This window comes from Macaca mulatta, chromosome 4, assembly GCF_049350105.2.
Source record: "Macaca mulatta isolate MMU2019108-1 chromosome 4, T2T-MMU8v2.0, whole genome shotgun sequence".
Classification (NCBI taxonomy): domain Eukaryota; kingdom Metazoa; phylum Chordata; class Mammalia; order Primates; family Cercopithecidae; genus Macaca; species Macaca mulatta.
The window spans coordinates 1808719-1879845 of NC_133409.1; the positions used below are offsets into that span (position 1 = coordinate 1808719).

The 71127-nt window shown below is 52.2% G+C and overlaps 1 long non-coding RNA gene across 1 annotated transcript; it reads left to right on the forward strand.

Annotated features, from left to right (window-relative positions):
• Positions 1–43743: 43743 nt before the first annotated feature.
• LOC144340242 (uncharacterized) lies at positions 43744–50500 on the forward strand. Its single transcript, XR_013416131.1, has 2 exons — positions 43744–43874; positions 48961–50500. It is a non-coding gene; the product is annotated as an uncharacterized LOC144340242 (long non-coding RNA).
• Positions 50501–71127: the final 20627 nt, after the last annotated feature.

The window sequence follows — 71127 nt, forward strand, 5'->3', positions numbered from 1 at the left end:
GAGCAGGGATGCTGCTTTTTGAAGAGATGTGTGTCACCCACCCCACTGACACCCGTGTGGGCTCAAGTCTGGGCACTCTTGCCATGGTTTCTGGGACAAGGCTGCAGGCAGTGCATGGCCACTGGAGGTGTGGCCGCTGGAGGCGTGGTCGCTGGGGATGTGGCATTTCCAGTAGGATGTCTCCTTGTGGGCTTTGTGAGACTCTTAAAACTGGGCAAAATGGTGGGTGTTGGTGAATTTTTCTAGGTAGATGGCCAGTTTCTTTCACTGGCTTGTCAGAGGAGTCCATGGCTCTGAGACAGGGACGTCAGAGACATTTGAGATGGAAGCTAGCCAGCAACGAACCTCACTGCAGATGATAGTTTGAAATTTCTTCTACACATAATCGTTAGTGTCTACGGGGTGTTCTGTTGGTACAGATTCTAAGTGTATTTAACCAGCCCCCTTTTGTTGGACATTTATGTTCTAGCTATATTTTGTTATAAATATATATTTTTATGACTGAGTTATTGTTCTGATGCCTAGCGTTTTACAGCCTTGGTTTCTTCTGACGTCTAACAGGAGTCTTTGCAGTTGAGCCCATTTTTTATACTTCCGAGGCCTTGGAGCAGTGGCCGGTGCACGCCCCCAACACTCACTCCTAGTTTAGTTTTCGAGGCCACTCTGGGCATTGAGGCTGATGAAACCACACAGGCATACTCACGGGATCTCTAGAAAACACATTTCAAGCCTCCCAAAGTGTCGATATTTTAGCTTAGAAGAAAGCGATGCTCTGAACTGATCATGCCGTGTTAGTGGCGCTGCACCTGCCTTTCTTCTTCCTGGGGGAGTCTGGCCCCCGACCTCCCTTGGAACGGTGTCCTGCACAGAAGTTGACAAGGAGGTTCTTTCTTCCACAGTGGGCTGGTGCAGACATCACCGTGAAGCAGGGGGAAGACTCACAGGGGGCTCTGCTGGAGACCCCCAGACATCAGGCTTCTCGCTCTGCCGCTGTTCAGGTCCTGTGAGCCAGATGCTGTGTCAGCCCCGGGACCCTGACAGCACGGCCTCACCCCGGGGAGAGGCTGGGGCAGAGACTCACACAATCCCCTCCCCACCAGGATTTGGCTTTTCTGAGTGCCAAGAGGGTCAGGCTCGTGGTCACTAGAAGCTGTACTTGAGCCCTGAACCGAGTCTGAGGACGGCCGAGGCCATAGAATATTTCCCCTGAGAAAGGAGCGTTTGAGCAGACACCTGGAGAAGCCGCAGGGGCTGGCCAGACGGGGCCAAGGAGCAAGACCCTCCTCGGGAGAGGGGTCGATACGTACAGAGACCCCAAGGCACCTGGCAGCCAGGGCCCGGTGTGCTGTCCACGGGTCTCTCCTGTTTGCGATGGCCGGAAAGCCACAGCCCCCCAACCTGCCTCTGGGCAGCATAGTGCTCCCTTGAGGGGGGACCCGGGGCCGACTGCATCTCCACGGAGCACGGCAGTGGCAGTCCCTTTCTGCAGCTGCTCCTGACTGAGGACTTGAGGCCCCGGGATGGGGTGTCAGGACCCGCTGGAGCCTGCGGGCTATTTTGTTTTCAAGAACACACGAGAGTTCCTGACTCCTGCCCTGAGCTCCAGCCCCTTCAGGCTGTGCGAGGCCCCCCACGTGCAGATCGGCCCTGGGGCTCCTTTCCATCCCTCTGCACAGGCCCCTTCTGAGGAAGCCGCGGAGTTGCTGGGCTGCGTTTCTCCCCGGACAGGCTCCGCGGGGAGTTACTCTTTCTGCGAGCCCCACTGGACCAGGTGCTCCTTTGCCCAGCCTGGCACCGGGCTCCTGCGCTTCTGGAAGCCTGGAGGCTGGGAGGACGGCACAGAGCGCGTGTGGGATCCAACGAGACTGTCTTTCGCAGTGAGGGAGACGCAGTCCTTTAAACTGAAACTCCCCCCGGGTTCACCAGGTCTTGCTTCAGCAGTACAGGTTGTGTTGAGGTGGCGTTGACTCTGCGGGGAGGGGTGAGTTTCTAAGGCATACAAGCTAGTTTCAGATGCCGGCCAGCTCTGCTGTTCCTGCTTAGTTGATCTCTGAAAGTCACTCTCCAAATCTTTGTTCCTCTTACTCTTGGATTTGTTTTGTGTTTTCCATGTACTGTGTTGAGTAGATGGGAAGGGAGTGTGTGCGCATATTTGGATCAGCAGCTCTCAGCTGCTCTCTTTCCTGTGGCCTCGAGAGTCCTGGGACCCCGGGGTCTTTGGGGGACCTGGTATTTAAGTGCTGCAGCTTCTTGAGACCTTGCTGGGCCTGCCTGTGTCTCCCCAGCTGTCCTGGTGGCCAGTGCTCACGCCAGGTGCCCTGGCTAGCTGCTCCTACCTCTTCTGTCTTGGTTGATTTTTGGGTGAAGTAAAAAGGAACTGAAGGGTTTTCTTTCCGTTGACTCTGGCTAATGATGCATCACCTGCTCCCTTGGCTGTGGGGGAGCGGTGCAAAGGTGTCAGAGGAGGAAGGGGCCTGGATGCTGGAGGGGGGTGGCAGGAAACAGGGAGGGGGGCAGGTCTCAGAGGGGAATGTGGAACTCAGTTTCTGGAGGAGGAACCCCCCAGCGACCCCTTCCCCGGTTCTCGTTCACAGCCACGGGCCCCCAGCCTTCCTGAGCTGGCTCTGCAGGCCCCAGCTTCCTGGTGCGGCTCTGAGTTCAGTTTATCTGGAAAGTGAGTGGCTGACCTCCGACCTGGGCCTCCATCTGGGGAGCGTGGTCACGTGGAGATGCTCCGGGAGGGGTGGGGGGGAAGAGTCGCTTCCCAGATGTGATTTTAAGGATCATCGTGAGAAACTAACGGTGGCAAAGTGACCACTTTTCTGCAGTTGTAAACTGACAAATGGAAAACAGTCATCCCTTGATTATCTATGTAAATCATCAGGTTTTATTTCTCTGAGTGCAATAGGAAGTTTCTTTGTTTTACTTTTCCCTGTCAAGGAGCCAATTAAATCAGACTTCCCTGTGCAGGCAGGTCCAGCTGTCAGGGACTTGCTCCATCAGCCCCTGTCATCCATGAATGGGAAATTAATCAGCGCTGTTCGGGAGAAAACTCCCACTCAACACCACGGCCTTTCTTTCCTCCCTGATTGTGATTTCATACCTTTTATGTAAAGCAGACTTCAGAGCCTCCACCTATTTAAGGAATTTTTCAATTAACATTTCTTTTCCTCAAGAGAGACCAGAGCCTTTGGTTCTCCACAAAGGCTGGCTTTACTTTTCCTATCACAAATGTGCCCAGGTCAGTCCCCGCAGGCTGAGGGCCTATTATTTGGCATTGATGATTTTGTTTAACGACCCCCCCTCCCCCTAATCAATAGCTGATCAGTGCACAGCAGGGAAGTCTCTGCTTTAAATCCGCTGCTCTTCAGGCTAAAATCGTCTCCTTTGAATAAAAACATGCCTCGGTTGAATGTTAAACCCATCTAATTGGCAGTGTTTTTAAAGAAAGCACAGAAAAGGGATATAAGGAAAACCACCACAACAAAAATCTGTAAAAAGCTTCTTTTACTGTTGGTGGAATCTTGTGTTTATTTCCAAATATACATTTTTTATTGTCACTTTTTTTTGAATGTTTTATTAATTGATCCTTTAATGGAGTCATCATTTACTTCAAATAAAATCCTATTATATTAAATCTTTTATAGATTTCAAAATCTTCTCCCAGAGTCTAATTAAATCTGCTAGCAAAGATTTAATAAGAGCAGTATCCAGTCTGACAAGCAAAATTTAGTGGAGAATTCAACTAATTTTGCTGAAAAACTCATTGCTTTACTTTACGGGAACGTCTAACAATTCCGTTCTGTGCTAAGGGTCTTTGGTCAGTCTTGTATGTTTAAAACCACAGTTAGAACCAGCAGGACAAAGAGCGACTCAACAGGGAGACAGATGATCCTGCCACAAAGCCAGGGAGTTGAGGCAGCGGGCAGGGTGGCCACAGCCTCCCCAGCAGCCCCGTGTGGTCCCGGCGGCCAGAGAAGGCCGACAAGGAGGCTGCTGGCAGTGCACAGACGCTGCTGCCCTGATTTCAGAGACCGAGAGGACGGGAGAAAAGCAGCATCTGATGTTAAAGTGGAGGCATTTCTTGCATCCTTGACTTGGTCAGCTTGATTATGGAAGCCTAACACAGGGTGAGCCTTCTGTCCGGGAAGCTTGGTAAGTCCGAGTGGTTCTTTGATACGTGATTATTCTCCGCACTTGAAATAAGTGTGCTAGACTTTTTTTTTGTTCCCTGAAAGGGGCTTATTTCTGAAGTAATTTTGGAGTCCACTTAATGTGCAGGGTAAACAAATCTGCAATTCTTTCTTACTTCACTTTGTTTCTGTAGTGCATGTTACTGCGATATTTGCTTTCGTAAAGCTGCAATATCAGCATGACACATTAAAAAGGAGGGCAAAGGATGCTCTTTTTGACAAAAGGAAATCCACAGAAAATCAAGAGTTGTTAATAAAATGAAGGCCTTTGTGTCTTCCAGTCACAGGGTCTGCTGTGTGTTCTGTGTGGGGAGGGCTTGGGAGTCCTTCCCTGGTTTGGTGTCAACCACAGGTAACACTGGCGCCTTGTGTTTGCCAGGGAGTGCACTGAACACCTGTGAGCTGAATCTTCGCATCAGCCTGTGAGACAGGTCCTGCTGCAGAGGAACTCAGGCTTAGAGAGAGAACATGCGAGGCTGAGTCCACAGCGGCACTTGGCAGGGTTTGGGCTCAAGTCCAGACTGTTTCTCTCTGGCCTGGGCTTGTGACCAGCACTGTCTTCTCTCCAGACTGAGCCTCACTCTGTGGACACCGCAGACAGCTGCTGACCCTTTCGATTGTCCTCCTGTGGACATTGTAGATACCTGCCCATCCTTCCTATTGTCCTTCTGTGGATACTGTGGACACCTGCCCACCCTTTCAATTGTCCTTCTGTGGACACTGTAGATACCTACCCGTCCTTCCAACTGTCCTGTGGATACTGTGCATACCTGCTCACCCTTCTGATTGTCCTTCTGTGGAAACCACGAACACCTGCCCACCCTTCTAATTGCCCTTCTGTGGACACTGCAGATACCTGCTCACCCTTCTGATTGGCTCTCTGTGGACACTGTAGATACCTGCCCATCCTTCTGATTGGTCTTCTGTAGATGTTGTGGACATCTGCTCACCCTTCAGACTGGCTCTCTGTGGACTTTGCGAGCACCTGCTCACCTGTCGGATTGGCCTTCTATGGATGTCGTGGACACCTGCCCACCCTTCCAATTGTCCTTCTGTGGACACTGTGGACACCCACTCACTCTTTCAGTTGGCTCTCTGTGGAGATTGCAGACACCTGCCCACTCTTCTGATTGGCTCTCTGAAACTCTGACTATTCCCTCACATGAAATGATGTCATCATGGATTGGAAAATAGCACTGAACCCACAGATGGTGTTTTGGAAGAAGCCAGGGATTGATTTTTGTGCTGTATCTAAAATGCAGGCCTGGTGCAGTGGCTCATGCCTGAAATCTCAGCACTTTGGGAGGCTGAGGCGGGTGGATCACTTGAGATCAGAAGATTGAGATCATCCTGGCCAACATGGTGAAACCCTGTCTCTACTAAAAATACAAAAAATTAGCCGGGCCTGGTGGCATGCACCTGTAATCCCAGCTACTCAGGAGGCCGAGGCAGGAGAATCGCATGAGCCTGGGAGGCAGAGGTTACACTACACCCTGGGCGACAGAGTGAGACTCTGTCTCAAAAAAATAAAAATAAGATAAAAATAAACGCAAGCCTCTCCTGGCTGATGTGCAGCTGCAGAAGCTGCGTGGCTGCTCCTGGTCGAGGTGCCCCCCAGGTGAGAAGAGCCTTCCCCGCACAGGAAGCAGAGAGGAGAAGGCTCAGACCCCAGGATGGAAAGGGCCAGAGGTGACTCTAAGTCCTTGTATTTCCATTGAAGAAATTCCAAACGGTGACCGGATGCAAGAGCTGACTCACAGATTTGAAATGTCAGATGTCTAAGCTCGGGTCAAAACTCTGAAGATGTGAGTGAGTCAGCAGTTTGAATGATAACACGATTATTTTATAGGACAGACATTATGCCTAAACACTAGTGAAAACAGCATGGCCTACACGGGGCCTTTGAGCGTGGGGAGCCGCTAGTCCCGCTAGCCCCTGCCCTCATCCCCCTCACCCAGGGTGGGGGCCTCTCGGGACACTATGGGAGCTGAGACCTTGTGCTCGGGCCCTCGGGCCACAGTGCAGCTCTCTGGGTGGAGGAGGCGGCAACTGACCAGTCCTTCCTTTCTCAGATTTTTTTCTGTGACAAGAACTTAATAACACCTCTCAGCGTGGCTTTCACATAAGGATCATAGAACTCTCCTGTTAATTAATTAGCTCGTTACCCGCTCTGAATTATTCCTGGTAGCACACGGCCCTCACCTGCCCTGACACTGACCTCAGACTTGCTCCGGCCACTGTGCTGTCAGTGGTGCAGGCTCTCCCTGGGCTCGTCTCACCCTTCTGTTCAGGTGAGACAACAGGCAGTCCTCCATGGGCTGCTGTGGACTTGGCTGAGGGGAAGGGAGTTTCAGCATGAGAAACAGCCTAGAAAGTGACCAGGTCCAACTCCCTAAGTCCGTAGACAAGGATGCTGTTTTCCGGGATAGTTCAGCAAATTGCTAAGCTTGTCTGGCCATCCGGTCAGGGCTGAGCCTAATGCCAGTGGTGTCAGCAGCCTTTCCTGGGCCGAATCTCTGTGCTCCCGACCCCATGGCATGCACAGCGCTTGGAGCTTAAGAGCCAGAGGGGTGTGATTCAAAGGAGAGAGAAATCACCGGTAAGTGAGTCTTGCTGTCGCCGTTCAGGAGCAAACCCTTTCTTCAGAGGCACAGAAAGAACTGCATCTCACACAGTCAACTCCCGCAAGCTACAGAGCTGGCCTGGGAGGCCGCACGAGGGAGGAACAGCTGTGGCTCTTCTGTTCCATCACCCTCACCTGGAAAGGCAGCCTGGGGACCCACACTATCTGGGGTGGGGAGGAAAAAGGGGCACAAGGAGAGAGGAGTGATGGCAAAGCCCGGCCTCAAGTGGGGCTCTGGGAGCCCTGGCTTTGCAGGGCTCACACATCATACCTAGGAGGAGAGAAGCCCAAGGAGAAGCAGCCGCCACAGGGTAGTGAGCGGTGCTGATTGTTGTTATTTTTTAATTCCCAAGGGCCTGTTACTCACCAGAGGTGCCAACCAGCAGCCTGTTGGCTGAGGGAGTGGACTTCTGTGCTTGTGTCCTGAACACAGTGTAGGATACACAGAACAGCAGTTTACCAGCAGTACGTTTGGCCTCAATAACAGAGGAGAGAACTAAGATGCAATGAATGAAGATGAGCAGTGAGAGGCCCCGCGCAGCCCAGCCTCCCATCACCTGTGTCCTCTGTATCGAGCCGTGGGAGCAACTTGGCAGCAGCATTCGCATCCTTCTGCTGTCTCTGTGGCTTCCCCTTAGGAGCAAGCTCTGTCTCCAAACACCCAGGGGGCATTTCACGTTGGATCCTGGGAGCCGCGGCCAGACCAGGCCTCCCCAGTGCCTGCTTCTGTGGGTGGTGTCTCTGGATGAGTGAGTGGGATGGAAGTCTGCAGGCCCACTCTGGGTTCCAACGGGACTAAATGATCCCAGGGAAACAGAACCTGGAGTGGCTGGAGGAACTGCAACTTTGCTAAAGAAGAGACACGTCTATAATCTCATGGGACCCACATGCAACACCTGCTGCTCCCCCAAAGTCCAGCAGATGCCCACGTATTCCAGACTCCACCCTCCTTCCCTAGCTGGGCAGTCCAGAGTCCAGCAGATGCCCCCGTTATTCCAGACTCCACCCTCCTTCCCTAGCCGGGCAGTCCAGAGTCCTGCAAACGCTCCAGTATTCCAGACCCCACCCTCCTTCCCTAGCTGGGCAGTGCACTTGGACAGCCAGTATTTATCTCCCTCTAAATTCTTATTATGTAACTCAGAGCTCATGGCCTTCATCACAAAAATGCAATGCACTTCACTCCAACCTGAATACAATTTATTCTAGACACACAAAAGTCATGATTTCTCAGCCAGATTTGCAGGCTGACAGGGCTGCAAGGCCCCCGCACAGGTCCTGGGCTCCTCATAGGCTGGCACACACTCTCACTGAGGATGCCAAGTGTGCCAACTACAAATAGCTCCAAAGAAGCTGGGATTTAGTCAGTTGCCATTTTACCTGTGTGTTTCTTCAGGATGCAAAGTCATCTGCCTGCGTCTCTCCAGCCCCTTGAGGCCCACTCAGCCACTTGGCTGGTGTAGGGCCCTGTCTGGCACCAAGATACGAATCTCGGCATCAGAGCTACCTCACTTTCCAGGATCAGACCAAAGCACATTCGGCACCCGCATTCGCACGCTGCCTGGCACAAAGCTGGGGGGGCGCAGCAGAGCCTCGAGGTGTTGTTCTTGCAGCCATCGGGGACCACCAGCTGCAGAGCTCAAGTGACCACCTCCAGTGCCCTGGAATGGTGGCTTCCCATGAGATTTCACTTGCCCTGCTGCCATGTGACTCCCTGCGGCAGCGTGACTGGTGTGACTGACTTTCCACAGCCGTCTGACTGAGGCCCACGGCCGGGTGCCTGACTCTCTATGGATGTGTGACTGACTCTCCACGGCCATGTGACTCTCCGTGGCTGTGTGACTCTCCCCCACATGTAACTCTCTCCCCGTGGCATTGTGAGTGGCTGTGGCTCCTGTTGCTCCTGGGTCTCCCTGAGTCCCTGGGCTGATGGGGCAAAGCTGCCCTGCCAGGCGGGACACTTCCCTTTCTACTGTGTGTCCCCAGTGGTCACACATCCTCCTCCTTGCTGGAGTGACCCACACCAGGGCAGGCTGAGCACAGCCAGGTTCCTGAGACCAGAGCTGCCAGCCCTCAGGGTCTGGAAGCTTCCAGAACAAACAGCAGCAGCAACTAGGCCCATATTTTTAAGGTCTGTGTCCTATCAGGGCATTTGGCTCCCGAACAGAATTTTCTGGGAAGTGAGTAAGAGAAACAGAACCCTCTTCCATGTCCCTAAGGAAAACTTCACTTTCTCTTAGAATGTTTATTTCTCTGAAGTGGACGACCCATGTGACATTTCAATTCAGGCTGAGAAGCATCAAGTGCAGTGAGTGTGGGAGGTGAGAATATGGGGTGGAGGTGAGAACATAGGGTGGCGGTAAGAATACGAGGTGACAGAATACGGGGTGGAGGTGAGAATACGAGGTAGAGGTGAGAATATGGGGTGACAGTGAGAATACGGGGTGAGAATACAGGGTAATGGTGAGAATGCGGGGTGGCTTTGAGAATGCAGGGTGGAGGTGAGAATACGGGGTGATGGTGAGAATACGGGGTGGAGGTGAGAATACGGGGTGGCAGTGAGAACGGGGGTGGAGGTGATAATGAGGGGTGGCGGTGAGAATACGTGGTGGTGGTGAGACTGCGGGGTGGAGGTGAGAATGCGGGGTGGCGGTGAGAATGCGGGGTGGAGGTGAGAATGCGGGGTGGCAGTTAGACTGCAGGGTGGAGGTGAGAATGCGTGGTGGCGGTGAGAATGTGTGGTGGCGGTAAGAATGCAGGGTGGCGGTGAGAATGCGGGGTGGCGGTGAGAATGCAGGGTGGCGGTGAGAATGCGGGGTGGCAGTTAGACTGCAGGGTGGAGGTGAGAATGCGTGGTGGCAGTGAGAATGCATGGTGGCGGTGAGAATACGGGGTGGCGGTGAGAATACGGGTTGGAGGTGAGAATACGGGGTGGCGGTGAGAATGCGGGGTGGCGGTGAGAATGCGGGGTGGTGGTGAGAAGGCATGGTGGTGGTGAGAATATGGGGTGGAGGTGAGAATACCTGGTGGAGGTGAGAATACGAGGTGGCGGTGAGAATACCTGGTGGCGGTGAGAATACAGGGTGGAGGTGAGAATGCAGGGTGGCGGTGAGAATGCATGGTGGTGGTGAGAATATGGGGTGGAGGTGAGAATACTTGGTAGAGGTGACAATACGGGGTGGAGGTGAGAATATGGGGTGGAGGTGAGAATACGAGGTGGCGGTGAGAATACAAGGTGGAGGTGAGAATACGGCTGTCTGCAGCCCGGGTGTGCCAAGGGCACTTTGTGCGAGGTCCGCAGACCACACTGACAAGAGCGGACACCTGGCTGTGTGGAGAAGTCACCTCACCTCCCCGAGCCCCCAGACCAGAGAGTGTTACCAACCCCTATTCCTTCTCTGAAAAAGCATGACCGTGAATGTTTGTCATGGACTCTGCGATGCTCTTGGGTGCATGCGTTTTCCGAATGCTTTCTTACATGGTTTTCAGGACAGTTGAGGGTTGAGGTCACATTAGCACTGACTTGCCGTGCACGGGGGTGGACGACCAGGCCTCCTGCTTGGGGGGCTCGTTGGAGGGAGCCGAGGGTCTGGGGGACACCTTCAGTGTCCGCATCAGTGGCTTCCTCTGTGACTGGCTGAGAGTGAGGTGGGAGGCTCAGCTGCGAGAGGTGTGTTATCCACCGGGTCCTGATCAGCTTGAGTCCCTGGGGTTTACCCACTACGTGAAGCAAACTTTCCCTCAACAGCTTCATTCTTACTAGCTCTGAAGTGTGTGGCAGCTTTTATCATGGAAGTCAGCGTGCTAGAGATGAACAAGAAAATGTGCCAAGAAGCGTGGTTGGTGAGGAGAGGCTGAGAGCCCTGCACGAGGGTGAGGAGGGGGTGAGAGCCCGGTGCGCAGCCAGTGCGGGAGCCCCCCTGCGTCCGTCCCCTTGCTCCAAGGGCAGCTCCCATGGGGGAACAAATCTCAAAGCCTGTCTCCTTGGCCACACAGGGCAGAACTTGTCCCTCATTTGGTTTTTGTGGCCGCTGCCCTGGGCCTCCCCACCCTCTGCTTCGCACGATGTCCTGGTCTTCTGCCCTTGCCTGGCCTCTGCTCTTCTTCCTGCAACTCCCTGGGACTCTGAGGTCCGTGCTGCCCTTGGCTCCTCACTCTCCCACTGTCCTCAACACCTGGTGTCTTCGTCTTCACACACATGCAAGAACACACATGCATGCGTGTATATCTTCCCACAGAGCAGTTCGTTCTCTCTGTCCAAGAACGGAGAAGATGTGAGAATGAGCTTTAGCCAGGCTCTCCCCGGGATCTCTGCCGTAGGCTCCAAAGCCCCTGGAATGAGACGGAGAAAGAGCCTCTGGCGCTGGCAGCAACTCGGCCCTAATGACCAGATGGCCGCACTCCCCGCCACGCACGCCAGGCATTGCTGTGGTCTGCCCTGGAAACTGCCTGGGCTGGCGTCTCCTTGCCCCTCCGAGACAGCGTGCCAGCCAGCACCCCCTGGGGAACAAAGCAAAGGGGAAACCCAGGGCCCTGGGCCGGGCACAGGCAGGCTGCCTCCTGCGTGCTCAGGGCCGAGTCCCCGGCACTAGCCCGGCTTTGGGGCCACTGACTGCTGCTCTCTGCAAGTTTTGTTGTGATGTTCAACTCAATCCCAGTAAGTGCTGAGAACCAGGCAGATGTTGGTGCCTCAGTCTCTCAGGGTTGTGCCCTGGGGAGTGTAGGCCAAAGCCCCTGCAGCTCCTGAGGGAGAAGATCTGAGGCCACGCAGCAAAGATCGGGGCGATGCCACCGGGCAGGACGCATTCCTGCTTTGTGACCTGTGGCCGTTCTGATGCCTTTGCTGCAGGTTACAGGAACTCGAGATGGAAAACCTGCTGGAGTGTCCCATGCAGTCCCCCGGCAAATGCAGACTACATCACGTGTAAATAAAGGTCATGCCTTCTGAGGACAAGGGAGGCCCAGAGCTCCTTAGAATCTCCTTCTGGTTCTGACTCCTTTGATGGCTGGTCTCAGGCCTTCATCAGGATTCAGATCACATCCCACCATTTTTCTTTAGCCTTCACTAAAAATTGCGCTTTAATTTTTTTTTTGAGGTGGGGTCTTGCTCTGTTGCCCAGGCTGGAGTACAGTGGCACAATCTCAGCTCCTTTGGTCTCCCGGGTACAAGCGATTCTCCTACCTCAGCCTCCCGAGTAGCTGGGATTACAGGCATGTGCCACCATGCCTGGCTAATTTTGTATTTCTAGTACAGACGGGGTTTCGCCATGTTGGCCAGGCTGGTCTCGAACTCTTGACCTCAGGTGATTCATCTGCCTCGGCCTCTCAAAGTGCTGGGATTACAGGTGTGAGCCACCGTGCCCGGCCTTAAATTTTTAGAGAAAGCTTTGTGTTGTCAAAATCTGCTTGCTATAAGACAAATTGAAGGGGGCGTGATTTCAGGAGGTCAGCACACGACCCCACCAACCACCCTGGTTTGCCTGGCACAGAGGCCTCTCTCCAGGACACAGGACTTCCAGGGCTACACCAAGGGGAAGTCCTGGGCACATCCAGAACAGGGGGCCCCAGGTCAGGCCCACACACAGGCAGGAGAGAGCAGTGGGCACAGGCCCTGCAGATTCAGGAGTCGAGGACACCAGCCCTTGCACTGCTGACCACATGGGGAAAGTACTCCTTATAAGGTGAAAGAAACTGAAGCCTTGGGTGTTGTTGGAAAACACAAACCACCATTCACAGTGTGAGGTGGAAACCAGCAGGACATGGAGCACTTGGTGGGCGTCTTGGGGGATAAAGGGTCTTAGTGCCCCTCGTGGGACTCCGTGAACCCTCTCTTAGAAATTACCAAACATGGCTGAAATCTACTTGTATTTTTATCCGAAGTGACTAACGACGGCCAAATATGTTCAATGTAGTGACAAGAGCAGTGAGAACTGCAGGTGGCATCTTGGAAGGGCTCCTCTTCCAGCCTCCTTTGCTTGGCATGTCAACAAAGAACACGCGGTCGCCTGCATCTGCAAACAGCACGTTCTTGCCAGGTCATGATAATATTGCAAAAGTTGTCGAGGTGCCAAGATGGGGAGGGCATGATGGTTAGATTCCATCAGGCAAGTGTGAGCTCGCTGGAGATTTAGAAAGAAGGCTTATGAAAGATACTCAAATCTGATTGTTCAGATCACGATTCCTCCGTCGGTATCGGGCACTCACTGATGTGAGTAGGCGTCTCACTTGAAATACTCGGGAGGCAGGGGTGAAAGCCACAAGCAGAGGAGGCCAGTATCTAGCATCCAGCGTCCAGTGAACTTACTGGGGCAGGGCTGTGGGGATAGTGAGACTGGAGGTGGAGCTGTACAGACTGCAGGGCTGACCTCAGAGCACGTGGTGCGTCATGCTTTTCTCATGTGAGGTCACAGTGCTGGGCTTGAGGATGGCCTCTTTCAGCTCTAAGCATTAAGAATCCGGCATTTCTAATGCTGACAGCACTAACCCGTTCACACGAATATTATGCTGGGTTATGGATGTGGTGGCAACGAGCTTGGTTTTCCGGCAAACAATGGCTGGTTGGGAGAAACATGATCTTGATGTCACTAAGAGAGCCATTTTCTATCTGGAAGAATGTGATAAAAGACTAAATTTAAAAAGTAAACTATGTTAACAAAGTCTGTTCAGTTCAGGAGTCCAAAAATCTGCGTGTAAGACCCGTTTGACCTCAGCATTGTCCTTAGCGGGTTGGGTGAAGGCAGAGGAAGCCCACTAGGCTGTGGTCGTGCAACACAGTGGCACATGTGTGTCAAGCCCTGCCAGTCCCACAGCACAGTGGGGTTGGGCACCTCTTCTCCTCCTCCAGGCTCTGGTACCCTGGCAAGAGTGCTGGGCTGGGCTGGGCAGCTCCAAACCAAGTAAACGCTGGTGTGTGCCTGGAGGTGGGAGCGACTCGTGCTTCCAGGAATGGCTCGAGGTAAAGTCTTCTTTTTGGCTCCTGGTTCCTTGTGAATGTGTTGATCTTGGAGGCTGTCCCTTTGTGTGGCTGATTCCAAATGTGTTGATTTTGGAGGCTGTCCCTTTGCGTGGCTGATGGCTTCCCGTCTTCTTGTGCCCTTCCCAGCAGGTAGCATTGCTGTGGGGTGTAGTGCTCCCCAATCCCACTTGGCAGTGCAGAGTCAGCTGTGGTGCACCTGGAGAGGAGAGTGCCAGGCACAGGGAGAACCAACCCCAGGGATGGCCGCGTCCTGCCCAAGCACCTGGGAGCTGGTCCACCTGGTATGCGATGCATTCATTTCCTCTTATTTGATGTTCAGAATAGGGTGTCACCTGGTCTTCTGGGTTTAAAATTAATAGTCTGTAGCCCAGGGACTTCCCTCTCCTGAGTCACAGCCTGCCATGCGTCTGCCCGGTGAGCAGATGGGACTTGTGCTGAGCCCTGCGGGCTCACGGGCTCAGGCTGCGACAGGCAGGTGAGAAAGTGAATTCCAGAGTTATGCACATCCTGCCTCGCACACTGCAGGAATTCAGGGCTGCAGGCAGGGACCAAGAATGCAGGGCAGAGGGAAGCGGGGACAGTCTGGAAGAGGAGGCGGGCATGGACTTGTGTCGGCCCTGTCCCCAGCGGGGCCCAGGAGGCAGGGGTGGTCAGTGGGGCCAGAGTCTCCAGTGACCTGAGCTGACAGGTAGCGACCTGCCTGTCTGTGTGGCAGCATTGGGGCTGTCTTCTTTAGAGAATGGGCCAGGGGCCAGCCCAGACATCGTCGTCAGCACACAGGCTCTTTTAAGGGGAAGGGGCAGCTCTAAAGGAGAGGCCCAGACCACGGGCTGGGGCTGATGGGGAAGGTTGCTGGCCTCCCTGCTGGCTGCCTGGTGCAGTTGTTGCCGGCCCGGGAAGTGCCCTGGAAGTGACATACAGGTCTGGCCCCTAGAGCTGCTGGTGCAGGGCCTGCCCTCCATAAGAAAGATTATAAATGACATTTTACAACCGCATTGGGAAAACATGAATACATTTGTATACAATAAAACATTTTCTTCTACCTAGCAGTTTGTTTTCTTCCTTCTTATTTTGAAAGAGATGAAAACATTTCTGTGGGGCCGACAGTCCTGTGGACTCAGGCCCTGCCCTGGGCACCTGGTGGAGAGGGTGTTTCATCCCATCCCATCCTGGGCATGTTGGGAGCAGTGACAGAGCTCTGCACCTGCTCTGCACCTTGTCTGTGATCCTGCAGAGACTGTTGGCTTCCTGTGTGGCTCAGGGACTCTGTCTGTGGAAGGGGCTCACCCTGAGCTCCCTCTGGGCCTTGCCTTGTGGGGTTGACATCCAAATCACCCACGCTTGTGGCAGCGGAGTGTTGTACTGTGTGGAGGGCTGAGAGCACTGAGCCCTCACCTGGGCGGGGGCACGTGCAGGGTCTCATGGTGGGAACAGTGTGCAGATCTGGGGGCCCCCGGCTGGAGGTGCTCGTCGGAGTCACTGTCAGGTGAGATGCTGAGAAGGAGGCAGGTGAGGCCAAGAACTCGAGACGGACGGAGGTCAGGGCTCTGGGGCATCCTCCTGCCTCCCTCAGCCGGTCCACTCCCTGCTGTCCTGGTCCACCTTTCTGCCTCAATTCTTGCCTTCTCTTTGCCCCTCTCCACTTTCTCCTTCCTTTTGTCTTTAAAACAAATTATTTCTTCTCTGTTATAATAATCGCACCATCTTACCAGACCTGAAATGAGAGTTGAGGCAATTCTAGGAGCAAGTACCCTTAAGGTGGGTCTCATCTCTGTTTTGGGAAAATAATCACAAGTTTTTTACTTTTAACCCTAGGTGGCTTTCAGGCTGTTGGCCCCACCTACAGGAAACCCCACCCAATTGCTGGGTGAACTTGAGATTGCCAAAGCTGGACCCAGACTGGATCAGAAGGGTCGGCCAGCAGGGGCCTGGCAGGACCCTGACCCGAGGGAGAGCAGGCCAGAGGGAGGCGGATGCCGCTCTTACAGCTCCATGGGCACAGGGACCAGGGGTCATTGTGGCGATGGTGGGAGGAACCCCGCTTGGCACTGCCCGCGGGTGGAAGGAAGGCTGGGGACAGGTGGCCGTGCTTCTTCCGCACCAAGGGCTGGTAAATATTTGTAGGCAAACAGCCCTGGCACCACGCGCAAGCCCGAGCGAGGCTTCATTAAACACAGTTTCTGCTTCAGATCGTTAATTTGTTTTAATTAGGTGTCCACCGGTCCAAAGGGATTGCACAACAGGCTTTAAGTGGATGGAATGCAGGATGTGGCTGCAGCCACAGATGGGCTCCGCGGGGAAGGGGCGCGGCAGACAGAGGGGAGGTGCGGGCGCGGAGGGCGGGCTTCTCAGGGAGGGTCCCACCCTGCCCAGGTCTGCGTCCTCTGTTGCTGACAATGGCACGGACTGCCTTGAGGGGGATGCTTGGCAGGGTTCTCACCAACTGGGCTTCCTGGCCGTCAGCTGTGCGTTTTCGGCCCCCAGCCTGTCATTAATCGTGAACAATATTCTCAATCACGATCTTTATTGCTTAATGAGCCTCGGTATGCTGTGGGCCCCATCAATTCTAAGTTCCATTATACGACTTTTGTTGTTGTTCACTATGGAAAAGAAGGGTGGGGTCAGGAAAAGAGATTAAATTCGTTTTCCTTCCCCACAAAATGGCAACAGGAAGGTGGGCTCGGCATAGCACGGTTCTAATCTGCAGAGACGTGACCCAGGGAGGCCGAAGAGGGCTCAGGAGCACATTGGTTCAGAGGCGGCCCAGGGAGTTTGTCGTTTTGGACTTTAAATTACTCATGCGCGTACAAATTCCAGGTAGCACTGTTTTTAATATCCTGCATTTTCCTCTATTTTTTCTTGTGGTAAAATACACATAACATACAATTTATCATCTTCACCATTTTTTAACTGAACTTTCATAAACCACATATTCTTTTAGATCTCCATGTCACTTCTCTTCTAAAAGACTCAAAAGCACAAAACCTGTCTCTTTACTTGAGACAATGGGAGCTGCGCATTCGAACTGTGAGGTCTGCTTCGACCCACGGAGCCACCTTGCCGATGGCCCCATCCCTGAATGCACAGTAAACGCCTCTGGGGAGTTTTTAAAACTCGCTGACGGCCAGGACAAATGTACAGGGTCCTTGGGAACAGGATCCCAGCATGGGATTTCAACAGCGTCCCCAGGTGGTTCTGACTGAGTGAGAACTGTCAAATTTGAGCAGAAGCTCTTAGATTTCAGGTGCATGAGAGTCAGCGTGGAGAGCCCAGGAGAGCACGGGTTTCCCAAGCCAGCCCCAGTGTTTCCGACTCGTGGGTGGGGGCTGAGTCTGAGAATCTGGAACGCTGGGGGCTGCAGATGCTGCTGAGGCCGTGGATCTGGAGACCCGGTTTGAGAGCCATGGGGTTGGATGGCGTCTTGGGCCTTCCACACGAACAAGTACACATCACACGCTCAGGTGCTGCACTTCCGGGAAGAGCATTTTCCAGTTCGTCTCAGGGAGATCGACACCTGGTGTGCCAGACAGATGCTCACCTGCTTCGGGCTCCCGAGTGTGCTGACACAGTCCGCTGGACTTTCTTTTTGTTCCTGGGCTAGAAGTCCAAATGCAACAACTTTCTCACACAATTTTACTTCTCTGAAAACCTAAGGCAAATGCGGATGAATGGGCAGCGAGGTTATTGTGCATGGATTAGACAGCTGTGGCGCATGCTACTGGTTTCCGGGGCACACCACTGCGGCTTCTTAACCATCCCTGTCTGAGAACGCACTCCCCAGTGCTCAATGGGGGTAGAACTTCCCCTTCGTATTTGAATAAAATGTTCTAACTGAAACTCCTCTTTCCTCTGGGATCCTCTCCGTCTACGGTCCCATTTCTATCCTCACTTTCTTAATCGGAGTTCTGGAAAGGCGACCAGATGGCTGCAGCCCCTTACTGGAAAGGCGCTTTCTCGCGCAGCTGCAGCCCCTCTGCCACCTCCACCCTCCACAGCCACTTCTGGCCATCAAGCCCTTGGGCTTCCGCATCTAAGATTTGCAATTACTTTTCTAAAGCCAAATCTATAGTTGGATTTTTAAAACCACTTCACTCGGCAGGGCATGGTGGCTCATGCCTGTAATCTCTGCACTTTGGGAGGCCGAGGTGGGTGGATCACCTGAGGTCAGGAGTTCAAGACCAGCCTGGCCAACATGATGAAACCCCGTCTCTACTAAAGATACAAAAAATTAGCTGGGCATGGTGGTGCGTGCCTGTAATCCCAGCTACTCAGGAGGCTTAGGCAGGAGAATTGCTTGAACCCAGGAGGCGGAGGTTGCAGTGAGCCGAGATCCCACCATTGCACTCCAGGCTGGGCAACAGGGTGAGACTCCGTCTCAAAACAAAGAAAACAAACAAAAAAACCCACTTCACTGTCTGCTGATAACTCCATTTATAAAACAAAAACATGACTATGGAGTCTTTTGGAGTCTTCCGTGCTCCCCGCCTCCTGGGTCTCTCAGGGAGTCTTCAGTGCTCCCCGCCTTCCGGGTCTCTCAGTACTGACTCCCCGTGTGGAGTCTTCAGTGCTCCCCGCCTTCCGGGTCTCTCAGTACTGACTTCCCCGTGTGGAGTCTTCAGTGCTCCCCGCCTTCCGGGTCTCTCAGTACTGACTCCCAGGGCCCCTCTGTCTTCTGCCTCCCTGGGGTCCAGTCATTCGGCCTCACTGGGCTGGCCCTGCTGCGTTCCCCAGGCTCGGTCCCGGGGTCTGCTCTTCCCCTATGGGAGTCTCGTGTTGTGGGTCTCACCTCCCTCAGAAACTCGCACAGCCTCTGTGTGAAGGCCCCGGCTGGACTCCGCAGCCGGCACCTCCTCTGAGTTCTGCTGATCGGGGCACCTTCAGCACGTGAGCCAGCCCCACGCCCAGATGCAACTGGTCTGAAGCAAAAGTCGTCTCCTCCCTTCTGCAGAGGGGACTCCTGTGCCCACTTTGCTATTCCTGCCAAGGGAGCCAACGTTCTCTCCATATCCTGCGCTCCAGACCATTCATTCTACAGAAGTTTATCAAATACATAGTCTCCACCTTAATGCAGTGTGTAGTCTACTGGGAAAGGCAGAAGCTGGTCCAATAACTGCATAAAATATACAAAAGTACAACTGTGGAACGCCCTGAGAGCGAAGCACACGAGGCCAGGAGGCTGAGAGCCTGCTGGAGAAGGCAGGAGCCTTGACAAGGCCTCAAGGGTCTTTATTCTGAAGGCACCAGGGAGCCAGCAGGAAAGATGGTGAAGGTGGGTGAAGAGGTCAGGAGTGGGTGGTGCTGAGGCTGCACTGACATCCACATGCTGCCTGGGCTCGGGGGCAGAGGTGGCGGCAAGGAAACCACAGTGAGGCTGCAGCGAGACTTGTGCTTGGGCTGGCGGGTGGAGCTGTGTGGTGGCAGCTGCCTCCTTGGTGCACACGCAGTCACTCATCCAGCTCACCCATGCCTCAGTCTCCATGTCTCATGAATGAACTGCCTTCCACCAGGGCCGCAGGGAGAGGCGGACAGAGCCCACCTTCTGGTCAGCTGACCTGGGCCCGTCTTGCCTGTGCGGTTGATAAGCCCTGACCATTTGGGCTCCTAGGAGAAAACCCGCAGGGCTCAGTGTTAGCAGGGGTGATCTTGTTGGCATTGTTGTGAGATTAAAGAAACCACTTACATAAAGCCCTAGGCACAGGATCGGAGACTTACTTGATGCCTAATTGATGGCGATGGCTGTTACAGGAAGAGGGGCTTGGATTCATGTATGAGGTTGCCAAACAAATGTTAAACAGTTAAGAATGTTAGCATCGTAAGAAGCCGCTGAGCTGCAGGATGGATGATCTGCTTGTGCACGGAGCCTTCCCTTGAAGCGTTCCTTCAGGTTTCACGTGGGCTAAGAGTCAGGTCAGTGCTGGGGAAAGTGAATTGAATCACACACATTTGGCAGGAAAACTCGAGGTGTCTTTCCATAGCCGGGCTCCTGCCCTCTCAGTGCATTCCCCGAGACCCCGCGTTTGCCCATTCCCAGGACTACCCTGCCCTGATGTGCCTGACCCCTGAGAGGTGGCCTCATGGAAGCCATGGCATCAGAACCAATGATCCCAACCCTTGGCCTGGCGTGCAGGACCCTCTCTCCATGACCCCAGCCTGCCCCAGGGGCTCTCTCTGCTGCATGTCTTTCTTGGTGTGCCAGGCACAAGCCATGTGACTTTGCAGTCTGGATCCCCGGCCTGGTCTCTGGCTTCCAAGAAGGACTTGCAACCTCCCCAGCACAGCTTCTCCCAAGGGTTAACCTCCTCCTCCCGTGAGCTTGTACACAAGCCAGGGACTGAATACCGCTTGTCTTTTGTACACTTCGTTTGTTTCATTCTGGACTCTCTGAACAAGTTGGAAGATGTTTGAAGGCAGAAGCCAGGTCCTACATACACTCTGGTTCTCTCCCTGTGCTGGCACATCGGAGGAATGTTGCTAATGCTTACTGTTGTATTATGGGTAGGAAAATAAAAGTGCTGGATAGTGAGAGGTTGTGTCTAGAATGACATCTCCAAAGAGGGGCAGACAGGGCTGGCCACGGTCAGGCCCTTCACGGTGCCAGCCCCCACCAAGGGAAGCAGCATCCAGAGCCCTGAAATCTGCACCAGGGACAGGTAGGGCCTTGGAGGTGGAAAGGCTGCCTCTTTCAGTCTTGGGGTCAGGCTTGGACTGAAATAAGAACAGCTTTGTAGCTATAGTGTAGACATTAGCATTAGGGAAAAGCACTGTAATTTGTCATTAGTATTCATTGCAGGTTTCAGCTGAGAAGGGTAATTTTGTTCAGGCTGAGGAAATTTATAAGGTTAAGGTGAGAGTGTTGATGCTTTAACAGAAAACTTGGACTTGTTTGCAACAGTGTGCCCTGTCTTCACCTTCACCAGCCTGGCACAGGGTTTCCCTCCCAAATGTCTCTTCCTTTGCTGGTGCAGCCCATAGGCATCTACTGGGTATCGCTGGAATCTGTTTTGAGCTGGCTTCATGGTAATCTGTCTCCCTCCAAAATTATTCTACTCTTGGAGCCACTGACCCCCTAAAGCACGTCCTCACCTAGGAACCCCTATTTAGAAACTTCTCATGGCCCTCAACACTGGTAGAGTGTGGAGGGGCGTCCATGTCTTCCTGCAGCAGAACCCATCGCTCTCCTTTCCCACCAGTCTCCTGCTCTCTGAGTAACGCCATCATTGGCCTCACCATCTCCCCTCTGCTGGCGATGCCCTTACCCCCATTAACAGTCAGCCTAACTCAAGCCAGATCAGACTTCCTCGATTGGAATTCACCTCTTTCACAGTTTCTGCTGTGTCTTATTAAATCTCGCCAGGTCATGCATTGAAGATGTACACTTTGCTTTGATTGAATGAAAGAAAAAAGATGTGGTTACTGATGGCTTCATGATGAGCCTTTACCTCGGGCCCTCAGCACCCTCAGGTGCTCACAGACCTGCCATTGTACATGTGCACTACCTTCGACAACACACCTGATCCACTTCAATGGGACTGTGTCAACTTCTGTGTTTCCAGCGCTGACAATGGTGAAGGAAACCACCACAGGAATCCCGGGGGCTGGGAGTGCACCTGTGTGTCTCCTCCCTAAGCCTTTGTCCTCTCAGGGGGAGAAGAGACCCCTGGGGCACCTGGACCAAGCCTTCTCCTGCCTCTGGCTGGATTGGCTATTTCCTCGGCACAAAGGTCAGTTTCCATTGGCTGCAGGAAACCCCCAGGCAGCCAGTCGAGGCAATGACAGGACCCTTGGCCTTTTGGTGGCTTCACTTCCAAGAACCTTCCTGGTCATGTGATTACAAACTGATGTATTGATGACCAGCTCCCCTCGAAAGGGAGGGGAACAGCCTGGGCTGTGCCTGGTTACAGGGGCCAAGGGAAAGATGAGGCTTGCAGCCAGGGCCACCGGCCTTCCTGGGCGATCACGGGCCGCACCCCTGTGTCCTGGCTCTCCCGTTCCGGAGCTCTGGAGCTCCGCAGGCCTGAGCTGAAGGCTTGGGGCACGGCGTGCCACTGCTCACCAAGCACCACTCCAGATGACTGCTTGGGCTGGTGGTGGCTTTAGGGCTTTGGACGCTCAGCCTCCCACTGCTGCAGGGCTCTGCCAAGGGAGCCAGAGGGACCCACAGCACGGGCGGTCCCTCAGCATGGGTCAGCCGGGGATGGCAGGTGCTTAAAATTGCCCCACGGCGTGTGATCAGGACCCCCACGGCCCAGCTGTCTTCTTGCAGCCTGTGCTTCTCAAGGGTGGAGACGCCTCTCACGCCGTCATGCTGTCATGGGTAGAAGCATTCCCCTCTAGCTGCCAGTTGTGTGCAGGTGCCTGTGTGGTGCTCATGAGGCTGCCTCTGTCCTGCTTGTCCATCAGGTTCCTGTGTGTGCTTGCTGGGCTCCAGATGCTGCCCAAAGGCTCTTCAAGTGCTGATGCTGGAATCTCCACCATGCTGTGAGGGGGGTACCATTAACAGCTCCATTTCACGGGAGTGAAGCAGGGCCAAAGGAGGCTGAGAACTTGTCTCTGGCCAACAGCTTGTGTGTGGCAGAGCTGGGATTCGAGCCAAGTGGTCTGGCTCCAGAGTCTGTGTCCCAAATGTCCTGAATCACCCCACTCCGTGTCCCTCATCTGAGAATTCAGCTTCTGAGGTGTGATGAGGGCAAGAACATTCTAGCAAAACCACTTTCTTCAGACCTGAGCCTCTGGGTAGAATGGGGATCACTATAAGCTACAGATACTCAGGTTCGGGTCCCGAGGGGGCGGGGGTCAGATACTCAGGTTCGGGTCCCGAGGGGGATGGGGTCAGATACTCAGGTTTGATCCCGACACGGGGGAGGTCAGATACTCAGGTTCGGGTCCCGACACGGGGGAGGTCAGATACTCAGGTTTGGGTACTGGCTGGTCGTCTTATTTTCTCACAAGCAGCTGTGACCCCCTTTTTCAGCAAGGCTGATGGTCAGCATGTGTGAATCTGCTCTTAAATGCCAGCACAGGAACTGCTGCCTGATGACTCCTGTGATTGGACCCGTGGTCGGTTCCCATGGTGTCCAGGCATGGCACTCACAGAGGCATCCTGACATGGTCCCGCCACAGCGTCCAGGCACCCTCTTCTTTGTGGACAGTCCTATACCGCTCCTGTAGGACCATTAAGGGCCCTTTTTCTCACCTATGGTCCAAACGACCTGGCGCCAAAGGAGTGAGCCCCTGCCTGGTGCTGGCACAACAGTTTGGGGCCCTGGCACAGAAGGCATGGAGCTCCAGGAGCTGGACATCCTCACGTTGGAACCCGGGGGCCACGTGGTCCCGACGCTGAGGCTGCCTCACTCATGCAGAAGGGATGGAGCTCCAGGACCTGGCCGTCCTCACACTGGAACCCAGGGGCCATGTGGTCCAGACGCTGAGGCTGCCCCACTCACGCAGAAGGGATGGAGCTCCAGGACCTGGACATCCTCACGCTGGAACCTGGGGCCACGCAGTCCCGACGCTGGGGTTGCCCCACTCACGCAGAAGGGATGGAGCTCCAGGACCTGGCCGTCCTCACACTGGAACCCCTGGGCCGTGTGGTCCCGACGCTGAGGTTGCCCCACTCTTGCAGAAGGGATGGAGCTCCAGGAGCTGGCCTTCCTCACACTGGATCCCAGGGCCACGCAGTCCCGACGCTGGGGCTGCCTCACTCTCAGTCTTGACTTTCCCCCAAATGTTAACAAAATCTCATGTCTCCAGGGGAGATACTGGATTTCATTGTTTCCACATTCTTGCCACAAACAAAAGCCAAAGGAAATCCAAATGGAGGATGATATGCCACATGGGGCTGGTTGTTGGATGGTGAGTTTATTTTGCTTTGTTTTCAGTGCGGGCTAGGATTCTTCTGGAAGAAGTGGTCTGTTTGATTCCAACAGTAGTGACAGCCCAGCTCCTGTTACAGAAGTGGAAAACCGAATCCGCCACCAGGGACTGGCATGTGAATTAAACGTCCACTTGGAAACCGTATGCCCCACAGAAAGCCAAACCCAATCCCCACCCCTCTTGGGACACGAGAAAGGGAGGCCGCCGGGTGACACCGACGAAGCGGTGGTCTGCAGAGATCTCCCTTTGTGGAGCTGAGACCTTTGTTGCTACCTGAGATATGCCGGTCAGGAATGCTGGTCTCAGGGCCCTCAGAGGGGACTCGGGAGAGGGGCTCGAGGAGAATCATATGGTGGGGGTTACCTCGAACCCATCTCCCATTCCCACACTCTCCTAGAATAGCTGCTTGCCCCAGGAATGGGGCTTTTCTGCCAAGTTTTCTTATTAGCAGAGAATGGGCCCACACAAATGCAAAGTAAATAAGCGGCGACTCATTTTTGGTTGAAATCTCATTGATCACAGAGGAGCCTGCATCCAGGAGCTGCCAGGCCAGGGTTGTTTCTGACTCTTCTGCTGAGTGGTTGCAGCCTGGGACGTCGTCTTCCCCAGGCTCTGCTTTCCTGATTAGAGCGTCAGGTGCCAGCCGTCCTGGTTAGCAGGGCTGCGCTGGGGGGTGCATACTTCTCGGGCACCAAATACACCCAGTGAAAATGTGCCACCGTCCTGTGCCTCCTGTGGCCTTTGTCCCTGTAGATTACACCCAGTGAAGACACACAACCCACCCATGCCTCCTGTGGCCTCTGTCCCTGTGCCGCTCCTGCAAGGACCCACAGCCTCTGTGCTCCCTGCAGGCAGCAGGGCAGACGAACAGCACAGCACAGTCCAGGCCTCGGAGGCAGCTTTTCCTCCCCAACCCTAGGGAGGCTTGGTAGGAAGCCCTGCGGCCACACTGGCTCCAGGCGGACCAGCTCATCCCCACAGTGAGGGAAGCTGCTGTTCACCAGCTGTGCAGGGCTGTGTGGCGGCACCAATGCAGCTTCCTCCTGGCTCTGGTTGGGCTGCATGGCTATTAGCAGGGACGATGCCTGAGGGACAGATGCGAAGCCCCAGGCCAGGGGGATGGAAGGAGGGAGCTGTGTGTGTGTGTGTGTGTGTGTGTGTGTGTGTGTGGAGACCCACACCCTGCATACCTGAAATTTCCAGTTAAAGTGTGCATGCACATGCTTATACATGTGCACACACACATACGTGTTCAGGCATATGCTCAAAATGGTCACATGTTCCTCAACACATGCTTACACACTCCCACATGCTCAAACGTGTGCACACACGACCACACACATTTCTACCCTTGCTCGCACACATACACTCACCCGTACAGACATGCACACGTGCTCACACCCAAGCACACACAGGCACTCACCCATGCTCACACACACATTCACCCATGCTCACAGGTGTGCACACACATGCTCACACCCACACACGTTTGCTCACACACACACACTTGCTCTCACACACGTACTTACCCATGCTAACACACATGCAACACGTGCTCATGCCCACTCACACGCTTGCTCACACACACACTTATACACATGCACTCACCCATGCTCACACCCACGCACACACATATACTCCCCATGTTCACACACATGTACTCACCCATGCTCTCACACATGCACACACATGCACTCATGCTCATACAATGCACAAACTGCTTGCTCACACACATGCACACTTGTGCTCACACCCACTCACACACATGCTCACTCACACACACACTCGCCCACGCTCACACATGCATACATGTGCTCACACCCACTCACACATGTGCTTGCTCACACACAGACATGCACTTGCCCACGCTCTCACACATGCACACATGTGCTCATGCCCCTCCACAAGCTCATGCACTCGCACACACAGAGGCCATAGCTGAGTTTTAGGGCCAGCTCTGCTCCATCATCACTTCATGATTTGTGAGGCACTGGACAACTTCCAGGGATTGGGTTTTTATGGGTCGTGAAATGTTACCACCGTGCCAGCTGTAAATCTTTAAAAAGAGAGCTAAGTAAAACAGTTACTTTGCTCGCTGCCTGATCGATGCTAAGGGAGATTTTTGTCCATCAAAAGGGGTAACTGTTAAAAATCTCTGATGGCAATTCTTAAGTGTAGAAGCTCATGCATGAAAACATGGCATGTTCCATGGGTGCCCGTCATTCTGAGGTCTGTCTCTGAAGTAAAGACACCGCTATTGGGATTACCCATTGCCCACAGCTGACAGTCCGGTGCTGGACAATTCCAGGCAGTCAGGAACCTGTCAATGCTCTCAAACTTCCCAAATGGGGGCCTTCACTTCTCATCACCCTGGTACTAAGCTGACTACCTGGTAATTATTTTTTCTGCTCCTCTTCCTCCTCCCACCCTCCACCCTCAAGAAGGTCTCAGTATCTGTTGTTCCCGTCTTTGTGTCCATGTGTTCTCATAATTGTAGTACCCACATTAGCACCCTAATAGGGCCCTCCAATCAGTGCCTTCAAGATGACCTTCTTCATCCATAGCCAACAAGAGAACCACCTCCACCCAGTGCAAGGTAGGGAGTCGGGGAAGCTTGCCCGAGTGCCCCAGGCTGAGAACAACTACTAGACTCATCACACACTCCCATTTAGTGAGTGGTGCTACTCTGCACAGAGGCCTTTCCAGCTGTAATGGGCGTTTAGGTTGCACGAGAGGTGTGTGTATGTGGGTGGGTGCAGGTGTAGGTGTGTAAGAGTGCATGTGCATACATAGGTGTGTGATGTGTGTGCATAGGTTATACACGCATAGGGGTGTCCCTGTGTGTAAGGGCTTAAATGAGGCAGAGTCTCCGTAATTGCACCTTTCCTCTGTGAGGTGTAAGGCAGGTTTACCCTGAAGTACCAGCTCTGTGCAATAGAACTTTCTGTGCTATTCAATACGGAAGCAGCCAGCCACGTGTGATGTGAACACTCGAAATGTGGCTTCTGCTGGTGAGGAGCTGAAATTTTAATCCAATTTAATTTTAATAGTTTCAAATGTGAATACAGATGCACCTCCCAATAAACCATCATAAGTTGAAAATACTCTAAGTTGAGATGCATTTGCACCAAACCTACCAACCATCATAGGTGGGCCCAGCCTGCCTTAAATGTGGGCTCAGCCTGCCTTAAATTGCTCTGACCACTTACATCATCTGACAGAAAGTTTATTTTATAACACATTGTCGACTGTCTCGTGTTACTTATTGAATACATACTGAAAGTGAAACACAGGTTGATTCCATGTCTGTGCTATTGTGAATAGAGCTGCAGTGAACATTTGCAGGCATGTGTCTTTATGATAGACTAGAATACTGTGCAGTCATAAAAAAAAAAAAATGAGATTGTGTCCTTTGCAGGGACATGGATGGAGCTGGAGGCCATTATCCTTAGCAAACTAATGCAGGAACAGAAAACCAAGCACTACATGTTCTCGTTTATAAATGGGAGCTAAATTATGAGAACACATGGACACAAAGAGGGGAACAACAGACACTGGGACCTACTTAAGTGTGGAGGGTGGGAGGAGGGAGAGGAGCAGAGAAAATAACGATTGGGTACTTGGTTTAGTACCTGGGTGACAAAATAATATGTACAACTAACCCCTGTATTAGTCCATTATCATGCTGCTATGAAGAAATACCCAAGACTGGGTAATTTATAAAGAAAAGAGGTTTAATTGACTCAGTTGTGCAGGGCTGGGGAGGCCTCAGGAAACTTACAATCATGGCGGAAAGGGAGCATGTCCTTCTTCACATGGTGTCAGGAAGGAGAAGTGTAGAGTGAAGGAGGGGAAAAGGCCCTTATAAAACCATCACATCTTGTGAAAACTCACTCACTATCACAAGAACAGCAGCATGGGGGTAACTGTCCCCATGATTCAATTACCTCCCGTTTTAAGGCATTCAATCTTCGTATCCTTAAAAATATATATATGTGATATATTTATATTATGTATGATACATATGATATATATAATGTGATGTGTGTGTGTGTGTGTGTGTGTGTATATATATATGTCTAATTAGGTGTTTTCAAATAATCTTCAATAATATTTTATACATTTCCCCCCTGGAGGTCATTCCTACTTTTGGTTAGATTTATGACCAGGTTACTTTCTTTCACTTTAAAGATTTTGTTGCTTCTGTGAATATCTTTTTTTACTACTATGTATTTGTACTCATTGTCTTCATTTCCTCTTCCTAGTCTCGTGGACACATTGCTAAATCCAGTGGTCCATTTCCTGGCCTTGTATGACTTGACTGCCCTGAGTGTTTGGTGGAGTGAGTGCCTGCACATCCCTGAGACACTTCCTACTTTGTGTTCTTCACTGGGCTTCTGGTCTACCATACCCGTCAGCTTGCTCCTGGTTTTCTGGCTGTGCCTTCTCATCCTGCAGTGGCTGTCCCATCTCTCTGACCCCTTAATGTCATGGGTCCTCAGGCGCTCAATGATCTCATCTGGTTTTGTGAGTTACTTTAACTATTACCTGTGGCACGATGATTTTTGTTTTGAGTTCCCAGCACAAATCCCTCCCCTGCCTTCCAGACTAGTCTGTCAAACATCTCTCAGCATCTCTGCTTGGATATGTAATAGGAATCTCAAAACCAGACAGGTCTAACTCTGCATTTCTGATCTCCTCACCCCACACCTCACTGCTCACTGACACTGCTTCTCTGGTGATTCCCCTGAGCAGATGGCATTTCCCTCCTTCCAGCTTGTGCAGACCAGGAACTGGGAGTTCCTGACCTGGACTCCTCCTCAACTTCATGGCGTCTTCAGGTCTTAAAAGCTCTACCTGAGAGATCTATCCAGCCTTTAGCCCCGCCGGCCCTCCTTCACTGCCATCCTGTCCAGCCCACCATGACTTCTCTCCCACAGATGGAAGTGCAGAAAGTAGACTGGGCCTTCCTTTCCCACATTCGTCAGCTTTCTGAGTGGGAGCTGGAGGTGGTGCTGCCACTTCCCTGCTGTGCCCACCCAGCCTCTCTGTGACTCCTCAAACCTGTCGACACACTCCTGTGCTAGGGCCTTTGCACACACTTTTCTCCCTGCCCGAGCACCTCCCACTCCCTCCCTCCTCAGGTCTCTGCTGAAAGTCACCTTCTCAGTGAGGACCTCCGGGACTCAATGTCTTTGAAACGCACCCAATTCCCTGCTCTGTTACTTTCCAAAGCACTTGTCATCATATGTGGTATATTTCGCACTGACCTTGCTCTCACTGTAAACTCAGGGAGGGCGGGGGGCTTCCATCTCTCTGTTCACGTCTCTCCCCCAGGGCCCAGAACTTTGAGCACACAGCGGGGGCTCAGCAAACACTTGTGAAATGCATGAAGGAGCATATGTGGATTATGTTTTAAATGGTTATCCTTGGGGAATAGGAATGAAATTGACTTGATGTTGATGTCACTCAGTTCTGTTGTTAATAGGCTGTAGATGCTATAGAATTTTCTAGTAATCATATCTCCCACAAATAATGAGAGTTTTTGGCTCATTCTTTCATTTTCTTGCATCTTTTAGCACTTTCTATTGTTTTATTGCATGGGCAGAGCTTCTAATGCAGAGTCAAAGGGAAGTGGTGAGAGGGGATGTCCACAACGGTTCTTCTTGTCAATGGAAATACTTCTAAGGTTTCAGCATTAAGTATGAGTTTATTATTATTTACAGATAGCGTTTGGTTAGTCACAATGCTCCTTTCTATTCCTAATTTGCTCGGAATATATTTTGTATTTTGTAGCCATGAATGAGTATACAATTGCATCAAATAGTTTTTAATAAAGTATTGATTACAAACTATTATAATGCTATTATAACTATCAGTTACTAAATTATTAAGATAATTTTTTTCCTTTCAGATAGTATTACACATTAATTTTAGTAACAGGTAATATGTTAATTGTACAAACATATTGTTTTGACGTTGAATTACTCTTCCATTGCTGACATAGTACTAATTGACTGTGATGTAATTATATATTTTTTTAGACATAACTCACTTCTTTTTTGGGGGGAGTTTTCTTAAGCATTTTTACATAAGGGAGATTATTAAAAAGTTTCTCCTGCTGTGCTGTGGTCTGGATATTTGCACCCCACCAAATTCATAAATTGAAATATTGTAACCCCCAAGGTGATGGTGGAGGAGGTGAGATCCTTGGGAGGTGACACAGTCATGAGGACAGAGCCTCATAAATAGGATCAGTGCCTTATGAAAGGAACCCCAGAGAGCTCCCTCACCCCTTCCATCATGTGAGGACACAGCGAGAAGATGGCCACTCACCCATAAACCTGGAATGGGCCCTCCACAGACACTGAACCTGCTGACGCCGCAATCTTGGACTTCCAGCCTCCAAAATGGAGGAAGTGAGTTTCTGCTGTGTATCAGCCCCCCTATCTATGACATTTTGTCCCAGTAGCCTGGATGGACTGAGGCACATGGTCCTTGTTTGATGTTTCATATCCAGGGCATAGCAGCCCGATAAAACAAAGTGAGCAGTAGTTCCTACTTTTCTATTCCATGAAACGGTGTGGGAGGCATGGCAGCTGGTAGTCCCTTTACAGTCTGGCAAGACTTTCCAGTATAACCACCTAGGACTGAAAACTTACAGTAAAGGTTGGTTTTTGATTGTATTTTTTTGTTGTTGTTTTAATGATTATTGCTTTGTTTACTTTTTATATACTTCATCTTGGTTTGATTTTGACTATATATTTAAAAATACTATCATCAGCTTTATTGAGGTTTTAAAGTTGTTGATACATGATACATTGTTCATGGTATTCTCGTAATTAAATTTGTTTCATTTCATTTCAAATAATGTATATGGTGTCTTTTCTATTTTTTCTTGTTTTAGTTTTTCTAGGGTTTTATCTATACTTTTAGTTTTGGCAAAGAACCAAATTATTGTCTTGTCTTATTAATTTGTTATTTTCAATTTCCTTACTTTATGCTCTTTGATGTGCAGGAGATGGCTTGGATTGAATTTCCATCACTTCTAGCCAAAAATGGCCTGACTAACCTGAGTTTTGCCTGTTTCCCGCAATGTGAGTCATTCTCCTTGGCACTCCCTGCGTGCCAGCTCCTCCTGGCCACTGTAGGTCTGGCCGGAAGCTCTGTCCAGGCTTTCTGGTGGGATTCGAGTGCCACCCTTCCTTTTGAGATTTTATTCTGTCCTGGGGTTCCCGTCCCTACAGGGAAAGCCTTTGGCTCCCATACGTCCCCTCATCTGCTGTGAGCTCTGGGACGAGGCAGCCTGGTGTTTTCTTCTGCCTCTGCACAGATGCTGTGGGGGAGGCTGCTCTTCTCTGGGACACCTTTGACTGTTCCCTGGGTGGCCTGTTTATGCCTCAGTCCACTTCTCTTTGCCGGTGAGGGCTGGGGAGGATTCTTGGCGGGGGACTGATGCTCTTACTGTCTCTCCCCTGCTTCTGGGATGTGGGCGGTGAGATGAGACAGAGCCATTGTTTTCTCTTCAACTATTTTGAGGTTTATGGCATCTTTCCTTATGTTACTGCTATTCATTATTTTTTGTTTTTAACTGCATTTTCTACTACTCATTAGCTTTTTGTTTTCTTGGGTTGTTGACTGGTCTTTTATTGAAATATTTTCCTTTGTGCTTCTTAACTAGCCGGCGCTCCATGTTCCGTGGTCATCTGTGATGTGACAAGGTGGTGCCATCGGCACTGGGCTTGCAGACTGGGCAGTCCCTAGGAGTCTAGTGGTTCCAGAGAGTTCTCTGGCTAAAGATTGGTGCTGCAACTGTCTGGCAATGTTGACAATCTCATTGCAAGTGATATTTCCACTCTAATATTTTTGTTTCTTTCTGCTTCTTGGTGGTCCTTGAGAGCTTTGATAATCAGAGCAGAGGCAGATGGCACAGCCTCCGCCTGGGCCTGTCTGCTCTAATGGTCAGTTTCCCTGTGATCCTCAGAGCCTTCTAGTCCCTGGTTGCCTTGGTGATGTCATCAGCAACCTTTTCTGGAGATAGACCCAGGGGGCCAATCTGGGGGACCAGGGCAGACGTGGCACTGACTTCAGCACCAGTCTCTCAGGAATTCGACTTTGATCTCCTTGGGGTCGAACTTAGGTGCATGGTGGCGGTGGCCACTGTCAGATGAACCCAGATTTGGGACAACCAAGAAAGTTTTACCTTGGTCTCTCCTGAGCTGAAAACAAAGAGCTAATTTTCTGTTGTCTTTTTAATAAACAGTTTCCTTTGGTGCATTTCATTAGGTTTGCTGAGAGAGGATTTTGTGATTCAGCTTCATGTCGCTGTTACCATCTTCGTCTGGGAGACCAGGATGTTTATCTTATTTAAACGATAGAGAAGCCACAGAGAAGCCACTGATTCTTTGAAATACTTCCTTCCTGGGTAAATATCCAGTTAATCAAAGTAGAAAGGTTTTTAAAATGTTTTAGTTTTCCTTATTTTTGAATTATTATTATTATTATTTATTGATTGGTTTATTTTTGAGACAGAGTCTCGCTCTTTCGCTCAGGCTGGAGGGCAGTGGCACGATCTCGGCTCACTGCAAGCTCCACCTCCCGGGTTCACACCATTCTTCTGCCTCAGCCGCCTGAGTAGCTGGGACTACAGGCACCTGCCACCAGGCCCGGCTAAATTTTTTGTATTTTTTTTTTTTTTTTAGTAGCGACAGGGTTTCACCATGTTAGCCAGGATAGTATTATTCTTATTTCAAAATCACACTTTTAATTTGCAGATAATTGTAGGTTAATATGTTAGAAACACCACAGAGGCTGTGTGTGGCCTTTACCCAACTTCCCCATTCATCACATTTGGCAAGTGGTGGCACAATCACATAACCTGGATGATGCCATCAATGCAGTCAAGACACAGGCCATTCCCATCAATCCCAGATCCTCCTGCCTCCATCCCCATTCTTAGTCCCTGGTGACTACTCACAGGTTCTTTGTTTTAATAATCTTGTCATTCCAAGAATGTTACATAAGTGAAACGATGCAGTGTATGCCTTTTGAGATTGTCTTTTTTTTCACACAGCGTGGTTTTCTGGAAATCATTCCAAATTGTGTATCTGTAGTGTGTGGTAGTGCATTTCCTTTCTTGCCGTATTTCACGGTGTGGATGCACCATGGTTTGTTTAACCTTTCCGGTTGGAGGACATCTGTGTGTTTTCCCCTTTTTGGCTATTACAAATAAAGCTGCTACAAACATTTGTGCTCAGGATTGTGTGTGAACATATGTCTTCTTTTCTCTGGGATAAATACCCTGGAGTATTATTGCTGGGCTGTATGACAGTTGCATAGTTTGCTTTTTAAGAATCTGCCAAAATGTTTTTCAGAGTGACTGTCCATTGTGCATTCCCACCAACAATACATGGGTGATGCTTCCCCCACATCCTTCCTGGTATTTGAAGTTATAATTATTTTTATTAGTCATTTTGATAGGCATGTCGTGGTATCTCATTGTGGTTTTAGTTTGCATTTCCCTAATGGCTAATGATTTTGAACATCTTTTCATGTACTCATTTGCCCTCTGTATATTCTTTTAGGTAACTAAGTCTGTTCATGTCTTTTGCCCATTATCTAGTTGGATTGTTTATTTTCTTTCGGTTAAGTTTGAGAGTTCTGTATATATTCTAGATACCAGCCCTGGGACATATGGTTTACAAATATTTTTTCTCATTTTGTGGCTTGTCTTTTGATCCTCTTAACAAGGTCTTTTGCAGAGCGAAAGTTTTACATTTTGATGAAGTCTTATTTATCAATTTTTTCCTTTTATGGATTAGGTTTTGATGTCAAGTCTAAGAACTTTACCTAGCTCTAGATCCTGAAGATTTTATCCTATGACTTTTTTCCCTAGAAGTGTTATCATTTTTATGTTTTACCTTTAAATCTGTGATCCATTTTGAGTTAACTTTTGTATAAGGTGTGAAATTTAGGTCATGGGGAAATGCTCCCAGGTTTTTCCTGGGGATATTTAATTTCTCCAGCACTATTAACTGAGAGAGTGATCTTTCCTCCATTTAACTGTTTTTGTACTTAAAAAAAATCTGTCAGGCATATTTGTGCAGGTTTGTTTCTGGGTTGTTTGTTCTATTCTGTTGACCCATGTGGCTGCCTCTGCCAATATTATAGTCTCAATGACGACAGGTGTATAGTAAGTTTTCAAATCAAGTGGACTGATTCTGTTTACCTCCTTCTTATTTCTCAAAATTGTTTTAGCTAGGCTAGCTTTGTCTCTCTGTATACATTTTTGAATAATCTTGTCTAAATTAAAAAAAATCTTGTTGGGAGTTTGACAGAAATTGCGTCAAATTTATGTATTGATTTGCTGAGAATTGACATCTTTATTGTGTGGGGCCTTCCAATCTATGAACATCGTATCTCTCCCCATTTTTATAGCTCTTCTCTGATTTCTTTCATCAGTGTTGTGTAGTGTTACACACACACACAACCTGTACATGTTTTTTAAGATTTATACCTAAGTAGTTTATGTTTTTTCAGCAATTGTAAATGGTATTGTATTTTAAAATTTAGTGACCATGTGTTTGTTATGAGCAAGAAGAAATATAATTGATTTCTGTATGTTTATCTTATATCTTGTGACCTTGTTGAACTCTCTTGTTAGTTCTTTTATAGATTTCTCGGAATTTTCTACATAGACAGTCATGTGATTTGCAAACAGGGTTGGTTTTATTTATTTGTTTTCTATCCGTATACTTTTCCTTTCCTTTTCTCATTGCACTGGCTAAACTTCCAGAGCTATGTTGAATAAAAGTGGTGAGAATGAATAGACTTAGTGTGTTTCCAATTTTAAGGAAAAGCATCAGTGTTCACCATTAAGTACAATGTTAATGAATGGTAGAATTTGACAGATATTCTTTATCTAGTTGAAGAAGTTTCCCTGTATTTTTATTTTTATGAGATTTTAAAAAAACCCAAGATGGACGTTACATTTTGCCAAAATTTTTTTTGCATCAACTGATATGATGACGTGGTTTGCTCTTTAGTCTGTTATATGGTGGATTACAATTATTAGTTTTTGAATATTAAACTAGCCTTGAATTTCTGGAATAAGCCACACACATGGTCATGGTGTATAATTTCTTCCATATATTAATCAATTTTATTTTCTAATGTTTGTTAAGGATTTTTACACCTGTATTCATGAGGGATATTGGTTTGTTGCACTTTTTTTGGTACTGTCTTTGACTGGTTTTGGTATCAGGGTAATACTAGCTTCATAAAATGAAGTGGGAAGTGCTGCTGCTTCTATTTTCTGGAAGAGATTTTATTAAATTGATGTTCATTCTTCCTTGAACCTTTGGCAGAATTCTCCAGTGAAACTATCTGGGCCTGGAAATTTCTTTCTCTGGGGGCCTTAAAAGCACAAACTCAATATCCTTAAGTGTTAAAGGGCTATTAAATTACCTATTTTAGATTGGGTGAATTGTGATAGATTGCATTTTTAAAGGAACTTTTCAAGTTTGTCTAAGTTGCCAAATTTAGTTTTATAGAGTCATTCAAAGTATTCTCTTATGATTCTTTTGATGGCTCTAGGATTTGTAGTGATTTATTGCAGACATTGATAATTTGTGTCTTCTGTCTTTCTTTTCAATCCTGCTAGAGGTTTGTCAATTTTGTTGTTTTTGTTGTTTTTGTTTCAAAGCAGCTTTTTATTTCACTGATTTTCTCTACTATTTTTCTGTTTTCAATTTCATTGACTTAAGCTTATTTTCCTTCATTTGCCTCCTGTAGGTTTTTTTTGTCCTTTTTTCTAGGTTCTTGAGATAGGAACTTAGTTTATTGATTTCAGAGTTTACTCTGTTTTAATGTATGAATTTAGTGCTATAAATTTTCCTCTAAGCACTGCTTTAGCTGCATCCTACAGGTTTTGATATATTGTATTTTCATTTCAGTTTTCAATGTTTTTTCCTGATTTTTACAAGAATTCCTCTTTGACTCATTGATTATTTAGAGAAATATGTTGCTCAATTTCCTGTGATTGGAGAATACGCTCCTTATGATTTTTTTTTTTTTTGAAGTTTGCTTTATGACTCAGGAGATGGCCAATCTTGATGTATATTCCACGAGCACTTGAAGAAAGTATATTTTCTGTTATTGTTGAATGGAATGTTCTGTAAATGTCTATTAGATCTTGTTAGTAAATTGTGTTATTGAGTTCTTTATTCTTGTTGATTTCATATCTAGTTGTTCTACCCATTGTTGATAGAAGGTTGTTGAAGTCTCCAACTATAATTGTAAATTTTTCTATTTCTTCTTCCACTTAATCACTTTTTGCTTCTTGTATTTCACAGCTCAGTTGTTTAGGCCATACATATTTAGAATTGCTATAATTTTTTTGGTGGATTGACTCTTTATTATAATGTCCCTCTTCAATAATTTTCTTTGCTCTGAAGTCTAATATGAATAACTACTCCTGCTTTCCTTTAATGTTTGCATGCTAAACATTTTTATTTCCTTTTACTTTCAACCTTTATGTATTGCTATATTTGAAGATTGCATCTTGTAGAATGTAAATATTTGGGTCATGGTTTTTAATCCACTCTGCCAATTTATTTCTTTTATTTGAAGTATTTGGACCATTTACATCTAGTGTAATTATTGATATGTTAGGGCTTAGGTTTGCATGTTTTTTGTTTTTTCATTATTCTCTCTCATTTTTCTTGGTTTTCTTTTTCTTGACATCCTGTGGTTCACTTGAACATTTTTAGAATTCCATTTTGATTTATCTATAGTGATTATGAGTACATCTTTTTGTAACTTTTTTAGTAGCTGCTTTTGGTATTACATTATATACAGGTAACTTATCACAGTTAATTAGTGTTGTCATTTTACTGGTTTACGTGAAGTACAGAAACCTTTACTCTTTTTAATCTCCCTTTGTTCTACCCTGTTTATAATATAATTGTTTCAAATATTTTCTTTATATACATTTAGAATGACATCAGAGAGCAGTATAATTTTTGCTTCAACTTTCAAACGTAATTTAGAAAACTCAAGGAAAAAAATCCTATTGTATTTACTTATTATTTTTTATTTTTATTTTTTTGTTTACTGTTTTTTTTTTCTTACTTCCTGATTTCTAAAACACCCCCTTTTATCATTTACTATTTGTTTAGAGGACTTCCTTTAGACATTTTTGAGTAGATCTGCTGATGACAAATTCTCTTAGTTTTCTTTCTTCTGAGAATGTATGAATTTTCCCTTCATTCCTAAAGGACATTTTCACTGGATATAGGATTCTGAGTTGACGGTTCTGTTCTTTTAAAAAAATTGTGGTACTTCCTGCTGGTCTCTATGGTTTCAGATGAGAAATACACTGTTATTGCAACTGTTCCCCCAAAGGTAAAATATTTTTCTCTGGCTGTTTTCAGGGTTTTTTTCTTTGTCTTTAGTTGTCAGATGTATGATTATGATGTGTCTTGATGTGGATTTCTTTTGGCTTACTCTTTTTAGGGTTTGTTCAGCTTCTTGAATCTGTAGGTTTACATCTCTTGCAGAATTGGAGAGGTTTTCAGCTGTTATTTCTTTGATCACATTTTCTGCTCCATCCTTTCTCCTCTTTTCGTCACTCTAGTGACATGAATGTTAGATCTTTGTTACAGTCCTATAGAAGACCCCTACGTCTCTGTTAATTTTTTAAGCAGTCTGTTTTCTTTCTGTTGTTCAGATTGAGTAATTTTTCTCATTCTATCTTCCAGTTCACCAATTATTTCCTCTGTCCCCTCCACTATACTGTTGAAGTCATCCGCTAAGCTTTTTACTTTGGATGTATTATTTTCAGTTCTATTTCTCTGCTGAGACTTGCTATTTCTTTGTTGTGACTTTCTATTTTTTTCATTTGTTTCAGGTGTGTTTGTAATTTCTTGCTGAGGTATTTTCGTGATAGCTGCTTTAAGATCTTTCTGTTGTTTCTAATATCCCTGTCAGTGCTGGCAGGTGGTGATATTTATTTTTCCATTCAGTTTGGAATCTTCCTGGTTCTTGGTATAATCCGAGGTTTTTGAATGAAATCTAGACCTTTTTGTGTTACATCACAAGGGTGCTTTTTCCAGAGTGGCTCTGGCAGGGGTGGGATGGGGGTGGAAGTCCAGGTTTCCTACATGGTCCTGTTGACAGAGGAAAGACAGTGCTGACTGTGAACGTTTAGGCTTCCTGCATGGTCCCTGCATCACAGCGGGGAGGTGTGTTTCGGCCTCTTCCGCCACACCACTCTGGTGGGGCTGGACAAGGCTTGTTGGCAGAGTCTCATGAGGGTGGACTCCGAGGCCCCTGACCTGACCTTCCCTGGCACGGTATGGGGGTGGGACCACGTTTCCTTTCTATGGTGCTGGCAAGAATGCAGTGGTCACTGTCTGGAAGTGTTCTGTCTCGCTGGGCGGCCCCTCCAGGGCCGAGGTGCAGAGAGCCAGCTTTTGTGGGGGCTGCTTCTGTCTGCACGGATTGTGGTTTCTGGGTGGTGCCTTCTGCACTTCCAAGTCTGAGATGTGTGAGGCAAAAAGAAAACCCAGGAACTCGCCACCCTGCTATCCTTTGGGTCCTGAGTTCCCTGGCTGGTCTTTCTTTCCTCCCTCGTTCAGCATCTCCTCAGGCTTGTTTTATAGGTAATATCTAGGGTTTTTGTTGTGCCTGAGGGAATAGGAAACAGTAAGTCCACCCTGTCTTTCTGGCTGAACTTGCATTCATGTCACTACTGCGGTTTTCTCTGCTTCCTTGTCATGAAGAACTTGTTCTTTTGGCTTATGCTTTTATAGCATGAGAGGCCTAATGTTGCAAAGTAGTTATACGATCAAGTATTTTTAAACAGTTATGTCCATCAACCTGAAGTTTGCTGACTGTCCTCTTGTTCTTGCTATAATAGTCTCTAAAATCTTTAAATGCTTGCTCTGTGCAAGCACTTCCTATGCACTTCATACATCTCATTTGATCATCACAGCTCTGAGAGATCAAACACCACCGGCTCCCTATGGGGAGAGAATGGAGGCTTGGAGACTCCAGACCCTGGTCCCAGGGACCACAGCTGGCCAGTGGAGGAGCTTTTCCAGGCTGCCTGGCTTCAAAGCTTGCAACGGTGACAGACGCCGTGTCCTCTTTGGGAAGAACGACTTGAGTGAGGGGTGGCTGGACTGCAGTATGGCAAGGCTATGGCCCCAGCCAGGACCTCACTCTGTCTGCAGAGGCTGCCTCCTGTGTGGTCCCAAGAGAGCAGGGCCTGGGTTATCCTGGTGGCCAGGACATTCCCTCTTCATTCCTGATTTGCTCTCTGAGAAACTGGCACAGCCAGAGAGTAGCCGCTCTTCCTGAGGTGCATCCCATGGGCACCTGGCACCATCTGCTTTAGCTGCACTTGGTGATTGCCCATCTCTCCTGCCAGCCAGGTGTGGCCAAGGGTGGCAGTTGTCCCAGACTCACCCAGGACCCCTGTGGTCTCCACACTCTGCCCCACGTGCTGGTTCACATTCTGTGATGACGTCACATCACAGCAGGTATGAGAATCTCAGAGACTGTGGTCTCCTCCGCTGCCAAGTCTGGAGCAGAGGCGCACCTGCGTTTTTGGCCTGACCCTGCGGCTCCAGCTCCTGCTGCATGGGATGATGTGCAAATCTGTGAACGGATGTGGTCTGCTAACCCCTGGGAACTGCGTCTTCTGGGGTGTCCTCGTTGGAGAGGTCGGAGAGAAAGGGATGGATTATAAGACCGCTGGGATTTTTGGTGAGAAGACTGAGCTCAGTGTTGCCAGAAAAGGCTCCCTTTAATGAATGCTCTTAGGTTTGGTGACCACCTGTGTCCTGCTCAGGTAAGCCAGGCAGAGCCTTGCTCATGAGTGGCCTTGTGTGACCTGCAGACACTTTTGTGAGTAGTGGGCTTGTGTGTTTTATACCAGAGGGGATGTGGGGACCAGGTGTGGGCCTAGCAGGGGAGCGCTTGCCTGCGGACCCTGCAGAAGTAGGTTCGTAACATTGTCGAGCAGGTGTTTTCTAGGCAAGAGGGACTTTTTAAAAAGGTCATGAGAGAGTGTTATTTTTTCTTTTTTGCCTACAATAAAATGGCAAGTTCATAATTTTTGAGGGATGAGGGTGGGAAGGAGGAGGAGAGAGAAATAGAATGTGAGGTGATTGGGGAAGAACAAGTGACAGATGCTCTTCCTTCACGCCAAGGGCATTCAGCAAAGGCCTGCATAGGCTGTTCCACCCGAGACTTCACCGAAATCTTACAGGGCTTGTGAAACATTCTACTCGGTGTCTGCAGACCTAAATCAGTGCTTTCCAAGTTAGATGGAAAGAAGATGGAGTAAAATGAAGCTTTTTGAATCTTAGTAGGCTCCAGATATGATTTCCTTTTTAAACCTTTGTTCTCAACCCTGGAACTTTGCCTTCAGGGCCATGCAGCCCGCCCAGCCATTGGTGTCACCCATGCCCAGCAGCATGGACAGTGCCTCTGGGCTGTGCCAGGCCATGCTGGACACTGGTCATGCTGGGACGGCGCTGGCTATCTGGCAGGAGCAGCAAGGAAGCTGCGTGGACCCTGTGCCTCAAGTGGCTGTGGGCCCTAAGAGGACGGACCCGGGGCTGCTTGGGACAGGTCCCTGGAGCAGGTGATGATGGAGTCTTGAAGACAGGAGGCTGGCCTGACGCAAGCCAGGCCTGAGCTCCTGGGTGCAGCTCTGTGGATGGACATTGTGGGAAGGTGACAGAAGACCCCCGAACTTACACGAAAAGTGGATTCCTCTCTGAGGCTTGAGGTTCTGCACCTGAATTGCTCTCACTTGGTGAGGCTGAGAAGAAGAAAGAGGCTCTTCGAGAATAGTAATTACCTAGCATTTCAACTATGGGTTTTCTTTGTCTATAGGATGGCTCTGTTGTGACTAATTGCAAAACACTTTTTTTTTTAACCTTGAGTTGCGATCTATGTTAAATTGTTTGGAATAAACAGGGGGCTTGTAGCTGGCTCCTGGGTTGGACCTGGAGTGGGGGACCCTGTGCCTGCAAGCAGGCTGGCCAGCTCGGCCGCCAAGCACCTGCCTACCCCAGCTTGGGTCTGGCATGCGCCCTGAAGGTGCACTGGGCTCCATTCCCAGAACAGACAGACGAAGAACCTCCTCTGCTCTCCTCCCCAGTCCAGCCCAGCCCAGTGTCCTTCCTACTCAAGCTGCAGCTGTCTCCTGTGCCCCTGATGTAACCAGGCTCTTAGCCACCTGCTTATTTGGGCCAGACCTATTCCCTAAGGTTGGAGTCCATCCTGTCCTGCTGGCTCAGCGAGGGGTCCTGCTCCCAGGGCACAGAACAGCCTGTGGGACTCTGCTGCCCTCCGGCTCCACCTTCCCAGGTCCGTCAGCTGGCCTGGCCCCTGGGACAGTGTGACCTGTCTGGCCTTTCCCCGCCATTGTGGAAGGAGGAGATCAATTCCAGCATCTGAAATGAAAGGGAAGTATTACTTGTGCAGCTACAGAGCTGTGTCTCCAAGGTGTGGTCTCTGAACACAGCGAAAAGTAGATATTGCCCAGCCTTTGAGGAGTGTGGAGTCCAGAACCAGCAAAGGCTCAGAAGCAAGGGGGCGTGATCCCTGCAGGGGGCTCTGGTAAGGGCAAGGGCCCACCCTTTGGAAGCTTCTGAAGTGTTGTCGCTGACCCACTGGGACAGGGTTTAAGTCACCTTTGTGTTTTACTTGTTCACAGCTTCTAAGGCCAAAGAACCGTCAGGCGTGTCCTTGCTTGAATTTGGAGGACAGGATTTTTATCCTCACCATGCACAGTGGGACCAGCCTCCCCGGGGCCTGTCCAGCAGCGAGGCTGGTGCCTCTGCCCCGCAGCACGGTGTCCTTGTCAACGTCCCTCCCAGGCTGGCTGCGAAGAGCAGAAGTTCACTGCGGGCGCCGGGCTTTCGGGGCGTCCCATATAGGATTCCTCCTGCCCCATTTTCTAGTTCCGGGGCCTTGCACGTGTTGCGTCTTCACTGCTAAAGCAGAGTGTCCATAACACCATGCGATGAGGTGACGACTGTGTGGCTGTTGGCATAAATCAGGAGCCAGGACGCAGCATCCCAGACCTCACCGGGCAGTGCAGATGCCAAAGGCAGGGCTGTGGGCCTCTCCCAATGAGGAAGAAGGAGACACAGCTCAGGGACAAGAGGCCTGGGACCCCAGCAGCCATGGACGGGTGGACAGGAGCCAGGCCAGGCGTGAGAGGCCAGAGCACACCCAGGCAGGACAGGAGAGGGCCTGGGCGTGGAGATGGGGCTGGCGGCCTTGTTGGAATCATATTCGGGGTCTGGTGTGCACTCAACTGTTTCTTATGCAGGAACAGTGGCACTATGCTGCCTTGTGGGGGTCACAGTTGCAAGTTCTCACCCAGGAAACACTCATGCCTCAGGTGGGACACGTGGCCATCAATGAGTGGGCTTCACGAGTAGAACACATGGCCTCACACAAAGGCAGCAAAGCAATGGCCACTGCCCTTGAGTTCTGCGCCCTCCTCCGGAAGCCCCAGGAGCATCTGCTGGGGCAAAGGGGCGGGCCTACCCCTCATCGGGTGTCCCCTGGGCCTGTTGCTAGGAGCACAGTCCATGCCTCCCCTCCTGGTGGTCTCATCTCAGGCTGGGAGGAGGGGAGGCTCCTCCGTGGCAAGGCTGGCTGTCCCAGTTCTGTGACCCTAGGGTGAGATTCCCACTAACCTGATTGTGGGGTGCCTGCCACTCCTGCCAGGGCAGGTTCTGTTCCCACCACTGTGTCAGCACCTGGCCTGGACAATGTTGGACTTGAAGAAAAAGCAGACACTGAGAGGCTGGGGACCCAGCCAGGTGTCCTGATCCTGTCGTCGGGGCTGGACTGGGTGGGTGTGAGGCTGCCAGGTGGTGGAGTGGGGGTGTTCCCTCCCTGACTCTCCAGGGTGGGGAGTGCATGCTTACCCAAGTGGGCACAGGGGTCTGGAGCAGGTCTTGGCTGTCTGGGAGGAGTCAGAGAACCTGCAGCCCAGGGCCCCGCGTGTCATTTGTAATTAGGGCCTCCTGCCCCAATTGCCTCCAGGTGGGTGGACGCTGCTGCGGCCCCCGCAGGGCTTGTGGTATGTCCTGGGCTGGCTGGGCTCCCGGTGCAAGCTGGGTTTTGTTTTTTCTTAGCATTAACACAGAAGAGATTTTCCTGTAGGCTCAGTGGCCTAAGGGACAATGCCCTGGCCTTTCACATTCGGGTGTGGCTGGAGTTCAGCTCCAGGTCTCAGGCGAGTGCTGGGGCAGGCTGCAGTCTAGGCAGGCCCGGCCTTGCACGGCCCTCGCTCTGGCTGGCAAGGCCTCCTCCCCACAAGGTCTCTACCTCAGCCTCTGCACCAAACTCCCCTGGGCCCATGTGCTCAGCTCCCTGCGGCTGTTCTGCCACGTGGAGCTACACCTAGGGACCCTGTCACCCCCAGGGGGTATCAAGAGCTGGCCGCAGAGGGTGGAGCCGCTTGTGTGGACACAGGTGTGTGTGGGGGGGGGGAGGCGGCATCTGCCCAGGAGTCCACAGGAGCTCACCATGTGGCCACAGGTGTAGCTCAAGAGTGACCTGCCCCCAGGGGTGTGGCCAGACAGCAGCTGAGGCCTCCCTCAGTCTTCCTCCCAGCCAGACCACAGTGGGCTTCCCCAAGCCCAAGGCCCCTGCAGTCCCGCAGCGAGATGTCGTCTTTCCTAGCGGTGCTGGGTCTGCATGCCTGCAAGGATTCCTGCATCTTTGTCAGAGATGGGGGTGGGGCAGCAGGGCTGCTCTCTCCCACCAGGCAGGGTGTACTGTGAGTGATCAGGCAGAGCGGCCACACAGAGGCCCCCAGCAGCGTGAGAGCCCCCATGGCTCACCCAGGACACCGTTTGGAGCCCAGCCTGGCCTGTGCCAGCCTCAAAGGAAGGGCAGATTCAGGAAAGCAGGAAGGACACGGGAGGGGCTGGATGAGCTGGTTGCTGGGCCGAGCCCACGTTGCCCTCTCCACTGCTGCGTCTGAGAAGGATTAACACGACCTTGAGAACATCTCCAGCTCACGCTGGCCTCAGTCCCAGGGAAGCCGAGATGCCTGAAGAAAGGGAGCTGGTGGTTGGGTTCTCTGGGCTCCTGGCTCTGTACTTCACCTGAGTTCTCTTTGTCTTTCCAGAAGCTGATGGAACTGCCGCCATTTCCCAAAGTAAAGGAGGTGAGCTCTGGGGCGGGTGAGGTTTCATTGGTAACCGGCCTCTGTGGATTGCTGCCTGAGCCGGAACGGTAAGCAGAGCGGTAGGACATCTGACGGCGAGTGAAGATGCTGGTTCTGTGAAGGGAACAGTGGGCACCGTTTATCTCAGTGTCTGAGTCCTGCCTGCCAGTGACAATGGGATGTTTAACAAGATTCCTTAGATTTTATTGAAGCATCATGTGATCAGCATCTGCGTGAGGGGACGGGCATCCCTGGCCTAAGAATATTTTCTTGTTGATGCAAATGAAAGAACAAAGAGAGGTGTTAGAAATGCAACATTTTCTAGAAAATGGTACCCAATTCTGCCAGCACTTACTGAGCGCTGGGCGGCCTCTGAGCATGGGTGATACTGCAGGGACCGAAGCCTGGGTGTGCACACGGACAGAGTTGTGTGTGTGGTGTCTGCACAGTGTGCTGTGGAGCACAGGAGGAGGATGAGGACTGGCAAAGGGTTCCTGGGGGAGACGCTCGGGGGAGCAGCTGGTGCCTCCGCTGAAGGGGATGACTCACTTCTCCCCTTGTTTGCCAGGAGTCGAGTAATAATAATAATATTTTCTAAACTTCTGAAAATTTGCAGACACATCATAAACATCCTTAGATACACAAGGGTTATTGGGAAAAACGTCATTAGTTATTTAATGCTTATTGGTTAATACATGAGGACAAAGACCTAAGGAAGACAGATGAGGCTGGGCTCGGTGGCTCATGCCTGTAATCCCAGCACTTTGGGAGGCCGAGATGGGTGGATCACGAAGTCAGCAGATCGAGACCATCTTGGTCAACATGGTGAAACCCAGTCTCTACCAAAAATACAAAAATTAGCTGGGTGTGGTGGCACGTGTCTGTAATCCCAGCTACCCGGGAGGCTGAGGCAGGAGAATTGCTTGAACCTGGGAGGTGGAGGTTGCAGTGAGTCAAGATTGCGCCACTGCACTCCAGCCTGGCGGCAGCGAGACTCTGTCTAAAAAAAAAGAAGGCAGATGACTCCCACTCCCAGCTGCAGTATGTTCTGGAAGTGAGAATATGGTTAAGTCTCATCCTCTTGCCACATGTGCCAGCTGTTGGTTCACCTCTGCCACAGACAGAGACAACGGTCACCAAGAATCACGAAAACTACCAGGGCCACAGGAAGCTGGTGGCAGGCCAATTCCGCAGTCCCAGAATCAGCAGCCCTTCCTGTGGCTCTGGCGGGCCGTTGCTGTGGCTGTGGCCTTGCTGTCTGCCTCTGGTTATGCTCCCCCAGTATCTACTGCAGACAAAACCCTGCCCCACCTCCCCATGCAAATAGGCCCAGGCACACAAAGCAGCCTGTTGCTTTGGCTTGGGAAGTGCTGACGGGAGTGTGGCTTCTGGGCTGTCACTCTGGTCTTGTCCTTGCCTTTCTTTCTAACCCTCTGGATAACCAAGTGGAAAATGGAAATGAGGGAGGCGTTCCTTGGCTGCTGCCAGGGGTATGTGTTTGTCTGTGTTTGACAGTGACATCCCTAGGGAAGAATTCTCATGTACTTATGAAAAGGGGGTCGCAGGAAGTGCTTCACTGTCTAAAATCCTTTCCAGTTGTTGCTAAGTGTTTACAAATAAAAGTGACCAGCAATAGGAAAAGGGCATGCTGTGGTTTTCCAAAAGAATGCCATAATTCTTCTTGCGTTGCTTATCCAAATTGTAATTCAGAAATCCAGCTAGAGCTGGGAGCATGGCACAAAATAACAATATTTTGAATTTTAATTATAACTTTTATCTAATAATTCAAACACATTAGTATTCTCAATTCCTTTTTGTCACATACACTGAGATAAATATCATAATCATCACCACCATCATCATCACTATTATCACCATCATCATCACCATCACATCACCACCACCATCATCATCATCACATCACCACCATCACCATCTTCCCCATCATCACCATCACCACATCACCACCATCACCATCATCACTGCCACCACCTCACCATCATCACCATTACCAAATCACCACCATCATCACCACCATCACCATCATCACTGCCACCACCACCACCATCACCATCACTGCCTCACCATCACCATTATCACCATCACCACCACCATCACCATCATCATCACTATCATCACCATCACCATTATCACCATCATCACATCACCACCACCATCACCATCATCACTGCCACCACCTCAACATCATCACCATCACCAAATCACCACCATCATCACCACCATCACCATCATCACTGCCACCACCATCACCAGCATCACTGCCACCACCATCACCATCACCATCATCACCATCACTACCTCACCATCACCATTATCACCATCACCACATCACCACCACCATCACCATCACCATTATCACCACCATCACCACATCACCACCATCACCATCATCACTGCCACCATCACCATCACCATCTTCCCCATCATCACCATCACCACATCACCACCACCACCATCTCACCATCACTGCCACCACCTCACCATCACCATCATCACCATCACCAAATCACCACCATCATCACCACCATCACTGTCATCACTGCCACTACCACCATCACCATCATCACCATCATTACTGCCACCACCACCACCATCACCATCTTCCCCATCATCACCATCACATCACCACCATCACCATCATCACTGCCACCACCTCACCATCATCACCATCACCACATCACCACCATCATCATCACCATCACCATCACCACCATCACCATCATCACTGCCACCACCAGCACCATCACCATCATCACCATCACCACCTCACCATCACCATTATCACCATCATCATCACATCACCACCACCATCATCACTGCCACCACCACCACCACCGTCATCCCCATCATCACATCACCACCACCGTCACCACCATCACTGCCACCACCTCACCATCACCATCATCACCATCACCACCTCACCATTACCATCAGCACCATCACCATTATCACTATCACCAAATCACCATCACCATTATCACCATCACCATCACCACCTCACCATCACCATTATCACCATCATCATCACCATCACCACATCACCACCACCATCATCACTGCCACCACCACCATCACTCTCATCCCTGTCATCACCATCACCATTACGATCAGCACCGTCACCACCATCACCACCATCATCATCATCACCATCACCATATCACTGTCACCATCATCACCATAACCAGCATCGTCACCATCATTATCACCATCACCATCACCGTCATCAACCACCACAATTACCATTATCATCACTATCACCATCACCATCATCACTGACACCAACACCACCACCATCATCACCACCATTACCATCACCACCACTATCATCATCGTCATCACCATCATCACCATCACCATCACCACTACTAACATCATCATGATCACTATCACCACTGTTAAGTTAGGCTAAAGTTGCCTCTTCCCTTATTTGAAAAGTTTCTCCCTACATAGTGAAGTGTAACCTAACTGGATCTGTAAACAGACTGTAACTCTTGTGCCAATCACCAAGTTTTGGCCAATCAAAGATGGCCCACTGTTCAAATTGTGTTCAAATATGGCAAATGCCGAGCTGTAACCAATCTGGCAGTTTTGGTACCTCACCCCTGCATTCTGTGCCTCATTTTCCTTTTTATGTCCATAAACCTTTTTGGCCACGTGGCTATGCTGGAGTCTCTCTGAAGGTTCCGAGCTGCCCAGTTCATGAATTGTTCTTTGCTGAATTAAACTCTGTTCAATTAATTTGTCTAAGGTTTTCCTTTTACCACCACCACCATCAAAAGATCTCTGTGAAGATCCTGAGTGCACAATGCCCTTTGTCGTGAAAAACACAAAGAGAACTGCGGGGATGTGCCTGTTTGCTGTGACTGGGCACTAGAGGATGACGACAAGCCAACACATTTTTAGGACATGAAATAAAAAGATTAGAAAAAGTGGGGTAACTTCAGGGAAATACACTTTTGTGTTTGAAGAGGAAAGAGCACGAATCTTGAGTGCACAATGCGAAGCTCTCAAAGCATGCAGCCAAGCACCTGGGCGAGGAAGCCTGATGCCACCAGGAGCTGGTCCCTTCCCCAGAGTGTCACCATGTGACCCTGTCTCCCACCTGGAACAGCCTAATTTCTGATGTTGCAGATGAGTTTTTTCTGATTTTGAACTTTCTGTAGATGGAATCGAACAATATGACCCATGTGCCTCTGGTCTCTTCCTCGCTGTTTCCTATGTGTGATTTACGCTTGTTGCCACCTGCAGGTGTGGATTCTCACTGTTCCCTGTGTGTGATTTTTGCGTGTACCTGCCTGCAGATGTCGGCATGGATTCTCGCTGTTTCCTCTGTGTGATTTGCACATGTTCCTGCCTGCAAGTGTGGATTCTCGCTGTTTCCTGTGTGCGATTTGTGTGTTTGAGTGCCTGCAGGTGTGGATTCTCGCTGTTTCCTCTGTGTGATTTGCGTGTGTTCCCACCTGCAGGTGTGGATTCTTGCTGTTTCCTGGGTGTGATTTCCACATGTTCCCACCTGCAGGTGTGGATTCTTGCTGTTTCCTGTGTGTGATTTGTGCGTGTTCCCACCTGCAGGTGTGGATTTTCACTGTTTCCTGGGTGTGATTTCCGCATGTTTCCTCCTGCAGGTGTAGGTGTGGATTCTTGTTTTCTGTATGTGATTTCTGCATGTTCCTGCCTGCAGGTGTAGGTGTGGATTCTCACTGTTTCTGTGTGTGATTTCCGTGTGTTCCTGTCTGCAGTTGTAGGCGTGGATTCTCGTTTCCTGTAATTTCCACGTTCCCACCTGCAGGTGTGGATTCTTGCTGTTTCCTGTGTGCGATTTGTGTGTGTTCCTGCCTGCAGGTGTAGGCGTGGATTCTTGCTGTTTCCTGTGTGTGATTTCCATGTGTTCCCACCTGCAGGTATGGATTATCTGGATTCTCGCTGTTTTCTGTGTGTGATTTCTGCGTGTTCCCACCAGCAGGTGTGGATTCTTGCTGTTTCCTGGGTGTGATTTGTGCGTGTTTCCGTCTGCAGGTGTGGATTCTGTTCCATGGGTATGATTTCTGTATGTTCCCACTAGCAGGTATGGATTCTCCCTGTGGAGGATACAGAAGGCACCCCTCTACTATTGATGGGCATCCGTGTGGCTTCCATCCGGTTTTGGCTGTAGGGGCAGCACCCCCGGGAACATTCCTGTGAGCACGGTTTCTAGGTGTGGAGCTGCTGGACCGCAGGGTGTGCATCTACTAATGGTTCGGTTGTAGTGGAGACAAGAAAGGAGCTCCAAAGTGGCAGTGACCCACAGTCCCATGAGTGATGAGAGCTCCAGCTTGTCTAAGTCCTTGCCAGCAATGGGTGTGTGAGCAGCTTTTACAGAATATGACGGCAGCAGCCCGGACAGCATGGACAATCATGGAACAGGAAAAGGAATCCTTCGTACCCATCCTGGCAGAGCCATGAACATAATAAAGGACAAACTCCTTAAAGACAGAAACGTCATCTGGCCCTTTTTTGAGTTCCCAGACCCTCGCATGGTGCCTTTCAAGCTAGACCATCAACAAGTGCTTGTTGGTGTCTCAGTCAGGGGTCCATGGGAGTGTGGGGAGCAGTCCCTAATCGATTCATGTTACTGGATGGGGCCTTTGCTACAGGAGTTGTGGAGCTGGGCATAGAGATCTGGGAGGGAAGCTGGGGACAGACATGGTGTTTCCAGCCAGGATGAGAATCCAAGGTGTCCCCAGCTCTCAGGTGGAGCAGGAGCTCAAGGGAGGCCTGAGGGATGCTGTGCTCTGTGTGGCAGTGGCCTCCACAGTTTACAGCCAAAGCTCTGTTGGTGAGCTTGGGGCACCACTGGGAAGAGAAGCTGGATGCTGAGAGAGAGGGAAAGTGAGGCCCACGGGAACCTATGGGGTGCCTCTGCCCTGCCCTGCCGCAGGGTCTCGACCGCTGCCCCACGTCTGCCTGCAGAGTCCATGCAAATTTCCTCTTTCACCACCCTCCCAGCTGACCCAGTTGACCCAGGACGAGCCACCACGTCCACCCACTGCTGACCTGTGCCCCACACACCTCTTTGTGTGTGTTTGAAGAGGATAGCAAAACTGTGCTCCCACCTAACTTCCTGTCAATCAACCATAAACACGCTGCCTCTCCTGGTGCCAGTGCAGTGGCCCAGCTGTCCACGTTTAGTGGGCGTCAGTGTCCCTCCCAGCTGGGCACACTCCTCTCCAGAGCCTGCAACATTGGTACTGAGACATAAGCGTGATCACTTCGGAGGCCTCTTATGTTAGAGATTTAGATGAGTGGGGTGGGGACGAAGACCATCAGTAAACACCTCGCAAATGTATGCTTGTCAAAGTGCAGAGGAAGTGCCTACAGCTGTGCCATCCCTGCGTGGGCTGACTTTCTAACTTCTCCATGCTCTCCTCCAAGAGCCAGAGCAAACATGTGTTCAGTTAATTGTTCATGTCTTTCAACTTTTACACCATCTAGATTTCTGACATTCTGGAAAATCTCTCTGCTTGTTTTTAAAGCTCGTTTACTCACAGTTCTGTTAAATTCATTCTAAAAGTCAAAGCATAATTTGAATTTTTAAGTTTCAACAATTATATCCTTAATTTCCTGTATTTCTGATTGGTTCTTGTTCATAACTTTCCATTCTTGAGTCACAGATACTACATGTTCCTTTTGGCTCTCTGTGGCTACTGCTTATACTTTAAAGGTTCTGTTTCGGTGGTGCTATTATCTCAGTTTTCTCAAGTGTGAATTCTTTGGTAATCTTATCTTCGTGGTGTTGATGCTTCAGACATCTGATATTTGACTGTGGGGTTGTCTTTGAGGTAGTTATTCCTCTGTACACAGGAGTTTTCCCTGTACACAGTCTGCCTAGAAAAGTAATCTTTTGGGGCTTGAGTTCGGGATTATACCAGGGAGAGTGGGAGATGACTAGCCTCTGACCTCTGAACCTTGCTCTGTGGGCTGGCTCATGCCTCCCCAGCACATCTCTGGCGTGGCCTCCTCTCCCTGGCCCAATTGCTGCTCTGCCTGGTCCTGACCCCTCTGCCCGCTTCCCAGCCTGGGTAAGGGGATTGGTAGCAGTTGGAAAGCTGGCCCCTTCCACTGGGACCCGGGGAACCCCTGTGTGCTCTCCAGGATGCACCTGCCTGCATTCCTCCCTGGCGTGGAACTCCTGGAGGGGCTGTGTGCTCCCATGAGCCAGTCCAGGAGTGGGAGAATATTGGAACAGCAGCTACATGTTTAATGGAACCTGTCCAGGTTTCCCAAGAGCCACTGATTCTCGGAGAATTCCTGTTCCTTGTTTTTCCGGATGCCTTTCCGTATGTTTACTATTTCTTCCTATCATTTCAGAGTTTGATGTGCAGATGGGGAAAGACTTCAGCATATGCTCAGCTTGCAATCTTAAAATTGAATGCATTTCTATTCTTTCAAACTGTGATTAATAAGTTATATTCTATAAAGTGGAGCATGCCCTTTTAAATGGCTTTACTGTTGTACTAATTCTGTTTATTTTGGAGGTATTGGTTCTTACAGCCATCGGTAAAGACAACAATTATGTACTAACGTATATAAGTCCCCGGAAGGAGACAAATTTATATTATGTTAGCAAATTGACTGTAAAATCCTCTTTTTCTGGAAAGATGATCTTTTGGATCGTCTTTGGAAGGAAAACACAGATCTCCTAGAGAGAGGTTTCTCATCGCTGATATGTCTAAGGACTCCTGCCTGGATTTGCATTTCCTGACATTTTGCTGTAGTTGTGTGTCATGCATTTTAATCTAGTGACTCTAGCAGTTTGGTTGCTTAATGGATTTAGTAATAGGAGTTTTTAAAATAACACACAATCAGATGAAACACAATGCCAACATATCAACTGGTGCCAAGCACAAATATTTGTTTAGTGAATGAGCAAGACACACCTGGGAAGCACACGCTGCCTGATCCCAGGGCATTGTTCAGATGCCGCCTCTCACTCGGCTGCTAATCTAGGTTGGAAGATTGGTGTTCAGGGGAAGAAAGCCTCTGGTGCCTCGGTTCACTCGTTAAACAGAGGGCACCGTGTGTCAGTTCCATGCCTGGCACTGTGCTGGGTGCTGGGATCACCTTTGCCCCACCCCGCCAGCTCGGTTTCAAGGAGAGCAGCTGATGCGGGGTGGGGTTGGCTGCTGGATGGGGCTGGGGAGTACAGCTGGGTGGCCCTGTCCTGGGTCAGGTGCTGTATGGGGCTACAAGACTCTCCAGAACCCATGCAGGGCCTGGCCGGCTTCTGGGCTGCTTGAAGGAGGCGTTAATATTACAAACCTACAAGGATGGGGTGCGGGCGTGCCTGCCTCAGGCAGTGTGGACCCCACAAGAGTGTACTGGCCTAAGCAAACCTGCATGGACCCGGCCAGGGAAGCCCCACGCCATCAGCTACTGAACACCAGCTCCAGCTCCAGCTTGCTGGGTTCCGGAGGGCATAGGATCCTAGCTGTGCCAGTCACCTTTACCAGGAAATGTGTCATTTTGCCTGTGGCAGCCTGAACGGATCCTAGACAAAGGCGCCCTGCCTTCTTGTTTGCAGACCTCCGCTATGTACAATCTGAATCTCCCTCCCCACACATGTACAGCGGCAAAACAAGAGACTCCATGACTTTAGAACTGGAAAGGACCCCACTGTGCAATCCTATTACACTCGGGAGAGAAGACACGAGACAGAAAACAGGCCCAGAGAGGCCTGGGCTGCCCTGCCCGTGGCCAGCATGGCCCTGGCAGAGCCCGGCACCCTCCTGCCTACCCAGAATTCTTTCCCCTGCATCCAGTGAAAAGGCAGAGCCCCAGGAACCTGTCCCTGCTGAATAAGGGTGGGAAGATTGCATTTACACACCTGCAAAGACATCGCCCGCCAGTGTCAGGACATGCCAGAAAGAAGTCCAGCCGTGTGTGTGATGTAGAGGGCTGTGTGGCTCAGGCCTGGATGCCCCAGTCGCCTCTGGTCAGACACTCACTCTTCTTCGAGCATGGACAGACCTGGGATGTGGTGTCGAACAAGTCGACAGTGAAAGCCATGGCTTTGCGAAGTACATTCCAACTTATTGATTAGGTGCTAGTAAGAAACAAACAGCAGCTTCTGGGCATGGGCCCGCTTCCTGGGTGCTGGGGTCATATTGGGCCCACCCAGCCAGCTCAGGGTCAGGGGTCCCATGTGAGGCGGGACCGCTTCCAGAGAGAGAACTCGAAGAAAGGAGCCAGCCTGCAGCACCAGGGAGGAGCAGATGGCGGCAGCCGCCGTGCAAAGGCCCAGGGCTAGAGCTCCGGCTGAGGCCTGAGCCCCAGGGGCTGCCTCAGTGAGTCCAGGAGCTGAGGGCATGGGTAGTGGGCCTGGGGATGCCGGTGGCTCTCAGCACCTTGAGGGCAGCTGCGGCTCTGGATTTTGTTCTAGGAGCAACGACAAACAACAGCACAGATCTCACCGGGAGAGTGGTGTGATCTAGGGCACGCCTGAAAAGTTGCTCTCATTTTCTGTCCCCAGGACTCCCTGGGGCTGCCTCCCCCTCCAGCCTCTCTCTGCGGAGGCACGGGAGCCATGAGGCCCAGGGGTGTGGTTGCTGAAGGAGACCTTCAAGACAACCACGTCGGTGGCCTAGAGAGGGTGGTAGCTGTGAGGCTCAGGGCTGAAACCGGGCGCCTGGGCTCTGTCCAAGAGGCAGGCAGGGAGGAGGGGCCCCTTTCCCCTGGACACCTCCTGACCAGCTTCCCCTCCCCCGTGACAGGCTCCCCCTCCCCCCCGACCGGCTCCCCCTCCCCCCCGACCGGCTCCCCCTCCCCCGTGGCCGGCTCCCCATCCCCCCTGGCCAGCTGCCCCTCTGCCGCCTGAGGGGAGAAATCGCGCTCCTTGCTTTTCCTACCTCTCCCCGTCTTGCAGGGCGCGCTCAGATGTTTTCATCTTCAACGTGCTCCCCACGCAGCGTCGGGCGAGGCTCCTGCCCCTGGAAAGGTGAGACCCGAGCCCTGTCATGTGAATCGTGGCTGTCGGGTGGGCCACAGTGACCCTCTGAACTCTGGGGTCCCGGCCCTCTGGCCCCACTCCAGCTGTCGAGGGCGGGGGCGGAGGCTCCGCACGCGGAATAGGGGTGCATGGAAACCTGAACCCACGTTTGTGCCCCGTGGTGCACAGCCCCGTCTCGCTTCCTTCACCGCGAGCCCTGTGATTAAGCCCTTGTAGCGCCTTTGATCAGCCGTAATAGCTGTTTACAGCGGGCCGGGCCGGGCGGCTGTGCTGAGTGGGCGCCCCCACCCCGGAGCCAGCTGCCCCGCTGCGTGGCCGGGAACAGGGAGACATGGTTTTATTGGAACCGACGCGTTTCCCTCATTTCTCCATGTTTCCTGCCCCCGCGCCCTCCTTCCTGGCTCACTCCCCTTCTTCACCCCACACCCTTGGGAGGCGCAGGGTGAAAGGAGGCCTCGGGCAGCGGTGTCCGGACATTCTGGGCAGCAACAGCCGCCTCCAGCGCCCCCCAGAAACATGTTGGGGACGCACCAGGGTCGACCCCCGCCGGGGTCTACACACAGAACCTGGGGGGGCAGCCCCACCTGGAAGCCATGGCCTCCCTGCCCTCTGCGGGTCCCCCCGGTTCTCAGGGTCTCAGTCTGGCCGCTGTGCGCCGCCCCCACCCCTCCCGTCCTCCCCAGGCGCCCCAGCCCTTCCAGGCCCCCTGAGTCCGGGACAGGGCTGCGCTGGGGAGGAGCCCAGCGGATGGGGCAGATCTCGGGCCCACGCCGGGCAGCGGTTTTCTTTGAGGCTGGAAAGTTGCCCCCTCGTCCTGCTGAGTCCTGTCCAGGGGGTTCCTTTCGACCTTGAGAACCGAGGGTCAGCTGCCGAGACTCACGAGTGAGGCCAGTCGCGGCGGGAGCAGGGCCCCGTCCATTTTCCTGCCTTCTCGTTTTAAATTTGATTTGAGAAAAAGGTAGTTAGGGGCCGTTTGTGTAGTAGGATGGCATCGCCTATGGGAACTCCCGAGAAGGGCCTCCCGCCCCTTCCAACCACAGCCCCGTGGTGCTGCTTCAGGGCTCATGGGGGCTGCGCTCTCCCTCCAGGGGCCGAGCGGGAATCGGGTTCTGTAGCCGCAGAGCGAGGGAGTGGGAAGAGTCCCCAGAAGTTCTCCTTGGGAGGCCTCTGGCCCTGAGAGGACAGGACGCTGTTTCCGCAGGGCAGTGGGGGGCGGCAGGGGGGGCCTGGGCGCAGACCCCGACTGCAGGGAGAGCTCTGGACCTCAGGGGGGCACCAGGAGGAGCCACATTCCTGCCAAATGGGGACCCTCGGGGTCAGCCCCATAATCTCTTCCCCTGCCTGCGTGGCTCTGTGGACCTCCAGGACAGCACACATGTCCCTTGAGTGCACGACAGGGCCCCTCCCTGAGCCCTTTTCCACGGAGCCCAGGCCCCGAGGACAGCCGCTGCCCCTGCCTGACATCTAGACCCAGCCTCACTTCTTTCACAGTGAGCTCTGCTGGCACTGGGAACCTGCGTTCCAGTTTTCCTCCCCAGCTGTGGGATGCTGTTGGCTCCTTGGTGCCAGCCACTGGGGTGAGCAGGTGGGTGAGGGGCTCCGTGAAGCTCTGGAGTCTGGTGTCCCACCCAGGACTTGGGGGTGTTGGCATCCCTGCCTGGCCAGGTCCTGCCTAAGGGGTCGGTCCACTCTTCCCCAGGCCTGGATGCTGCTGGGCCCACAGCTGCCCCAGGACCCCTCGACCCAGGTGTCCTCCCTCAGTGCTCAGCTCTGGGGATCACTGTGTCCCCCACCCTGTCAGGCTGCTCAGCGGGCACTCTGTAACCTCAGATGGTAACTCATGAATCCAGCCACTAAGAAACCACAACACAGTGATTCCTTGAGGGAGGCTGGAGGGCTGCCGCTGGGTGGCTGGGCCCAGCCGTGGACTCAGGTCTGTGATGGGCTAAGCTGTGCCCCCTACATCCGCAGGTGGGTGCCCTGACCCTAGACTCAGAGCATGACTTCTTTGGAGACAGGATCATTGCAGGTGTGTGTGACAATGAGGCCATGGGGTGGTCCTTATGAAAGGGGCGTGGACACAGGCTGGCCCAGAGGGATGGTGGCACAGAGGCAGGAGAAAACGCCCGCTGAAGCCCAGGAGAAGGCCTGGGACAGGCCCTTCCCCGTGCCTTCAGAGGGAGCCCAGCCCTGCCGGATGCCTGGTCTCAGGTCGGCCTCCGGGACTGTGGGAACCTTCCTGCTGTGTGGGGGCCCAGTGCCAGCACTTGCTAAGGGTCCTCAGCCCTGGGGAAGCAGCGCCGTCCCGTGAGCCGAGTGGACCTCTCTCTGCTTCTATGGCTTCTCTCTATTTAGTTATGTTTCAAAGGCTCATCAAATCCCTGGGCATAAAACATTTTACTAATCTGCATGAATAACGTTCCAAGGTGTCTCATACTCGTGGGAATCTTGGACGGCGCTGCCCCTTGCAGGTGGCTGGGACTGTCTGCGTACAGCCTCTACCTGGTTTTCAGCTTGGCTCTGCCTTCACCCCACATGGGGTTTGGTCTGGCCCTGGGGGGAAGGGTTCTTGGCTCGTGTGGTGGGCTGGGCGGCCCCTGGCCCAGGACAGCTCTGGGGAATAAGGAGGCCACCACAGGCCGGCAGGTCTGAGAGCTCTGCCCCATCTGAGCAGCTAAGCAGCTGACACTCCCATGGTCAGTCAGGGCTCAGCATTTTCTCTTCTGGTTGAAATAGAAACTGGGAAGTTCTAGAGAGAGGGGAGGCCAAGATCGAGGGGCAGGCGGAGGTGGAAGTTCTCCTGCCAAGCTTCCTAAACAGCAGAAGCAGCAGAAGAAGCTAGGGTTAGTGTTGGCTTCTCTCTCTCTCTCTCTCTGTCTCTCTGTCTCTGTCTGTCTCTGTCTCTCTGTCTCTGTCTCTCTGTCTGTCTCTGTCTCTTTCTGTCTCTGTCTGTCTCTCTCTGTCTCCCTGTCTCTCTCTCATTTATTTCTAGAACATTTACAAATTGATTTTCCTGGTCTAAACCGTGAGGGGCTGGCATGATAAAATGAAGCTGTTTGCTGTTCCATGTTGATCTGCCTGAGATGATGCTCTCCTGAATGGCACCTGAGCCTGCTGGGACCCACCTCACAGCTGAGTCCCGGTCGGGGCCCTGCCCCTTCCTCCTCTCCCTCGGCCCTGGTTCCACAGAGACCCATTTCTCCAGGGCTTCCCGGAATCTACTACGGTGATGGGAGATTGCGTTTCAGCAGCAATCCATGTATGAACAGTAAAACCATCTCCTTAAATATTCATGGTTACCATGACCTCATCTGGCTGCCTCGGGCCAGGGCTCTGTGCAAGTCAGGGAAGGGGGCTCAGGCCCTGAGACCCCAGCCTGGTCCCCAACAATACAGCTCCCCTCTGTCCTCTCTTCTCCGAGTCAACCCCTCCTGAGAGCGCTGATGTCTCACCTCTGGGGTGGCAGAGGTGGGGGCTGCTTTCCAAAGAAAGAAATGCTCTGGGACCACGTGGGAATAAATATTTCAAGGGAGAGCAGACCTAGCCAGTAAAACATTAAGCAGCTTTACATCATCAGCGAGAGAAAGAAAGGCTTGCTTCACGTTATGAGTCAGCTGGTGTCCTTAGGACAGAGACAGGCAGACTGAGGTTTTAGGGTAAATTATTTAGGGTGTTGAAGGCTGGTCTAGGGATGTTAAGCTGAAATGAGACTGGCCCTGGAAGACGACAGAGGGGACTGGGGTAAGAAGCACCGCCTTATGGAAGGCGTGGCGTGCAGACGCGGGCCACACAGAACCCTTTCCCTGTGCACCTGTGCAGTGCCTGCCTCGTGGGAGGCACCACAGATGTTGTGGTATAAAGGGGCAGTGAGTCAGTGAGGCCATTTCAGCCATTTTTCTGTTGCCGCCTCTGGATTTATGAAAGTACTTGCTAATCAACCATCACCTTCACTCAGTGTGCTGCAAATACACGTTTATAGGCCCCCTGCTTCCCCCAAGCCAGCGACGGTGGAGTCAGGGGCAGGGACGGGTGGGCATAACCAGGCAGCTGCTCGGCCGTGTCATTCCAGTGGTGGCTGGAGCTGATTCGGAAGCACTGAAATGTGGGCCCGCACGGCTTCCCTGGAAAGAAAACAAGTCCTTGCCTAGAAATTCAGTGGGTGACCTAAGATGATTGAGCGCTGTGTCCATGTAACTTTTTCAGTAAGGTGAGGGGCCAGTTGGTTGATAAACTCCCTGGTGCTGTAACTAGGATGCTACGCTCAGGAACTGGCTTCCTAAAGTGCGTTGAGGGCAGTGCTGACGCAGCCCGTGTACATGCTAAATACACGTGACACTGTTTGTGAAGAGAAAGGCCTGCATGACACAAGGGACCCTGACACTGAGCATCCATGTGGCCCTTTCTGGTACCCAGAGCTGCAGGTACCCTGTGCAGCGTCTTGCAGCACTAAACAGACAGTGACAACCCTAAACAGACAGTAACAACCTTGAACAGACAGCAACAACCCTAAACAGACAGCAACAACCCTGAACAGACAATAACAAACCTGAACTGACAGTAACAAACCTGAACAGGCAGTGACAACCGTGAACAGGAAGTGACTACCCTGAACAGGCAGTGACAACCCTGAACAGGCAGTGACAACCCTGAACAGGCAGTGGCCACCCTGAACAGGCAGTAGCAACCCCGAACAGACAGTGACAACCCTGAACAGGCAGTGACAACACTGAACGGACAGTGACAACCCTGAACAGTGATAACCCTGAATAGACAGTGACAACCCTGAGCAGTGACAACCCTGAACAGACAGTGACAACCCTGAACAGTGACAACCCTGAACAGGCAGTGACAACCCTGAACAGGCAGTGACAACCCTGAACAGTGACAACCCTAAACAGACAGTGACAACCCTGAATGGACAGTAACAACCCTGAACGGGCAGTAACAACCCTGAACGGACAGTAACAACCCCGAACAGTGACAACCCCAAACAGACAGTGACAACCCCAAACAGACAGTGACAACCCCGAACAGACAGTGACAACCCCGAACAGACAGTGACAACCCCGAACAGGCAATAACAACCCTGAACAGACAGTAACAACCCTGAACAGGAAGTGACGACCTTGAACAGGAAGTGACAACCCTGAACAGACAGTGACAACCCTGAGCAGGCAGTGACAACCCTGAACAGGCAGTGACAACCCCGAACAGTGACAACCCTGAACAGGCAGTGACAACCCCGAACAGTGACAACCCTGAACAGGCAGTAACAACCCTGAACAGGCAGTGGCAACCCTGAACAGTGACAACCCTGAACAGGCAGTGACAACCCTGAACAGGCAGTGACAACCCTGAACAGTGACAACCCTGAACAGACAGTGACAACCCTGAACAGTGACAACCCTGAACAGGCAGTGACAACCGTGAACAGACAGTGACAACCCTGAACAGGCAGTGACAAGCCTGAACAGGCAGTGGCAACCCTGAACAGACACTGACAACCCTGAACAGGCAGTAACAACCCCAGCTAAACCAACAGAACTGGCCTGGCAGCCACTCCTGTTCCAGTGCAGCACTCTGCCATGCAGAGGGGTCAGAGAAGCCGTCGTAGGTCACAACAAAGGGTGGGCCATGGGGACTGGCCAGGGCATGAAGTCCAAGTGGCACCAGCCGTGGCACCAGCCAGACCAGGCCCCCTCCTCTCCAAAGGACAGAGCTGGGGCTGGCCCTGGAGACGCTGGGGTCAGAGACAGCCGGGGCTGTGCTCCCTCCTGGGTCTCTGTGTCGAAAGCAGCCAGCGCCCAAGCCTGTCCACATCGGCACCCAGAGGACGTCGGCTCTGAACAAGCAGTGTCCACAAAGCTGCCTGGCATTCCCGAACCCTCCACAGCAGCCACGACCGGGCTGGCCCCGCATGCGGAGTCTCTTCCCTGGGGGGCAGCTGCCCCAGCGCTGCTGTGAGGGAATGGATGGAGACCTCATGCTTGGACCAGGCCCTGCACAAGCTGCATTTCCCAGCAGACGGCATGGAGCTGCTGGCGAGAGTGGACGCTGGGCAGGAACACAGTGGCCCTTTCTGTCCCCTGGGGCGTTGTCCAGGAGGCTGCAGGGTGCTTCCTCCCCCTTGCCCATTGAAGATATCAGCATTTCCCCACCCATTGACCTCGGGGCACCTCAGCAAGGAGCCCGCACTGGCGCCTCCATCTGAACGATGTCCTGGCTTCCTGCGAAACTCTTCATGTGAACACGGCATGTTTCCCAAAGGGAGCATGGTGGATCCCTCGTTTTGCTCAGCGCTCCCTGCCAGAGTGTCCCCAGGCTGAGTGTTTGGGAAACGCTGGTCACCCCATCCCTGGGAGCCGCATACTCAGGAGACCTGAGGGAGAAAAGTGCCCAGGCAGAGTCCCTTCCCCGTCCCCCACCACCGTTTTTTTTTTTTTTCTTTTTTTTTTTGAGAAGTAGTAACTAAAATTTGTGGAGCACTAGGAATTGTGACAACCACAGTCCTGAGTGCTTCATGTGGGTGAAGAGATGTATTTTAACTTTCTGGATCTTTCACTGTTAGATTGTGGGACTAAGAGCTCTCTTGCACCTCTGCTGAGGCATCTGTCCTGGGGGTGGGCTTTGGTCCTGAGAGAAGCTGGAAGGGGACAACAGCCTCGACCTGGGCACAGTGGGAGCTTCCAGAGCAACTGTCAGCTTGGGGGTCTTTTCTAAGTTCCCTTATTCTGTCCCTCAGCTTATCAGTGACTGAGCCGGCCGTGTTTAGAAGGATGGGGTGATGTCACTGACACTGAGGGAGGCATGAAACCACAGACCTGCCTGTGAGACCGGGACCAGCAGGGTTGGCATGTGCCCAGGTTCCAGTTCTTCCCCAGGAGCCTGAAACCCCCAGCAAGCTCCAGTGTGGGCTCTGAGGAACTCGGTGAAAGAGGGCTTCTCTGCAGGTGGCCAGCGGATGGGACAATCAGGGCAGACTCAGGGGTCTCTGAAGTCTTCGAAAGTCCGAAGGGCAGACCAGCCTGGGAGATGGAGGACACACTGGAGTGGCAGGTGCCTTGGGCTGCTAGCTGAACACCGAGGAGGGACTTCCCACACACGGGTCCGCCTGGTCTCCTACCCCTTTGCCCACACGCTCCGTGGATGCAGGAGCCGCAGTTCTCCTTGGCAGAAGGTTGAGTGGCACCTGCCTCGCTCCAAGCAGGCACCTCTGGTGAATGCTGCGCCAGGCGCTTCCGGGAGCAGCCCCTCCCCAGGTGCCGGGGTCACCTGGCTCTGCCCGGCTGTGTGTGGAGCCCTGCGGAGCAGCGAGCACCCGGATGATGCGGTTTTCCCTCACTGGATTGGAGAGGAGTGAATTTAACCCCCTCGTGGCTGCCATCGTTTCCACTGTCGGGGAAGAGAAGCCGTGCCCTGGGGGTTTTAGATGTCATCTGTGGAGTACATCAGGCTGGCAGGCTGGCATCCACGTCCTGGACACCCCCTCATTTGGTTTCAGAATTTCTCTTACAGACAACATCATATTGTGACCCCAAAGCATTGGATAGAAATATCAAAATTTTAAGGCACCTTGAGAATTAAGATAAAATATCTATAAATATTACGTCAAATTTCCCCAAACTTTTCTCCCATCTGCGTTAACTCAGCCTCCTCTAATCTTGTCTCTACTCACATAATGTGCTTAACACCAGCCCCCTCCCGTCCCATCCACATTCCCCGCGCTCCCGGGGCAGTGCACGGCGCTGTCGCCTGACCTGATGTCACTTTCTTTTGAAACACGTTTCTCCCTCTCTTCCTGCCCGCTGGTTGTTTCATGGATAAAACAGTTCAGCCTGCAGCGGTAGCTGGGATGCCCACGGTCCCCAGGCCCTGCCTGGGTGGAAGACCCACAGGGTCAGAGCTGGGCCGTGCGGAGCCCACCTGGGTCATCCTCCGCTTCGCAGAGAGGGGCCTGGCTCCACACACGCGGTGCGCCCCGCACCTCCCATGACCAGCCGCGGCCTCCCCAGCCCTGGGCTTGGTGCTCCGGCCCACGCAGCCTCTCCGTGAACTTTATTTTTAGAGCCCCAGGAATGCTGCACTTGGAACTTCTGAGTCTCCCTGTCCAGGATTAGGAGGCGAGGAGGTGAGGGAACAGGCTGTTTGTGTGGTTGGGATGTTTCTAAGGGGAAGCCGGCGTCTGCCGCCATGGCCCTGAGCCGCCCGCATGACCGCACTGGTGGCCTCACGGGCTGCGAAGCGCAGGTGACGAGAGAGTGCGTGGGGGGTGATTGTGGGGGACCAGACGGGCTGCGCGGCCATGCGGAGGGGGCGCTCGTCTGTGTGAGGGACGGACGGGCCCTGTGGGGAGAGAGCGCTGGGCTGGGTGATCTGTGTGAGGGACGGACGGGCCCTGTGGGGAGAGAGCGCTGGGCTGGGTGATGTGTGTGAGGAATGGACGGGCCGCGCGGCCCTGTGGGGAGAGAGCGCTGGGCTGGGTGATCTGTGGGAGGAATGGACGGGCTGCGGGGCCCTGTGGGGAGAGAGCGCTGGGCTGGGTGATCTGTGGGAGGAATGGACGGGCCGCGCGGCCCTGTGGGGAGAGAGCGCTGGGCTGGGTGATGTGTGTGAGGAATGGACGGGCTGCGGGGCCCTGTGGGGAGAGAGCGCTGGGCTGGGTGATCTGTGGGAGGAATGAACAGGCTGCGCGGCCATGCGGAGGGGGCGCTCGTCTGTGTGAGGAATGGACGGGCTGAGCTGCCCTGTGGGGAGAGAGCGCTGGGCTGGGTGATCTGTGTGAGGGACAGACGGGCTGGGCGGCCACGCTGGGAGAGCAGAGGCAGGTGATCTGTGTGAGGGATTGGATGGGCTGCATGACCCCACACCGAAACACAAGCCGTCCCCAGAGAGAGGCAGGCCTGCGGGTAGGGCGGCGGCCACGGCTGGGGCGGGCACAGGGTGGCTGGGACTGGGAGGAGGACACTCTCATGGGGTGAAGCAGCGGGTCTGGCTGAGCACACAGCAGTCCTGACTCCCAACTCCAGCTTCCAGGCAGGAGCAGGCGGTGGCCAGCGGATTTCCTGTGAAGTCCCAGGAGTCTGTAGCTGGAAGTGGGCGTAGGGAGCACTGGCTGCGAGCCTAACCAGGTGGCCATGCGGGTCCCTTCTGCCGGGTCCCTTCTGCTGGCTCTGGCTGGACCTCACACTAGGTCACTGCGGCGATGGTCCCGGAAAAGGGCACCCTGGGAAGTCACTCCTGGAAGCTCGTTGGTTTTGACCTCTCATTTACAGACCCTCCTTTACGATTTATCAAAGTCTGAACTTCTCCTTGGAGTGGGAACTGATTTCCTGTTGCCACTGTAATAAACTGTCACACACTTGGTGGCCTAAAGCAACACAAATTTATTATCCTACAGCTCTGTGGCTGGAAGTCTGAGAGGCATCCCACTGGGCTAAAAATCAAGCTGTCCCAGGGCTGGTTCCTTCTGGAGTCTCCAGGCAGAATCCTCCCCCAGCCCCAGGCCTCTTCCAGCCTCCTGAGGCGGCTGCGTTCCGTGGTGTGAGGCTGCGTCCTCCACCTGCAGAGCCGGCCATGGGGCTCAGCCCTTCTCACGCACGTCCCCCCGACTCCTGCCTATTTGCTCTCCCACTTTCAAGGACCCAGTGGCACCTCAGGCCCGGCACAATCTCCCCAGCTCAGGCACGGCCTTCATTTCATCTGGAGCCTGAATTCTGTTTTCCATGTAGCATGACACATTCCCCAATGCTGGAGTCTAGGATGGACCAGCATTGGGGCACCGCTCCGCCCACCACAGTGTGGGATGATGGTCAGAGAAGCCACGGAGATGAAGCACACGTGATTGGCACAGCCAGCCATGAAGCCAAGGGCACCATGAGCATACGTGAGCTGTGAGTACCCTGCACGCCTGGCCGATCTGGGGTCGCGTGGTGGGGGGAGCACAGCTCTGGGAGGGGACCCTTGGTGAGCTCTGTGCTGAGTGTGGCCCTATCTCAGGGAAACAGGTACTTTAGCATGCATGTGTGTGTGCTGTGTGTGTACACACATATGTCCACGTGCATATGCCTGCACATGTGTACGTGTGTGCATGCACGCTTCAGGAGTCAGAGGCCACCCCCATAGCACTGGTACATGTGTCTGTGTGTGTGTCGGTGCATGTGTATATGTGTGTATGTACGTGTGTGTCTGTGCGTGTGTGTGTCTGTACGTGTGTGTGTGCATGCACACGCTTCAGGAGTCAGAGACACCCCCACAGTGCTGGTATGTGTGTCTGTATGTGTGTGTCAGTGCGTGTGTGTGTACGTGTGTGTGTCTGTACGTGTGTGTATGTGTCTGTGTGTGTGTATACGCACTTCAGGAGTCAGAGCTGCCCCCACAGCACTGGTATGCATGTGTGTCTGTGTCTGTGTACATGTGTGTCTATGTGTGTGTGTACGTGTGTGTCTGTGTGTGTGTGTGCATGCACATGCTTCAGGAGTCAGAGCCGCCCCCACAGCACTGGTATATATGCATGTGTCTATGTGTGTGTGTGTGTCTGTGTGTGTGTCTCTGTGTGTACATGTCTCTGTGTGTGTGTATCTGTGTGTGTACATGTGTGTACGTGTGTCTGTGTATATGTGTACGTGTGTGTCTCTGTGTGTATGTGTGTCTGTGTGTGTACACGTGTGTACGTGTGTGTACGTATGTACGTGTGTGTACGTGTGTACGTGTGTGTCTGTGTGTGTTTGTGTGTGTATATGTGTGTACATGTGTGTCTGTGTGTACGTGTGTCTGTGTGTGTACGTGTGTGTACGTGTGTGTGTACGTGTGTGTACATATGTGTGTCTGTGTGTTACATGTGTGCACATGCTTCAGGAGTCAGAGTCGCCCCACAGCTCTGTCCCTTGCTTTTCTGCCTCATACCCACAGGCTCTGCTGAGGTGACTGCAGGCTCCTTTCTCTGTAAATCAGATCTTCCTCAACACTGGCTCTTCCCCACTCCTTTCTTCACCCACCTACAGTAGCTTCAAACCCTAGGAATGTGGTTATAAAAATGAAAAGATGTAAAATGAGACGCCATCTAATGCCACCCTTTTGGCGGAGAGCAGATTTAGGCTTAAGACAGCTGGTGCCTGAGCGTTTGGGAGCTCACGTTCCGAGGCTCAGGAACGCCTCGCAAGTGGATATCCAGGCAGCAGCATCAATCGGTGGGCTTAAAAGCAACATGAAGACATTTTTGTGTTGCCAGGAGAGGCACATTTTATGACTTACTGTGCTAGAACTCTGTATGTACAAAATATTGATGGAATGGAGTTAGGATTTTTAGGGTCAAAAAATACACACCAAGATAAGAATTGTAAAAATATAATGAATGGTTGGGCCAGAATTAGTACAAGCAGAAGTGACTGAAAGGAAATTTGGTGACAGGAGAGTCCCTTGTTGTGGTTACTTTGGGGAGACTGTGAATCCTGCAGGGAGAGTGTGGCCTGGCTCCGCCCGGTGTTGGCCTCTGACCGGCTGTGCGGCCCCAGGAGGCCCCCAGCTCTCAGGCCTCCGTGTCTTCATCTGAGGAGAGTGGGAAAAAATCCTTCCGAGGAAGGAGGGCTGCCGTGGGGATGATCTTGAATTGCTGATGTACCTGGAGCACCTGATGTCTGCTCCATGAGTTCTCCGCGCTCTGGAGCTGCTGCCCGTTGTTGGGTGCCTGTGGTTGCTGAGTGCTGAGCTTGACCTGGGCAGGAATCTGGGATCACTTCAGAGCTGCGTAAAGCCCAGTGTCCAGGGCCGCATCCCAGACTAAGCTGGGGCCTTCGGGAGCAGAACGGGCTGCCAGGAGGGGCCCAGCACGTGGCCCAGGTCAGGGTTGGTGACTGCTGCACTGGACAAATGGGACAAATAGGACGCAGGGCCGGTGCTCTCCTGCCTCACCTGGAGGGTGACAGATGGTTGCGGGTGTTGGACCCTCTGGCAGAGCAGGGAGGGGACCGGAGCCACAGGCCAAGATGGGCCAGTGGGATCATTACCAGCCAGTGCCGTGGGCTTCACTGCAGGGGCCTCCAGCCATCCTGCCCCAGAGGGCATTCTTGAGCTCCTGCTGTGGGGTTCCAAATGGGGGTCCCTCCTGGCATTCCCCAGGGGCTGTCTGTGTTCCTCGTCTTGCTGAGCCCCAGGGATGAGGCCACATCTGGGGCTTCCAGATCCCTCAGACGCTGGTGGATGCAGTCCTTTGCACACAGAAGGCACTCAGTAAGAAGTGCTTAATGGATTGGCTATTCTTGCCAAATCTGTACATCTTTCTTTCTGTCACCAACACCCTGGTATGTGGCAAGCCTTGGGGACTGCAGCATCTTCTGATATGCAGAGTGGGGTAAAGGAATGAGCTCAGGGGTGAGGTCAGGAGGAAACTTTATCCCCCTGGAACTGGCTGTGCCCTTGAACAAGTCACTTCACCTCCCCATTTGAAAGTGGAGATGGTGAGGTGGGCAGATCATGAGGTCAGGAGATCGAGACCATCCTGGCTAACATGGTGAAACCCTGTCTTTACTAAAAATACAAAATTTAGCTGGGCATGGTGGCGTGTGCCTGTAGTCCCAGCTACCCGGGAGGCTGAGGCAGGAGAATCACTTGAACCCTGGAAGCGGAGGTTGCAGCAAGCTGAGATTGTGCCACTGCACTCCAGCCTGCTTGATAGAGTGAGACTCTCTAAAAAAAAAACAAGTGGAGATGGTAGTTTCTGCCATCCTCACTATGTTACAGGTTGTGGGGATCAAATGATAGATTTTTGCAAAATATTATACAAATACAAAGCCTTATCCCGGGCAATAGCACCCTAATCCTAAGCCCAAGGTTTGTACCTGTCAGGTTTCTCCCGGGAGGCCTCTTGCACGTCCAGGGACCCACAGCCATGCCGGGCAGGGTGCTTTTGGCGTCACTGCAGTGCGGCCTGGCCTGCTGTGGTTTGTCCCTTGAGTTCTGAGAACACCCTGCCTCTGCCTCCCCTTCGAGCGTGGGTCTGTTTGGGCTCCTCCTCCCCTCAGTCCAAACCCTGTTTAAAGCCAGGTTGATGCTGACCAGAACCCAGTGTGACTGTGACCCTGGGCACACCGCGCCCCTTAATTTGTCAATTTGGGGAATTAATCTGTGGAAGAATGAGCGGGAGTCAGGGGTCAGGCCTGCTGGCTGGTTGTGCTCCACGGGGGGCTAATGAAGACCCCCCGGCGGGGAGGGAGCGAGGCTAGGCAGACGCCCTGCCCCCGTTTCCTGGCGGCCGCTCAGCAGGCCGTGGGTTATCTGGGAGCCCCACAGCCCAGCCTGCAGGAGTCGTGGCCTGTCCTGAGAAGAGCTGCCTCTTTCAGGAAGTTCAAGCTTTCATTGTGAGATGGGCTCTGAGAGGCCTGTCCAGGGCAGCCCCCACACAGGAGCAGGCCTGGGAGTGCCCAGGTCCACCTGCCTAGACAACAGATTCCACCTGCCAGTGCCACGTCCCTGGAAAGGCCACCTGCCTGCCTGAGCTACGGCCCCGGAGGGCCACTCATCTGCCCATGCCCCCCAAGGGTGGCCCACCTGCCCACATACCTGGAAGGGCCACCAATTTGCCCACATCCCTGGAAAGGACACCCATTTGCCCACGCCCCTGGAAGGGCCCCCCACGAGCCTGGCCACGCCCCTGGAAGGGCCCCCCATGAGCCTGGCCATGCCCCTGGAAGGGCCGCCCACAGACATCCTCTTGGCTGAGTTCTGTTGCCAGAAAACTTCTGTCAAAACACAGACTCCTTTCTGGAAGTGAGACCACTGAACTGGTTTCTTGCCAACAGGTGTCCCAGAAGGGGCATTCCCAGCTCTCTGGAGGCAGGAACGGAGACCCCCGGGAGAGAGTGGCCCAGGGTCTGCCCTCAGGCGTCCACGTGTCCGCCTTCGAGCCTGGTGCTGTTCCTAGCGCCCATGCTGCTAGTCACCAGATCTACTGGGAGGAGACCCAGCTGCACTCAGAGGAATCACGCTGGCCTAGGAGATGGACGGCGGCGTGCAGGGTGATGAATAAAAGTCCTGCCGGTGCAGCCTGAAGCTCAGGCTTCATGGACAGCGGGGGGCGGCACTGGTGTCTCAGTGCCCGGGTTCTCTCTACGTTCTGCCACCCCCTGGCCTTACCCATGCTGGTATTAAGAGGGATATGCACACCCCTGCCCCACCTGTAGAAAACAGACTCCGTCGTGCCTGTGAAAACACACATTGGTGAGACTGACACGCCCATGTCATGTGGCCTCATGATCACTCCAGGCCAGGCCCGATTCCCAGATAAGGGTGGGCCCATGGTGCTGGGTGAGGACCCCTTGAGCCTCACCCAAGAAGCAGTGCCGGGCTCTGGCCCACGCGACCTGTGGTGATCTCTTACAGTAGCGGGAAGGAGCCTGGGGCGGTGGAGCTGTGCGGGGGCAGAGTTGGCTCCGGCGGGTCTGAGGGAAGGAGGGGCTCAGAGCGGGTCTGTGGAAGATGGGATCTGGGTGGCCCCTTGCTGGACGCTGAGCAGCGTCTGACTGCAGCCTCCTGCCGGGACCTGACATGCAAAGAGCAGAAACCACGAGGGCGCGACCAATGCACTTGCTGGGGCAGGCAGGGTGGGCAGCCTGGCGCCAATCACCTCGGCTCTGCAGCCTGGAGCAGCCGGGGCAGGGGGCGCCTGCTGCATCCGAGGGCCAAGCGTGGCTTTCCGTTCCCAGCCAACGGGTCTGGAAAGCAGACCGCACAGGTCCAATAATCAGTCATCCACTTAATCAATTAGGAGTGTGCTAATGCAGGAGGGTGGCGGGCAGCGCTGCACAAGGCCCGGGCTGGATGCTGGTCCCCTAATCGGTGGCAGGTGAAGGGGCTGGGGCGGGCCCAGGGGCGTCTTTGTGCTTGGAGGGAGAAGATGTCCAGGCATGGGCCTGGGGGCTCAGCCAGCCGCCTGCCCGCGAGAGGAGGGGCTGCTGTCTCCCCGCGCTTTCTCCCAAAGTTACCCTGCAGGGAGGGCTTTCCTGGATTGTCACTCAGCGCCAAGTGAGGCAGTTCAGGGACTTACATTTTCATCACTTCTAAGACCTGGAGAGTGCACTGAATTCGGCCTTGAAACAATCCCTACTTTTCATAAGAGAGGGTGAGTCTGCTGATGTTTGCCTGCAAACCCCGAGATGGGGTGACATAAAAAATGAGAAAATCACCGTCCTTCTCAGCAGCACATGTGAGCTTGAGAACCGCCTCCCCCACGGAGCCGCAGCGCCCGTCCCATCTCTAAAATGGCGACAGCGGCACCTGCACCGACGTCTGCTTCTGGGCCCGGGTAACATAATGCACCTTAACACACTTTGGCAATGCTGCTAGGAGCACAAATGCAGATTATAATTGGCAACGAGTCTTGTTTCCATCGGTGCAGTAAATACATGTGAAATTTACTAAGAGAGACCCCACTTTTTGTAGGCTGTGATGCTATTTCCCTCTGAATTCAGCCAGTTGGAGCTTTAAAAGCATCTTCCTTTCTCTTGGGGTGCAGGTGCCCCGTGTGCTCTCCCTGGAGCCACCTCTCCCCCTTTCCTGGAGGCTCCAGGAGAGAAGCCACACGGCCACCTTCCATGCTTCCAGCTTCTCAAGGCTGCCCCTGGCTTGCAGCCTCTGCCTCTGACCCAGCAGCGTGGGTCGGCTCCTCCCGCCATCTCTTTGTGGTCCCAGCATCTCAGGTTGGCCTCTCTCGCCATCTCTCTCTGGTCCCCATGTCCCCCACAACCTGAGGTCCTTGGGGTTACATTGGGCCCAGCAGACCACGCGGGATGCTCTCCCCACATTGCAGGACCCAAAACTGTGTGGGGCTTTTCCTAATCATGCTTCTGGATGATATGTATGAAATTCTCCCACTCCGTGGCACGCAGAGACACATTTGAGGGCCAGTGTGAGACCAGCTCAGAGGGTCACCCTTATGTGAGGGCCTTGGGCCACAAGGCTGTACTCACCTGTGGAGGTCCTCGCCGCTTGCTGGCAGAGCCGGAACCGGAGGGGTCTTGGGAGGGGCTGCAGATGTGGGGTGGGCACAGCCTCAGCCTCAGTATTTGCTGTGATGTTGCTGTAGGCAGGAAGCACCTCCGAGGGAATCTGGCATGGAGAGGTCGTTGCCTGAAGGGAGCGCTCGGGACCAAGTGTGCCAGGCTCCAGGGTTCCTAGGGTGGAACTCAGGCTCTGACTAACTGGCCTGTGGCTGCCGGCCTGGGAACCAGAGTTCTGCATGGCTGCCTGAGATGGCAATGGCCTCGACTTAGAGTGTCCGGCTGGTGGCACGTTGGAGCCTGTGGGATTTAAAATGTCCTGGGCCCAGTCTCCCTGGTGGGAGCCCAGCCTCAGGGGGTCTGCAGGGCCCAGGTGATGCTGAGATCCCAGACACTTCCCTTCCTGTTGTCCCAGCAGCACTCCCAGCGTGCTCCAGGGCATGCGGGTGCTGAGATGGGTGTGGGTGCATCTCCTGCTGCCGCTGTGGCCCATGTGTGGCCCTGGAGTTCTGGGGATCCTTAGAGTCCCAGGAGGCCCCTTCCCTGACTCAGGTGTCTGCACAGGAGAGGGTGGGCGCCCACATGGACAGGAAGCCCTGTGGGGGCTATGGGAACGGGCAGCTTCTCCCAGAGGACGTGTGGTCGTAAAGCCTGGCGTCGCTCCCAGGGACGAAGGGGCAGGTGACTCACAGAGCCCCTTGGGGAACCCTGTGTCTCCTCTAGACCTGCTGCGATGGAAGTGGCATGTGTGCACCCCACCCCACAGCGGTGTCTGGCTTTCCTCTGGCTGACCATCCCCCAGCCCTGCCCCTTTCTGTGGAAGTCAACTCGACTGAAGGTGTGGGGAGGTCTGTGTGCACCTGCCCCGCAGGACGCAGCCTCCCTGGTTCAGAACAACTGCCTCCCACCCGCGTGGATGCCAGGCTTTCTATAGGAACATCCGTGGAAAGATTTTTCTTCTGAAATCTTACCCAGGTTCTTAACAGTTGGGACCAATTTAGCCCCAGCTTTATCACGGCCTATAAATTGGCTTCTCATTCTTTGGGTTTAAGATTCCATCCCAAGCATATAATTACTTCCCCGAAGACGCTTTTATGCTCCTAAGTGACCAGACATCATGTCCCTAATCCTTTATCTTGATTAGAAATGGATCCCATACTTTAGCAGGTTGTCAGCCAGCCCCTCGCCCTCTGGACCCACTGTCTGAAGTTGGCAGTTGTGGTCATAAGCCCTTTCAGTCCCGAAATAGCTGACCGCC